Genomic DNA, 72,089 nt, shown 5'->3' with positions numbered 1-72,089 from the left:
GTTGACGATGAGTTATGTCTGTATCGTATAATACGCGTGAAAAACTGATTCGATTCGATTTTTTATTTTTGCTGTCTGTGAAAAAAAATTATCGAAATCTAAGCAATGTTACACTGAGAGAAATCTCTAGTTCCGGTTACCACTAGGTCCTTAACTATTTTCATTTTTTACCACAATCGAAAAATATAGTTCCAGGTAGAAAATGAAAATTAGTTTTTTAGCCGATAACGGAAAGTCTAGTATCCGTTACTATTCTTTCTCATTACGATCAGTGTTACTATATATTTTCTTGTAACTGTTGCGACAATTTAATGCTTGTTCAACAATAAATTGACGTTAAACCCTTATTTAACTGAAAAATTTAACAATAGCGCAAAATGGTTACGCGTACCTCGTTCTTCGTAATTCCAACAATATTCAAATAGTTTTTTCAACGACACCTGTGTTGCTGAATTTTTATATTTACTATAACAAATGAAATTTTTCTCAGTCAATAGCTTTGTTCGTTATATTTTATCAATCAGCAGTTTCTACACTTTCGTTTGTCGCATATGTATTGTATCGAAGTTGTTTTGAAAATTTGATTTTGACTATACGGTAGTTGGTGCACCTTGTGAAATGTTCATTGATTTTTTTTTCTTCCGTGATACGAATCATCGTAACAAAGAAAGAAAGAAAAAAAAATACAGCCTAAAGTATAAGTGGAAAGGAATGGAGAGTGAGAAATTTTAAGTAAAAAGTTTATATAAACACGTACATACTACTTATATTATTAGGTATGTAACTAAGTGCACGATGATAATAACGCATTAATTCGGTGTATGTTATATCAAACGAAAAGTTCTCCTTTTCGGTATATAATGTTACAGATATATTTTTAAAAGGAGGCCAGGGAATCGCCAAAATCTCGGATTACGAAAAAAGGCTGAAGTGGAGGTTGTGAATCGGGATTAAGAGCGGTAAGTTTTCATAATTTTGGGAAAAATGTATGTATATAACATAATAGTTTGAAAGGCTTCATATACTGAGAGAAAGAGAGAGAGATACAGAGAAAATGTAATACGCGAAGCACTGCGATGCTGTACACCGTTGTACATATACGTAATACGAAAAGAAGAAGAAAATGAAAAGGAAGAAAAAAAAAAAAAAAAAAGTACCCAGAGTGCTAATAACAAGGGAAGATTAATTATACCTGAGAGGTTGCCGAGTTGCGAAAATGCGCAACGAATGATTAATCATAATCAACAAGAGGGGCGCGAAGGGAAAGAAGAGGCTGCATGTTGTACATTCAAAATATACCCCTGTATTATCATAGTTTCTTGATGGGTGGAGGAAGTGAAAAACAAAAAGAAAAAACTTCTTTTCAAGAATATTCGAATAAGAGAGGTGAGGGGTACAGTTTGGACGGTCTGTAATCATACCGATTTATAGTTTTTTTTTTTTTTTTTTTTTTCCGAAGAAAAAGAAAACACTCAGAGCTATTTCAGTTCAAGGGCATTATTATTCATAGTTTCAAGAACATTATGGAATTTTTTCATCGAAATTAATAATGAAAGGGCGGCATGGCGGATATAAGTAGCGAACGATTCCAAAAAACGAGGGCTGTTTTGCGGTGGCGCATCTCCTGACATCACTGTCCAACTTTTAACGGATAGAAGGACTTTTTTTAAGTTACAAAACACCCTTCTCGGGTTCGATCTCGTAGCACAAATGTTAAATAAAAAAATATTCAAATACGTACGATTATGAACAACTAATCATATTTTCCAACCAAAAATTGTTTAAAAAAATTTTCATATATACATTATTATATTACAGTTTGATAATGTTCCATCTAATTTTATAAAATCATATGAAATTATGTCGAACTTGCATTTTATAAGAGGTTTGTATGATTCTATTAATATTTATGAAGTTGGATAAAATTATTGAGATTTATTTAAATTCGTATAAAATTATACAAAAATAAGATCAAATTCGAGATATAATTTCATAAAAATCTTATCTGATCGTATAGAAACATTTTTTCCCGGGAAATAATAATGATATTTTTTTTTTCTTTCGGTGATTTTTTTCGTCTTGGTTCAGACTCTACGCTAACGATAAATCGAATGCGAATGATCCGCTTTTATACGGTATAGAAATTTTTAGCTCAGTGAAAAGTTTGGCTCGGCGCGTAAGCCGTAAGCGTGTATGAAACATTGTGTTTTTCGCAAATTAAGAGATTGTAATAATGGCCCTAATGCTCCTCCACCCTCGAGGGCCAAAATTACTTTACCACTTATAACGCCGCTGCAGCCGCAACTCCTCTCCTTCTTCTTCACTTCTCCTTCTCCTTCTTCCTACCTCTTAATTTCCTCGTTATTTATTACTCCTTATTACCGCGTCGGCCCCCCGAGGCGAACTTTTTAAAAACCATACCAGCGCCATTCTTAACGAGATTTCACTCCCGCCTTCTCATTCTGCGGCCCCCCTTTTACTCGAAACCGTTCCCTTTTCCTTCTTGTTCTTTCTCCCAAGCTTTAATCGTTGTTACTTTGATACGTTGTAATTACTCTGTTTCAATCGCAATTACATACATACCTCGAATAATGATAAACGTGAACAAGGAAATTTCAATTATTCAAAAATACAATTCGTTACAACGACCGCGGAATAATAATCGTCATTAAAATTACAAGTCTTCTGCGATGTGTGAAAAAAAAATTCTCTCCGATTTTTCTCTAACTCGATATCATTTTGTACTGATTATATTGCGATTCGTATAATTCACTGGCTTATATACCTGATCGATTCATATCCAATAATTTTCTTCTTTTTTCTTTTTGCAATATAGAATCGAAAACCAAAAATAAGGAAAAAAATGATTTAAAAACTAGAGATTAAAAAGTGCGTATACACGTGTAACAAGTAATTTTCGCTAAGAATCTTGGCCAATTAACCCGCGGCTTCTAATTATTCGCCGTTTCTTCCCCTCGCGCTTTTTATTCAAGATCCAAGCCCTCGGCTGAGGGTTCAGGAAAAGGAGCCGCGCGATGTGTTGGAGCCAGGCTGCCGCTCTGGTAATCCTAAGACCTTATGAAAAGGCGAAATGAGAAATACTTTTCGAACCGCAGCCAATCTTCCGGCCCTCTGCTCTCCTCTCCTCTCCTCTCCTCTCCTCTCCTCTCCTCTCGACTCTTCTCCTTCAGACACTCGGCTTAAGAACTCGATATTATACATACACGTGTGCGCATAAGTAGCTCCATTTACGTACACATACACATACGTGTATACATACATTATGTGTTACATGCAGGCAAAGTTGCTTCAGGGATTATCATACTCTTATGTTCCTGCGAGTAGAGATATTTCAATTTTTTCACTTCTCCTTTCATCTCTCTCTCTCTCTCTCTCTCTCTTGTAATGATAAATTTTATCATCTTCCGGATCTCACAGTCGGATAATTTGTCATTTTTATTCAGATTGGAATCGAGCGACTTCGAGTCGATCAAAATTCATATTTCAAAATTTTCCACACTTCTACACGCGTAATTATATTCAATAATTATGTTAATTGAAATGAATTATTATACGTGAAGATCGAATCGAGAATGAGTAGGAAAAAAAATTTAAAGAAAGACTGTTAATAATAGTAAATATTCATTTAATTTTTTTACCACGATTGAAAATATCATCGTAGATATGAACAAAAACGTTTCAAATATTTCTATCCGATAGCGATAATTACAACGTGCAAAACGAAAAAATTGACTAATAATTTTGTAAAAAATTTCGAAACTTGGAATAAAAAAACTTGAAGAAATTTGCGGCTTTTTTATTGTTGCCTATGTACATGTGTAAGTTTCTATAATTTGTATAAATGGGAATTGCTTTGATTAAAGTCTTCCACAGATTTATCGCGGCACGCGTAACGGTCGATATTATACCTGTAAAAGCAGGATTTAAAACGAGGACCACTCAAATCTAGGTACGCCATTCCCCATTCCTCTTCTCCCTCCCCCCCTTCCGTTTTTTTTTTTTTTTTTTTGCTTATCCACTTCGATTTTTATTTTTATTTTATTTTGAGTCAGTTTCTTTCTCTCTTTCTTCCGCGCGGCACAGTTTTATTTTTCCGTTTATCTTTCGCTATCCGATCCTCCGACCGTTTCACTTCCTCGCGAGTGATTTGCTTGAGAGATTTTTTTCGCCACCCGTTCGACGTTTACTCCAATCCCCGCATCTGATACATAGGTATAATGTATAAAATGTACATATGTACTTGCATAGACGAGCATTATGTAACTCTGGTTCGTATAACGCGATAGAGAAAAAGTGATGGAAAGAAACACTGTACGCGAAATTCGTACCAAAATCCAAAAAAAAAAATATTAAAAACAGTGAATTTTTATCGAAATTACTAAGCAATAAATAAATATCCAATACTGGTTACATTTTGTATCGTGCAACTTTTTTTTCACGCCAAAGTCGTACAGTTCGTCCTATTTCAATTAATGATACAGCCGATCGTCTTGTTTGTTAATCGATTATACACAAATATAAATGATAGCATAGATATATTAAGAATCGCTAAATTAATTATGATTTATTGAAATTCGATATACGCTACAACTTGTGCATTAGCCAAAAACTTTCCCATAAACCAAACCCTCTGACGATCATTGCAAATTCTTCTCTTCGTTTATTTATTTATTTATTTATTTTTTTTTTTCCAATCCGCGTAATTTCGACCGAGTTTAATTTGAGCAACCCTAATCCGCACGCATTCGTTTTTCATTTCGAGTGAATCGTTTCACTTTCACATTGTTTTTTTCCGGGCTGCAGACTCGACACACCTCGAAACGAAGCAGAGAATGAAAAAAGGGGTTGAGTCTTGATTAAGAATTGGAAAGTAAAACCAATTGCGAGATTGAACGCCAAGAAGAAGGACGTCAGGTTCGGTCCGTCCTTTGCAGGCAAAGTATCCGTCATACCTACGGTATATACGTAGTATATTCGAATTAGGTATTCGTATGAATCTGAATTTCGATCGAACCGCCTGCGTTAATTAAAATAATCATTAGCTAGGCAGAAAACCGAGGGTAGGTACAAGAAAAAATCCGCCCCCATTTTCCCTTCGTTTCAGCCAGGGTTTCGTAGTGCCTCACTGGCTGTAGAAAATAAATTATTTATAACCCGTACCTACCCAGCAGGATGGAAGGTAGGAGAACGAGAGCCAGGCCTTGGCAAAAGCCGCTCTCCTCTCTCTCTCTCTCTGTGAGACGACAGAGAGGGGGAATATCCATATTTATTCTACTAACGGGCGTACATTGTTTTGCATAATGAATTTTTATCCGACAGAATAAAGGTGTATATCCACACTGGCTGTCTACGACTAGACGCAAGTATTAATGAAAACTACCCTGTGTGTTTGTAAAGAAAAAAAGATCAACGCAGGGATATCAGTGATTTATATTTTTTCATTTTCTCAATTTATCGCAATTATCAACGCTTACGAATAACGATAATTAAACTCAAGCTTGAAATTTTTTCTCCAATCACGTTCTCGGTGTACGATAAAAATGAAATTTCATCGCAGCCTGTTTGACCGATCGGAATCTGTTTTACTAAACATGAATCACTGTCACGTCGGTAATTCGTGTTTACCGATGGTTGTTTGTATGTTTTTGTTCTCCACCCCTCACCGCACCCCCCTCTCGAAGGGCCAACGTTTTTGCTTTCCTCGATTTGGAAATTATCTTTCTCGGCGCGACGATATTTTTATTTATTTTTTTTCGTAAATCTCATGTTTCGATTTTTATGCGATGCCTCCTTCCGTTCGGAAAAGAAAAAACCACCTTTTTCATTGACTGCAAGTATTTGATCGACGGTGTTCTTTGAAATAATCTTCAAAGTCGTAATGTCTGAGCTCCTTTCTTACCGACGATCGTATTTATATCTCTGATTTTCTTCAGTAGTCAAATCCGGCGATAGTCAGACTAAACTTTACTTCAATGCTCGAAACATGTTATAAACAAACGTTGAAATGGAGAACTCAACACACGAATAAAGTGTTTTGCAGTTGTACCTTGCTGATATTTAAAAAATTTCGAAATTCTCTCACTATAAAATCACGTTGGTTGAATAAATAAATACTCACTTATTTTGACGAGGAAAGACTGCTCTTTAAAATAACACAAGCGTCGCGTCAATATTTGAAAAGGTTTGTTAAGCAAAAATCGAAAAACTGTTGTAGTATCCAATATTATTTTTCACTTCTTCCACACTCATCCTATTTATTCACTGATAATACTAATTACTCGATTAGCTGAATCACTGTTAGCCATATTGAATCTCAATGAAATTCGCACTGTAAATTCTTTGTGAGAAAACAAAAATTTTAAGCTTAAAGCATCCCATTTTTCAAAATAACGACTTCTAATAAATTAGAACAAGGGACGAAGAAGATTAGCAAGCAGAAATCTTTCGTCGGAATTTCAACACGAACCGCGAAATCCCTTCAATGTAGATTTTTCTTCATCTGCTGACCTTTTACCCTACTAACTTTCGAATCGACTTCCTGTTTTCTTTTATTTACATTCCCAATTAATTTGCTTGTAAATCCATATTAAATGTACGGTCATTTTTCCTCAGCGAAAAAAATTTGTGTCAATTAACGTATTTGTTTTTTGTTTCTCCGTCTTGTTTTCGCCAAATTCGACTTGATTAACGTCATTTGTTGCATTCGTTCAATACTCGTATCGTAATTGTGTTGTATAGGTACATAATTGTTTTTCTCGAACTACGGTACATTTGATTATACACCCTCAAATGAAGTTGATGAAGGAAAGGGGGTCGAATCTTGATTGAGGATTCGTATCGTAATCGTATTAATTATATTCGAATCGAGTATAATCGTACGAATGGTGTGCGGCGGAAATTGGGATAATCGATAAGGGCATTGTTACAGGAATAGTAAAAGAAAAATCAAGCAAGGGCTTCGGGAACTTTGGGCCAATTGTGTGAAGGTGCGAAAGTTGCGGGAGGAATAAAAAAATAACCGTATAAATTCAACGTGAATTGCGATACACGAGATGTGACGAAGAAACTGGAAACACAATATTAAGGCGGCATTTACAGGAATTTTCTAATATTCCTAGGCATTCCAGTTCATTTTTTTTGTCATGCAGGAAAAGTTAAAAAAAAATTTAGAGGTTTCAGGTATGCATTTCTTACATCTTTCAGGATAAATTTGCACAGAGTGCAATTTTGATAAAGTGTAAAAAGGTGAAAATTCATTGCGCGCAAGGTTTCTCACTTAATATTTGTACCATAGCGAACGGATTTTTCTGGCATAATCTACCTGGAGATGCCCACAAATTGTCATAGGATTTTTTCAATAGCTTTATTTTGAAAGAAAATACATTATTTTTAGGAATCGTGACAAAAATTAGCCGTTTTAACATAAAATTTGACGTATCTCGCCCCCAAGCGAAAACTTGCGCAAAATTCCATGACAATTTGTAAAAAATACTTACAAAAACAACGTGTGAAAATTTCAGGCGAGTAAAGTATCAAAAATGAAAAGTAAAGAAAAAGGCATTCAAAGTTTAAATTCTCAAAGTGTTGCAGCACACAGACTCATACAAATTAAAGGCTTCATTTTTTCAATTATTAGAATTATACCCCTTTGAATGGTCATCGCATAAGCACATTGATCCAATTGTTTTATCGGAAGCTATTCGACCGTCTGAAAACTGCTTTCCGAACAACGATCACCCGTCAAGTCGGTATAATGTTTATTTACCGACGGTTGTTGAAATAATTTGTTTACTTGATAAGAACTCTCGGCCATCTTATCGTTCAACAGTAAGTATATCATGACCGTCCGTGTTAATGAAAATTTTTCCGAGCCGTAACCTGCGAGTCATCCTTGCTTACCGACTATCGTGAAAATACATCCCCGGCACTTTTCTTCAGTAGTATCAGCCGGTAGTGATCGGACCTAAGGATCCGCTAGTCGCGAATAAAACCAAGAAAATTTGCAACGATTCCTGACTTACAAACGATAATTTTATTATTATTCTTCACCTCCCGAACATGGATTTTTCATGTAACAATAAGCTCCTCTCCTTCGCGACAAAGAAGTTTACCGAAGAAAAAAAAAAACATTTCGATCATCTATCTGTTACAAAGATCGATGATATTCGTTAGCGCATACCGAAATTTTGAGCGATCCTGCTCTTTGAAAACTCAACGAAAAATTCTCTCCGTTTGGTTTCCAACTATCAATTATCTGAGTATATAGCTAATTTTGCGCCAAAACGCAGTTTGTACAATGCGCTCAGATGGAGCAAAACGAGGGCTTGGGTACAAAGTTAGCTCTCCACTTCACGGTGTGTATGATTTCGGGCTGTTTGGCAATTGTAACCCGAAAATTTACCTGCTCGGTTCACCTTCGACGCGATAATTCGGCAAGCGAATCTCCAACGGAGTTTACGTAGGACGCGGAAGTCGGTGTAATCTCTAATCCTTAACAATACCGTGCAGGCAGCTCAGGTTCCGGACCTCTGTCGTCGTCCGTTAGGCATTCACCCGCCTACGCGTGGTTTCGTATCAGATTGCTGCCCCCGGGCAATCGCAATCTCGACAAAAGCTGCAACAGCTACGCAAGATCAGTTGCAAACTCAATCAGCTCCTTGCGCTCATAACTGCGCGATACCAAAATCAGGATATCATCTTACGTATTCTTGTACGGCGTATCATTATCATTATTATCATTACTATTGTTGTAACAAGCGACGATTTTATCTCAATTCTTTTCCGTTAATTTCATTTCCGCATTTTTCGTTTTCCCGTTTTCCCGATCATATTGCAGTTTACGATTTCCAATAACATGATATCATAATTTTGTTGTATACGTAATTTGCGGAAAACATTCGTGTAGTTTGTAATATAACATCGACGTTTTCTCCTCTCAGTATATAATTATACACACATGTATTATGTTCGTAATAAATGCTCTGCATATTGCACGCCAATTGCAAACATCGTCAGAAACTATTATAGAACTAACTTTACTCCGCGAGTAGGTATATACCTCTAACGTGAAAGCGTTTCAAGGGATGGGAAACGGGGAGGAGGTTGACACGGCTCTGCAGTAGACGGTATATGTACGAGTGTATAATATGTATACAGATATTTCGACACCTCGGCGTGCTTGCCCAATTAAACTTAGGTTGATTAAACTATCGGTAGAAAAAATCGTTGAACGCCAGTCGCTCGTGCGTCAATTTTTGATTAATAAAGGAAGGTCACATTACGATAATAACTAGGGAATTCGGCAAGTGGATTAGCTAACAAGCTTGTAAGCACAGGTATACGTATAGTAAAAGGCATAAATGCCTTAACCTTCCGGCTGAATTGTTTCGGTCCGTAACAAAATGCAAGTACAATTCTACGCGAATTATTCGACGATGACCGGCGATGCAGCCGACGTGCAAAAATGGGATCGTAATCATGGAGGATGAACTGCGCTTTTCTTATATTGCATGTGGGGAGGTGTACTTGCATAAGCTATGTATTCACGATCCGCGAGTCACCGATTAGAGTGAGATATCCGGCTCCAGCTGTTGGTCTCTCTTTCTAATTACCACTTCAGCTCGGTGCACAGGCCACTTAAGGGGGGAACTCCACGTAAAAGCCTCAAATAAATTTGGTGGTAACGTAATGTTTTAGTATCGTTTTTCTACATCAACACAAGTCGTTGGGACTACGGAATTATTACTGGCTCGCTACTTTACAATACGCACTCCGGCCCGCTCCATTATATTAGCTATAACTTCGTCAATATTCGAGATTTTTTTTTCCTCTCGTTAGTACACGCTCAACATACTATATTTTCAGATTGACGAAAAAAAAAATCGAGTTTTTGAAAATTTTACATCGACTTCCCCCCTTAAGTCTATGATAAAGCCAAAAGTGAGAGAGAAGGAAACACACGCGGCCAATGTTTGTCTGTTTCTAAGCATTTTATTGGTCGTTAGTCCGTCGCTCGTTGTCAGTAATGTATCACCGTTGAGGGAACCTGTATTATCGTGGATTGTAATAATGTAGTAAGATGACTATTCAAGAATCAATGTAATATATTTCGCCAGAACTTGCAAGATTTATACGAGATTTTATAATAGCGAGGAGATGAAAAACTTCGAAGATCGTTTCGTAAGTAGATTGAGGTTGAAGTCTTGTATTCAAAAACGTTAAAATTTATAATTAATTGATGTAACGAACAAAGGAAATAAACTGCTCTTTAATAAGATAAATATAACAAGCAAAAATACTACTCCGACACTGATTTTTTTTTTTTTTTTTTTAATTAAACTTAACGACAGCACAAAAACGATAAACAGAAACGCGAGCGAAGATGGTAGAACGAAGGTAGAATTTACGAAAGAACGATAATAGAGAAAAAGTTTAGCGAAAGAAAAGGTAGCAAGAATTTAACGGATTTGCTCGAGCAACAAATGAGGAGATCTCACGAAATATACAATTTACGAAAAGAAGAATTATTTATTAATAGTTTCCTGCCTGACTTTTATCGGGTTCTTCGACAATTGATTAGCTTTGTGCAAACGGGCCGTTCCGAAATGCGACGTTGCGATACCTATTAGAGATATTACAATGTAGAGTCTGCTGTGTAGTCTGGGCGATTTAACGAGGGTATAATAAAAAGAGCGAAGAAATAAAAAATACGACACAAGGTTGTAGTACATGACACCTAACTATACCTACGTGTAAAGGTGTTACGTACAGTGTAATATATCAGATGAAGTTTAGAGTTTGCTGGGGGTGTAGAAGACTGTTATTATACACATAGCTTACTCACATATACCTGTGTAAACTCAAACTTTCGTCTCATGTATAATACTATGTACACCTATGTATAGTCAGATGTTATATACTGCACGTTGTGTCGTACGTTTCTTTTTTTTTCTTTTATTTCTTACTAGCTGTAAAACACTCGCTCGCTAAAGCTCGCTCAGGGTCGAATGCTTAGAATAGCTGGATTTTGTGCTCGTGCGCTCGCTTACTCGTTATCAGTGTTTTACCAGATGATACGAGATTAATGAGACACCTTACGCCCTCACTGCTCACTGCACTGAGCAGGAACTACGGAACGCTGTTCCTGGAGGTCGAAATTTACCAGGTAGAGGACCTGGAAGTCGCAATTCATCAGGTAAATCACCTGGAGCGCAGGAACTATGAGGAACTACGGAACGCTGGTCCTGAAGATCGAAAGTTACCGTGTGAAGCTAGAGCGCAGGAGCTACGGAGCGCTTGTCCTGGAAGTCGAATTGCACCAGGAACCGGACCTGGAGCGCAGGATCCAGGAGGTAGACAACCCGGTACTCGAAATCTGCGGAGCGCGATTCTCATACGTCTTCTCTGCTGCGCGGTTGTTTCCAGACTGAGGAATTCGGTTAGCTGATTTTCGTCGTCGACGATTACTATAGATCGATGACGTCAAGAGAAAAAAATTTTGGGTGACGTCACTTTCTGAACATTCAAACTTTGGTTTCGAACTTTAGTACTACGTATGTATGATGTATGATGATTGTACCCTCGTTAATTCGCCGAGACTGCACGGCAGACTCTCGCAAAACTCCTACTTTACACTTTATTATCAAATTTAGGGGGATATTCTCGTTGTTGTTATTCTGCATAACGGTGTACAGGTTCGCAATTTTCTTAAAGCAATTCTGAACATCTTTCTTTTTTATCCACATTGCACAAGGCGACGGTTCTAAGCTAAAAACCCTGCTGCGAAAAACGAATTTTACCAATTCCACCAAGTAAATCTTTTTTTTTTTAGAAATAATTTTGTGCGATTTTTCGTGCTCCGTTAAAGTAGGAGTTTTGACGAAAAATCGTCGAAAATCTTTTGTAACAGAATAGTGCCCTGATCGAATTGACTGAAATACTTACACTGCATGTCTTTTTCAACACCAAAGATTGTCTGTAAGTTTCGTAGTGGGCGGAAAAGTAGTTCAAAAGTTACAAGTAACAGTTTACATGGAACTGTGAAACTTCTCATCCATACGTATTGTGATAATGTCGCGGTATGAACGGTGAAAGTTATACAGTCGGTGTTGCGATACGCAATACACCATTGAATTCTTACCTTGGATGAATGTGCTTCGAAAATATTGTCCGGCAGTACGGAACTCACGTATTATGTCAGGAATCGTGATAAATGATGGACGGAAGTAAACTCCTCAAGAACAGTTGACAATCGAGATTGTAAACAAGACGCGTAACAATTGAAGATCGCGTTCGAGTGCGCAGCAGCGCCACGCGCAGGGTAAGCAAATTAATTGCCGCGCCGCGAAGTTCGAACCGAATTCTCGCCACTGTGTGAATATTTGTCGATGTATCTTCCGAACCAGTGTGAAGTTTTCAGATAACACTTCGCATCGAAGAAGGCACGCCGTGTATAAATTGTAGCCCGTTCGATCGGGGCACTTTTCAGTTACGAATAATTTGCGCGTATTTCGTATCAAAACTACACTGAAACGGGGTATGAAAAATCCGAAAAAAATACTCTCGAGAAATTCACAAGAGAACCTAAAATTTTTGCGAACGAACGTTATTCATCTGTCGTCCAGGTTAAGCTACATTGGCTCGAGAAATCAAAACATTGTTGAAATCAATTTATTAAATGAGTTGTTGCGAAGAAATCATGCGTCGAAAACATTTGAAAAAGTTCAATACATGCTTTGATTGCGTGAAAGGGCAATCAGATTAAAATGAGTCAGGGAGACCGACCGTTCGATTTAACGTGAAATACCTCATATATACGTTGTAGCAAAACACCCTGTCCGCAATCTAGTGACAAAAGCTGATTGTGAAAGTCGTTCAGGTGCACGATTCGGGCCTTATTTCACGTGTGTCGGCGTTCCACGACTCGTCGGTACGAAGCTCTCCAATTTACTTTCTTTGAGCAGCAGGTAAGGTAAGATTTTCGTAAACTAACTTCAAAACAAATTAGAATATACCGATTAACTCGGACTCTCGGCCCGAGAGTCGTTTATTCGCGGACTGCAACATGGCTACCGAATCCAGTTTCTTGCGATAGCTTTACAATTAAAGGAGGAGGCAGCAGGAGAGAACAATAAAATCTTGGCTAAGTAACGATGTCTAATTAACTAATGCTGTTCATTACCTTCTCTTCGATGGACGTAATCCAAATTATTCAAAGGCTTGATGCTGGCCTCGGGCGTTTAACACTCGCACTCACTGACAACAACACGCGTCGTTACGCATCCGATGTTATCATCTGACTGTCGAGTTTACAGGTCCGATGTGGCTCCAAGGCCGTCGATGTTTTGATCCTTCTGTTGCGAGGGTACGCGAACTCGAATATATAATACTACTAACTGATCCGGTGAACTTCGTATCACCTGCAACATTTTTTTTACAACTTTTGATTCGTGATTATCAACCTTTAAGCTCTAATTTATTTTTGTCGACAGTAAACACTGGTTGTATTGCGTACGGTTAACATGGTATTAAGTTATTAAATGAAACTTGTTGGTCATTTTAATATGTACGTTTCCCTATATGAGATGGTCGAAAAAAAAATGGCCGAGTTGACGGAGAATCTCTCATATATTGAACAATTTGAAAGCGAATCCGATACAAAATTAACAATTTTTGATTTTTTAATTTTCTTAGCTGAACTTTAGGTTTTCCAAAAAAAAATTTTTTCAGAACCATCCCTGAACCATAGAGAACAAAACAAAATCAATTTTTAAAATTGGTCCAGCCGTTTTTGAGTTTTAGCGAGACTAACGCACAGCAATTCATTTATATATATATAGATATAGATAAATTTGCTCTTTGCGTTACGAATTTACGATGTACCTACACGTAATTTACGTGATTTTTTTTTTTTATAATTTTCAAAAATATCGGAATCACTGTCGAAATATTATTGTTTACAAAGCTCTGGGGGCGCGGGGGAAGGAAAAATCTGAAAAAAATTCTAACGAAATTTAGAGTTGAAACAACATTATAAAAAATCGCGGACCAAATCCAAGAGGGTGAGGGTCTGACCCTAGTCGAATTGACGTGGAATGCTTCGTGCATATTTCAATATTTTCCATTGTTCTACGGAGCGTTTTTTTGAATTTTCTGTATATTACAGTTTCTCTCGATAAACGCAGCGGGAACAAAAGGGTTTTAATTAACAGCCGATTCTATCAGGTGGCGAATATTCGTCATGAAAATAAGTATGGGGATAAAAACATAGAAAAATCAGAAAATAGAAGGGTCAGAGTATCGAAATTTCAAAAACGTGATAAAACGATTTTTCCACAACTATATAAAATTCTAAAAGTTTGTAAAATCGAGGTATAGAAAGATCAGTCGAGGATTTCGATTACACTTTTATATATTTCAACACGCTACATACAACTTTACAAACTTTACGAAACCGATTTTTGCCTCATTAAAAATTCGACTTTCTTATCCTTCTATTTTCTGAACCTTCTTCATTTCGATCCCCGCCAAATAAAAAGGCGGATGCTCATTTATTTTCAATGACTACGTTTACTGCCCGACTCGAGTGGGAGAAGATAAATGTAACGAGGATTCGTAACAATAGCGCACCTTGCTTTTTATTCGTTTAAGAACAATGTATACCGAATCGATAACAGGAAATCAATAATCCAACGATATATAAAGGAGGACGGCAACAGTTTCCACTCGGCTTTCATCCCGCGCCGCGAGTCCATTAAACGTGACGTGAAATTTCTCCGATTACGTGTGTACGAATTTCTACCTACACACGCAAATACGCGCAGAGGCAGATTAAGGCACGGGCGCCATGTCAGGGAATTTGATTTTCAACTCCATTACCTCCGCATCATTGTCTCGTCGCCTCGGCCGCCTTCCCAACTCGACTCTTTTTCACCCTTATCCTTCATCCCCCGCTTTTCGCGACCATATTCTTTCATCTAGTACACACAACTCTGATCCCGGCAATCTTGTCCCCTCCTTTCGCGCCTTTTAACTCTCTCTCTCTCTCACTCTCTCAGTTATCTTTCCTTTCATCTTTATTCTTACGTAATACTCGCCGCGTTAATCGAGCCGTTCAATTTCACTCTTGTAACTGTGTATATTATAATAATATACAAACGCGTTTTTGCAAAATCGCGGTATCGTTTATGTTATTATTATACATCTGAATATGTTCCTTTTCCTGCTGCATTCGTTTTTACTTCGTTTCTTTCGATCCTTCATCCTTTCTCTCTCTCATTTTTCACTTGCAGAGTATATAAGGCATGATCCTCACTATGAGCGATTCTTTTATTTTCAAGTACGGAAAAGATTGTCTTACATCGAGTTTTGGGTTTTTCGGACCACGCGGCTGATTTTTTCTGCTCTCAAAAACACGAAGAGCCAATTTCTAAACCAACAGCCTCAATCGATTGCCTTCTAATTTTTTTCACGAAGTCTTTGTTAAAAAACGAAAATCTTGGAATCGATAACCTCAGTCGATTGGCTTTTGGTTTAGAAGCTACTGGCGGAACAAATAATTAAAAAATGGGAGAAAACGATATTTTTATCAATCAAAATTGTGTTCACCTTGATTTTTCTCACTTTTCAATTACATGTGTCGCCTGTAGCTTCTAAACTAAAAGCCAATAGATTGGGGTTATCGAAATTCAGAATCCACTTTGTTCAACTAAGCACCTATATTTCCCTTATTTTTTCAATAAATCATTACACATTCAAATATACGTCTTACTCATTGTCAGATCAATTCTTTCTCCATTCTGCATTCTATGAGTGGAGAGTAGCGACGAGATCGAACCCAAAAATACCCAAATTCATGTCTAGGGTCGTTATAGAGCCAATACTAACCGTCTAACTCGTGGCAAGGATTCGAAGAGTTTGTTAAATTTTTTTAGAGTTTTATAAAGTTTTTCAGAATTTAGAAAACGGATACTCGGGAAACAGCAAATTGAATTATAGCTCGTAAGGGGTAGTTGATCATTATTTATTTTCTTCAATCAGTGTCCATTCTTCGAACAGTACTTTGATATAAAAAATTCTGGGGCAAATTTAAATCACAATTTCCTACCTTGATCGACATCTGGTGGAATAGCCCATACATACATATTATTACATGATTTGCCAATTATTTAAAATTGACTCATTTGTCGTCATTGTAGCGGAGGATTTCTCTCTTTTATTCCCTTTTTATTTTCCCCTTTCGTTGCTGTCGCGATGTTTGGCAAGAAATATAAGTAGCAAATGAAAAGTAATCGTCAATGAACCGTAAACGACGGTCCACCCCATATTTTATACGTTCAAATTTTGTCCCGTGTTGCATATAATACGCCCACTACACATGCATCGGTTAAAGTATACATATAATAGAAACGTTGCAACGTCGGTATCAATTTACGTCCAGGGGAGTAATTCGCACGCGTCGGATCGACTTCATCCTGTCATTTTTATCGGTTATGGAATTGAAGGCATATATCGACGGTCAATTCCGTCGAAGCTCGGCGTTGTATGATATCGAGAGTGTTGTATGCAGGATTCGTAGAACAAAAAAAAATATTAAAAGAATCAAAAAAATACCCAGAATCGATGAATGTAGAAATCACAGTTTTAGTTTTACCGAAAAATTTCTATTCGCGTATATGTATACTGGAAAAAAAAAATTTACCAAATTAAAGAAATAACATTTCACTATTTTGCTACTGATAATTGCAACGAGGAATTGACATTTGGAAAAAAAAATATGATATATTTTGTGCGAAGAATTTTTCTGTAAATTACAAGTACATGACTTTTAGATCGACCGAAATTTTAAGGACAAAAAATATTTTTCCTCATTGAAAAAATTCACCGAAGAAATTCGAAATATGTATTATATTTATGCAATTACGTGTGCAATCGGTGATCTGTTTTTTTTTTTTTTTGGAATGGACTTTGACGTAAGCTGCGTCACTTCACGCGAAAAACGCAATTTCTCTCTTTATTATTCAATGCACGGTTTCTGTTTTTTCATTCAAACTTTTTTCTTTAGACGCATCAGCTGTTCTTTCATGATATTGCAAATTTTCCTCAGGTTCTTGTTTTACACGTACGTTTATTCAGGGCTTGAATTACGTGTAAATAGAGAGGGGATGAAAAAGATAACGATAATGACACATAAAAATAATAATGAGTTTTTTAAAGGCTGAACACGGATGGATGAATGTTTGGTTACCTCAAGTAAATACATTTTCAATCGAATGAGAATCATTACACGATTATGCGGTAGAAAAAAAAAAAAAACGAAAATAAAAACAGCCCTTTCGCCTTGTTTGCAGGTAAAATTATAAAAAATTCTTCAAATCGGGCGAAATTTCGTCGATTTTTTAGACGAACGATTCAATTTTGAGAGAAATAAAAAAAAAAACACGACTGTACCGATCGATTTTTCATTTCATTCGAATGCCAATTATTTATATTCCTGTGGATGAGAAAAAAAGAAAAACAGAAAAAAAAACCCGCCTCTTTCTTCGTGTTGCAGGAAAAGTTATAAAAAAATCCTTTAAACGTCAGAATGTACCGACGAAAAAAAAAAAAAAAACATGTCTCCTTCCATTAACCGTTCAGTTAAATAAAATGGCAATTGTTTGTATTCCTTCGAATGTGAGAGGAAAAAACAAAAACTCGTGACAAGTAAAAGAAAAAAAAAACAACGAATAAAAAAGAGGAAAAGATCGTCGCTCGGTCGGTAACGCAGATGCGTCGCGTTTGCTTAAGGCGGTTTTACACCTGTGCCCGCCTGTATTCTCTATTCGAATTCTAATCTCGGCAGTTTACGCCGCGCCGTCGGTGCTCGGCTTTCCTCGGCGTGGCGGGTTCTTCTTCAATCGCCGGCCGAGTAACCGAACCGAGAGGCTCGCCACTCTTCGACGTCGCGAAGCGTCAGTCAACGGAAGTTAGCCGCAGCATCGCGAACGGTCCGGTTGGCCGCTGCAGCTACGGGGAAAGAGCCGAAGGGACGATTAGAGAAAGAAAGGGGGGAAAAACGTGACTCGCTCTGCATCCTCAGGTTTTTTTTTTTATTTTTATTCTTTTTTTTTCTTTCTTTTTTTTTTTTTTTTTCTCCATTGTCACTGACATCCAAAGTTTTTTTTTTTTTTTTTTTATCTAACTCGTCAATTCTCTCCACCGTTTTTACGAGTTTTGTATTTACCTTTGGTTAAATATTTCTTTTCTATACACTTTATCTCGTCGTCTGATTTATCTCAATATTAGTTCGTCGCATTTTGTTATTTCTTCGTTTGCTACACGCACGAGTGAAATTATGCATTACTGCTGGGGGGGGGGGAGGGAAGGAAATATTTCAACCAATCAGTGCTTCGGTTTAGTATAACGATAACGAAAATATTCTATTTCGAATAAAAAATATAAATTAAAAAATTTGATATTCTAAATCTAAAAATTAAAAGTAGAACTTTAATTTTCACACACAAATATTGTACACGTATAAGACGGAATGAGGTAGACGTTGAGTACGCAAAAGTGAGAAAAAATAAAATAAAAAAATTCTCGGCTACGCCAACGTGTTTTATTTTATTGAAAGTTGAGCATTGACAGGGTATGAACATCGAATCGTTATTCGATTTATAATTCACGTATCTTCCACAATTATATTTATCGTCCGGCCTTTCGACCGTTCTGTAAAAAAAGCGAACCCTAAATATAAACATCCATTATCTTCTAACGCACTATTTTATCTATTTAAATATAGCATAAAAATATCACAAGAATTACAGGAAAAATATTCGGACTTACTTACGTAACGTGCTGTATTTTTATTTTTATTTATTTTTATTTTTCTTTTTTCAGTTTTTTCTTCCCTACACATGAATTATTACTTCGCATCGCGTCGTCTCGTATGTAGCAAAATATTCGTCTTCCTTATATCGTCTAAAAAATCTCGAACACGGTACAAAACGAAACAAAGTGAACATAGACGGATAGATCGTGGGAATTGATAGGCGGGATGATTAATCGGTGAGGAATTATAATTTGTCAGATAGCGGTCTCGCCACCCCAAGACGAGATACATTCGCGTCTCAAGTTGCCGAAGAAATTTCGCTCTTTTTCTTTGTCTGCTTCTTTTTCTTTCTCTTTAACATTTCAATTCAATTATCGATCGAAAGAAAAAGAATTAAACGTTGTAATTCTGTTCGATTTATTTTTTTTTTCTCTCTTTTTTTCTGACCCGTTACTGCTTTGTCCATTAATCTTCCAAATTATATATATATATTTACATACATTGATAAACTTTGTTATATTTTAAGCGAATTACGTAATCGGGTACATATAATACATTACGAAGTTATAAATAATCAACGCTATTGTATTGTGTGTATAAAGTATCGATAAAGCAGAGATTGTCATACCAAAAACTCGTGTGTATAAAACATGGGCAAATAAGAATAATAATAACGTCGTAAGGCCTGCTGCACATTTATTTCGGTTTACGATTAGAGCGTAGCGCATAATTTGGAGTAGATCGTTTCCATATGTATAAATAATATAAATAAAAATAATATAAATATAATCGAGAAGTGTCTAAAAATATACACATAGAATATATAACACATCATATAGTCATCGTCGCATCGCGTTTCCTATATAATGTATTAAATATAAATGCACGTGTAAAGTACGTGCGTCATATTGTAGATCATATAACGAATAATTTATAGGCGGGTTGTATAGATTGATGAACGAGGAAATAAATTTAGTGCAGGAGAGTAAGAGAAGGGAAAGAAAATTTCACTAATTTTTCCAGCATGGAAGAATATAAGAGCGACGAACAATAATAACAATGATAATAATAGTACGTGAAACCTTTCTTATATAATACAGCTGATACACGGAGTATAACAATCGATAATTGAGCACTTAGTTGCAAGACTGTGGGAAATGAAAGAAAAGAGAAACGAAAAAATAAAACAACGGATCAGAAGCTTCGGGTGGAAAAGCTTCCGACCTTTTCTGTTTGTGCAACACGTATCGCGTGTCAATTGCGCTTCTGAAGTATAATAAAAGATACGACGAAGATAAAGAAATTGAGGGAATCAGAGAGAGAGAGAGAGAGAGAGAGAGAGAGAGAGAGAGAGAGAGAGAGAGAGAGAGAGAGAGGGAATATCAATCGAGCTTTGCTCCAATTTCTGCACAACGCAATATGTTACCTATTATTTTATAGCTTTGAATATAAATATCGTCGCATCGCGGTGCGGTTCAGTTTTATAAATAATACCGCGTTAATTAACGACTAATTACTGATGATCCGATTGCTGGGATTACAGACAGCAGCTGAGCGGGCGGAAGAGAACCGGAAGTTAACGACGAATTCGTCATCACGCTTCCGTTGAGCCAGATTTGACTCTTGGTTTTATAATTGATTCGGTTTTGAATTGCATTACTTATTTTACCTTATGCCGGACGATTTTTAAACGATATGAAATTTTGCTCGATTACTTCTTTATTACTTATATCTTTCTGTGTGAAAGATTTATATGCGATAGCAGTAATATGTAATTAATTGTGTGTGTATAATAATCGAATTTTGTTAAAATAATAGAAAGAAGAAAAAAGTATTTTCGTCTATTTTCGACCGTGATCCCACAATTTTCTTGCGAAAATACGATCGGACGTTAACAAAACTCTAAATAAATATGATTTGACGAGAATACAAAAATTCTAATAAAAACAAACAAGCTGATAAAAAAATTAATAGAAAAAATCGGAAAAAAACTCTGTTTCGTTTGTTTTTCACTCTGTTATTCTTCTCTCATTCTACGTACTCTTTATTCGTAACAATAACGTCGTATAAACGAAAACAGTGAGGGATAACAAACAAATAAAACAAGAGGAAATAAATTACCCACAAACGTTACGTACGTACGAATGTTTGAAAAATCAGTGAAAATCCTGAAGTGAAAAAAAATGACGGAGGACTCGGTGATTGTCGATCGTGCCAATGTCGCGTCGATGTTCGTTAAAAATGGAACGTTCAACGATACGATCAACGAAACTGACTACGGTGATTACGACGTTGATTTTTCCTTCAACTATTTCGACTGGGTCGAACTGGCACCTGCCCTCGTCGTCTACAGCCTCACCTTCTTCCTCGGCTTGGCCGGTAAGTGAATCTATCCGTAGTCTGTAACGATGAATAATTACGCAATGCGCAAACGTAAGATTTCCCATTTCGTTTTCCTTCCATTCGTACATTTCCCTCATTTCATTTCTCTGTTTTTGCAAAACGACACAACGACATCGAATTATCAAGAAACGATGAAGAAGCGAATAGTAAATGAAAACAAAACAAACATACCAATAACAACAGAATAAACAAAATGAGAAAAAAATTGTTAGCCTCAACTATCGGGAGTAGTGTGGAAATTGTTGTCCGTGTAATATATTCACCAACAAATTGGACAAACGCGCGAGCAAAAAAAGTGAACGGAAGAAAAACTAACAGGAATGAATGAAGTGATTGGAGAGAAAAAAAAAAATAACTAAATAATAATAGAATAAACATGACGTAACGTCAAAATTTGAATAAGAATTCGACACCGAATAAATATGCAGCCCATCGCGTAGGTACGTACCTATTCATTATATAAATTTCATGTTTACCACGTTACAGTAAGTATACACTTGCGCGTGTAATTTCATTACCATATCACGGGTATAATGTAAATGTAACATACCTATCGTATAGATACATCGTCCGATAGTACGAAGTGATCCTTTTGCGATCCTTTTTTTTTCTACAAGTTTCGAACGCTAGATGTGTTTTTATTTGCGAGTTTTTTCGTCCCAACAGTTTCGAGCACCTGGGTTGCGTTTGCTGTATAAGACGATGATCACGCGTCTGCAGTTCGGATACCCAAATTCACTCGTGTATAGGTGTATTATACGCGAAGAGTAAGAGCGGCATTAATCACGGTGATAAGAGAGCAGAGATTGAGAGCCGCGAGGTAGCGGGATAATCGTCTTGGCTGATTGCAAGCTTAGGTATACATCAGATTCTAAACCTTCCCCTACATTGTACGTAGGTACATGCATACGTACATGGATACGTAATTATATACAGAAATACGTACTAGCGTGCTGTATTATTTTAGTTACACGTACCGTTCGACCCGTACTTTGCGTAATTAAGTTGTTTCCGGACAAAAGTATCGCGGCGAGTGGAAAAAAAAAAAGAAAATCTTTTTTAAGCTTCGTTTCAAATCTGACAAAATTAAGCCTCTCCCGTTACATGTTATAATTAAATACAGACGAATTGATTATCACTGTAATTAACATGTTATAGGTAATTATATTTGATTGAGATAATTCTTCGTCGTGTTGGCTTTTTTTCTTCTCTGTTTTTTTTTCTTTTTTTTTTTTATTCCAACCTTCAATTTTTAAATTTGACCCGCGCTGCGTATTAAGGACGAATGAGAACGTCGAAACCGAATGGATACAATTATTCCAATATGTGGCTACAATACGAGTACGTAACACGACAAGTGAAGAATCATCGTCGGAATCAGTTTCGATTTATTTATATATATATATATATATATATATATATATTTTTTTTTTTCTTTTCATTTATTTTTTATTCAAACAGCAGATGTGCCGAAAAAAGGGAGTGAAAGTAAAATATTTGCCAGTACCTTTGAATTTCAACATTTTCGTAGTATTTCCTGCCTTCTTTTTTTTTTTGGTTTCTTTGTTTTTGCACTCTCAAATTTATTCGTTTGCTATTTTATAATCTATATGATCACACGAATTACACGCAAATACGAGAATAAATGAACTATCGTGCGTACGTATGATATGAAATATATTTTTTCTTTGGGGGGGGGGGGGGGGTGAAAAGTGCCGTTTTACTGTACGAAATTAAAACCTACGAATTTCACGCAACTGTCGAGATAAACAAAACGCGTTAAACACTTCGCCGAGTGATCTCGCGAGTGATCCCGGTGATAAATCGAAATTCTCATCTCTGTTAGGATACCTGTATGTATATGTATAAGTTGACTAATTCGGGCGCAAGCTTCACGGATGGAGAAAATTAGCTCTCGGCACGAAAGCCGCCTCTGATCCTGATCCTGATGCTGCTTATACATTCGAGCACAGCAGAGTGTCGCGATAATACATCGCGAGTATCCGCATATAATTTTTTAAAAATATCTATTATATACAGCGCAATATTTTATACATATATATATACAATATATATCAAATTATTAGCATCCACGTATTTGTTCTTATATAGGTGTATAAATTATATATCATATACGAAGCATGCACGTCAATTAGGCTAGGACCTTATTCCTACTTTTTTGGATTTGGTACTGCGATTTTTTCTAAAAATTGATGATGATACTTCGACAGTTATTGGAATAATTTTTGAAAATTATGAAACAAATTACATAAATTTTCGTGGCCAAACCCAAAAATATTTCAACCAGAATTGAAGTAGGCAGATGAAACGGTCATTTTTTAAATTAATTTTTCCACCAACCAACCATTTTATTTTTTCAGCCATTTGATTTTCCGTTTTCAATTCTTAGGGTTCGATATATCTTTCCTCATACAACAACAATCTGGAAATTTTTATCAAAATTCAATAATCAAAGTAACTAAAAGAATATTTGAATTTTCGTAAACCTGATATTTATCACATTATGAGCAAAAAACTGATCGTCGAAATTAGGATTTACGATTATTTTACAAGAGATATCTTTTGTCGGGCGTCAAATTTCCTACAGAGTAGCCAAAGGGATTGTTTTTATAATATATACAGTGTTAAACTAATTAAAAGTTTTCCTTAAAAAAAATTCAAATTCGTGGCATGAATTTGTTCATATAAAATTCGACTGGCACCGAAATTTTTTTGGATTTAGCCTTGTGTTTTTCCATGCTACATGGTGACTTTCTGGGAGTTAACGCGAAGAAATTCTGACACGACGCAAATAAGAACCACCCTGTTACACAACTACATTATTATAATAATTTATTCAAACACTTATATTCCTCTCAAATACACCTAAACGTCAGTTTTTTTTTTTCTTCTCTTCTCTCGCTCTTCTTAATGATCGCAGATGATTGATTTCACGACAACATTTATTTCTCACTTTTTTTTTTCCGGCAAAACAGAGGCGTGCAATGAGCATTATGCAATAACTTATCGAATATACACGCATACGCTGATTATTTATTGCAAAGTTTTTACTCAATGTTTTCTTACTTTCCTCGTCGTGTTTTTCTCCTCTTTGTTACATTCCTCTTTTTACCATATTTTTTACTTCTTACCATTCTCATTGTCGGTTTTTCTTTCCTGAAAAAGTGCAAATATCCTTCTCCTCCTCTCTTCACACTTCCTTGCGCATCTCAACGATCATTCTCCGCGACTTTTGCCCCCGTTTTATAACAAGGTGAGAAATCCTCGCGTCCGCTTTTGTCTCACCGACAGATACACATGTAGATATCAAACAGGGCCGAATTTACCCGCTCCGCGAACCGCGCCATGTTTATAAGTTTTTTTTTTTTTTTATTTTATTGCAAATTTTCTTCACTGACAAAATTTGGTCAAATTACAAATCTTTCAAAGATATTCATCGACAACTCACTCAACGACTTCGATACGAAAATGTTGCAAAAAATGTTACCACGACGAAAAAACTACACAGGTTTTTTATACCATTTTTTTTTTTTTTTTCTATCTCAATTTTCGCTCATTGAAACCGGGAAAAATAATCGAAAAGTTTCATCACGTCAGGTTTTTTCTTGAACTCGTGCTTGCAGTTTTATTTAGAATGAAACTCCCGTTTAATTAGAAATCTGGTGTACTATTCTTCAATTTGAGAATCATACGCAAACGTGGTTGCTTAATTTCATTTAATATGTATTAAAGTGAGACTCGAGAGTAAATGCAGACGGTGAAACAGAAAATGGAAAATGGAAGCATATCCGGGGTTGTATCAAAAGAGAAGAAAAAAAGGTTTCATTGTAGGCGAAAAGAATAAACACGGAATGTTGAATACATTTCATAAAGAAATTGTTTGTTTAATTTTACAAGAAATGTTGTTTATTTCATTGTAATGTAATGGGGGTTTTTTCATTATTTTTATGCTTTTTTTTTTATGCAAACACTTTGTGTTTTGCAAGAAATGATTTTTGGATACAGCACACTGAAAAACGTGGTATTTACCAAAAATATCGAATGCATGTAGGTTTTTGTGATTGAAAATCGCTATCTTTACCGTCAATTCCTATGATGAAGATATAATTTCTTAATTCTCAATTAATAGAATTTCGGAAGCACGATAACTTGACAATCTGGAATATTTTGAATTCAAATCAACTTTTACGTAAGTTTTCGAGGTAGCTCTTGCCATTATCGTAAAAAAAAAAAAAAAATCAAAGAAATTACGCGCATCGAGTATCTAGATCGACGAAATTGGTTATTTAACCAAAATAAAACAAGACGATTTACAAATTTACGATAAGCGTCATTATTATTTATTTCAGAAAATTACCTGATATCTACGTTGTAAGAAAAACAATTATTATTCATGTTACAGATGAAATTATTCAATTTGAAATACTCGGATTAGTAGGTATTCATGTAAGGTAATTAATTCTCAATTGATTGGATTCTTGGGAATATTCGACATTAGAGTCACATAACTATAATTCTAAGCATTCCGAGTAATTGTACGATGCGTAAAAACAAATGTCTGATAACTTTTAGATTTCTCAAACGGGCGCCGCGATCGGTTTGGCGTTGAAGCGACTGACGTCGTAATGCGGCCCTGCATGACTGCAATAATACGACATATCGTATCTTCTACATACATTATAATGTCGATATTCTTTGAACCGGAACGGTGAAACGGGTGTTTCTTTTCTTCTTATCTTCGTCTTTCGTTCTTCGATGCGAATCGAGGAATAAGAATTTGTGAAAAAAAATGAATAAATAAATTTAAAACAAAGAAAAAAAAAAAACAAAGCGCAATCACCGAATAAATGAAATGTGTCATAATTAGACCGCAAAGTATTATATAAACTACCAACTTTGGATTGAAAAAAATTCAATTTGAACATGCATACATCCACATGTGTGTTATATGCGTATAACGTATAATATAACATAATAATACTTGAAAAATTCAATTTCAAGAAGAATTTCTTTCTCATATAATTATATAATTGAAATCCATTTCGAAGTGTACCACGTCATTGTTTTACTATTTTTTTACCGACGACATTTTTGTTTTCAGGCAACGTGCTGATCATCGCATCGACTCTTTGCCCTCGGCTGAGACCGTTGCCGGCAACACCGACAAACGTTTTCCTCGGCGGTTTAGCGACGGCTGATTTGCTCCTGATAATCTTCTGCATACCGGTGAAGGTGAGAATTGTTTTATTTTCATCTATTATTCGAACCAATCATCGATTATTTGTAGAGAGTAAATTAAAATCGAATTACTCATTATTACGTACTCGTAGAAAATTTATTACCTCGCTATTTATATCTTCACAATTTGGTCTTTTTATGTTGCATATGTTGACGTATATTTTCCTTCTGCCGCTGGTTCGATGATTGAATTATAAACGATTTTTAAACCTCTCGATTCTTAATCGAAAATAAATTCTATGCACGTGTGTACAGGCGTCCGTATATATTTTCATACGACGATTTAATAAAACGTAACTCTTGTTTGAATTATGCATTGGCTTGAATGAACTTTAAATGCTATATACGATATACGAGATGGGGTAATGAAAACCGTATTTGCATTACATTTTATACTCGTTCGAAAGCATTTTTATTCGATCTATATAATTTTATCTTTAACTAGCAAAAAAAAGTCGGATTTTGTACACCTAAATATCCGGTAAAAAAAAAACTATCATAAATCGCAGAGAACTGATTTGATTGCTGTTCGATTTTTACAATATACATAAGCTCGATAGAAAATCGGAGATGGGAATGTGAAAAATTAATTGTAATTGAAAAATCCATCTTAGGATAGTGAAAATTGGGTTGAATGTATTTTGTAATTGTATAAAATCTCGCATTGATCGTTGTTAGTCGGTAATTCAATCGATCGATTGCTCAAAAATGCAGGAAACAAAAAGTAATATTGTTTGAATATGATAACCCGTCAAGCTTAAACTGGAATCGACGTTTTGAATGTGTTTTGTTCGTTTGCATACACGGGATGAAAAAAATCAGCATCTAAATCGAGTCTGTAAAAGCTTATTTTGCAAGCCGAGAGAGTTATAAGCAATCCGTATAATATTTGCGTTCGGTACGATGAAGATTTCGCATCGGCGACCGAGTACGATTATAGAACTTGGCATTGCCGTGGAGGATATATTTTATTTTCATTAAAGAGTGGAGCTGCTCGAAAATAGAAGCACAGACTTACGCTAATAGAAGAGATATGAAAGGATGGAGAGAAATGGACAAATAACACGAATTTGTTACATATCGCGTAGGAACAAATGCATTCACGTGTTCAACTGCAGGTACGCGATTTTCCAACGCTGCCTTAAATCTCCGATGAAATCGAAGAACCGATTCAATTTCGCGTCTAGAATATATTCCTCTCCTCGTTCGCAGCTGCAGCTTGCAAGCTTAGATTATATTATAGACGCAAGTATTCCCTCAAGTTCAATCTATAGTGATCCTGATTAGACGAATGCATACAAATTTGTTCAAGGTATAATAAATTCGATTTATACAGGTTCGAATTGACGTCACAGCTGAATAAAAAAAGAAACAATTCTTTTTTTGTCGTGCTGATTTTTTTTATTGCTAAGCGTAGCGTAGCATTTTATTCATAAACGTTGGATACTAAAGAAAAATCGAATTTTTCATCTAAATATTACTTTTTTGAGACACGTTTGTGAAAATGTCGATAAAATTAATAACTGGAGCCAATTTTTAAAAACCACGCTTACTCCTAGGATCGTTGACGTAACAAATCTTACTAAGTCGACTCAAATATCAAGGGCAACAAAACCACTGTTGACCAGTTTATTTACTTCAATTTCATTCTTCTTTCTTTTTTCTGTGCATCGTAACCGACCTGACGACTATTACAATCGATTGATTATTGCGTGTGATAATAATTAATGTATCGAGTTGATGAACGGCGAGACGGAATGAAACTGTGATAAAAAAAGGATGAATTGAGGTGAAGAGAAATTGTCCTCTCGTTAAAAGGTGGCTCGCGTAGTTCGTATAAATTGCTTGTAAATTATCGTTGACAATAACAAACAGCGTCTCAACGAGATAAGAATCGTTCGTTCAGATCCGAACACTTGAGATGCATAGATTGGATGATTGGACAGGGTTGTATAACAATAAATTGCGTGTCATCGCACACCGCGTGTATGTTTGAAACGACTCCGACCATTTCGTCCGATTGAAAATTGTCATCGATGATTTCATTCGCGGCTTTTATTCCCCTTCAATACATACGGCACGTAACGAAATTGTCATCTTACTTAGAAAATTATAGTTCATAGAATTTTTCATACCATATTGTAACAAGCGTTAAATAAAAAATTGAACATTGTTTTTCTTTTCAAGGAAATTGAATATCTATTGTATATTTCGAAAATTAATTAAAAAACTAAATACTCTATAAACCGCTGACAAATCAAGCAAAAAAATTTTCTTCCGCTTCTTCTTCCATATTTTATTTTCTTTTGCGCTGAGGTCATTATTAATATTATTATTATTATCATTATTATTTTTATTATTACGCGGAGTATACTTTGTTTCAAATTTTTTCTTCTGTCCCTCTGTCCTTTTATTATTTTTATACATGTGTCGCAAGCTCAGCTTTCGAGCTTTCCGTCGCTGTGCAGATTTATATTTTTAGTCTCGCAAGTTCTCTCGACAAACTTTTCTTGTATACGTAGGTACGCCAAATAAGTTTTTGTACAGAGGTAGGTATATAATTCCGCTAACAAATTACTAGCTGGTTGTCTTCTATTTTCTTCGCGGCTATCTTGTACATAAATACACACACATATATATATATATATATACACATTCACACCTTTTAATCTTGATTCTAAGATTTTCTTGCTCTTATTTGCGCCCTCTCTCAGCTTTCACAGCCCTTTAGCCACAATCATATCTCTCACGCAACGAGTTTGTCCAACATTTTCTTAAGCCCGCTTATAAAAGTAGCAGCCTGGCATTATTAAACTGTAGAAGTGAGAGCTGAAGAAGCAAAAGATTAAAGTAAATGAATTGATCAATAAAAAAGGCGAAAGAACCAGAAATGAAAAACAAAAACAAAAGAAAAAAAAAAAAAAGAATAATGAAAAGAATAAAAGCAGGTGAAAATCAACAGAGTGAGGAGAAGTTTTCACGTATAAAAGATAAAGGGAAAGGTAAAGATATATCTGAGAAGAAAAAAGCGAAGACAGAATTATAAGTACATATGTACACCGTTATTTTGAGGCGAGAGTTTCACGAAACGTGGTTTGTATAAGAATTTCAGACACTCTGCGTACATGGAACAAAGTTAGTTACTTGTGTGAATACATATGTATATATATATATATGTGTACATATTTTTTTTTCTTCATTCTTATTCCCGTTTCTTTTTTCATTACCGTCATCCTCTTCACTCGTATTTTCACTGCTTCTGTAACTTTTCAATTTCTCTTCATTGTGTGTGTGTGTGTGTGTGTGGATTTTACTTTATTCTTTTTCCTTTCATTTCAAGTTTCCGCCGAATTGATTTATCAGTAAGTCGTATAAATACGGTATTGTGTATTGTATAGGTATGTATATAAAAAGTCGTTTGCCGTCCTCGTTTTTAACAGCAATTTAGCCTGTTGCGTTGAAACGTACGTTTCTCTCTCTTTTTTTTCCCTCCTCTTCTGCTGCTTCTTTTTTTTCTCCAAACTCTTCACGTTTATTTTTACAACGCGCGCGTTTATAGCTTTACACTTACATGCGTGCACACGTTTTTATCACACCAATTTTATGCCTGAGATCGAACCGCTAAAACGTTGAAGCGTTGAAACGTAGAACGTGACAATTTAACGATCCCTGTCATCGCGGCCAATCGAAACCGCCTCTAGGAAATGGAAAATAGAAGAAATAACAAATTAGCACCACGAACAGGTGGCAGATACAAATGCTCGTAAGTGTTGATAAAAGTTATTTATTTTCTACCATAACGTTTCGAAGTCGGGAGACTGCAGCTGCCGAAGAAGGTGTTTTTAAGATAAGGCACGAGCGAACGGTCGTAAGAGAATCAGAAAATACGAGGCGAAGAAACATTGTTGCATTGATTTTTTATCGCTAATTGTTTCTGTATTTTTATTTATTTTTATTATGTCGCGTAATATCGGCATTTTATACATGTACGAGTATACATATTATACATATGTGAGGCGTTCTTCGCCACTAATTGTCAGCCACCTTTTTCTTATCCCCTCGGATCTTAAAGATACTCTTTGTAATTTTTTTTCAAATTTTCAGATTTACCCGTTTCCGAAATGGTTTTGTTTTTTAACCCGTATATCATGGGAGATTGAAGTCGGACAAAAGACAAATTTCGAATATAACAAGGTTATGATTTTCCACGAACTATTTGATGCAGTATATGTTATATTTTGATAGCATGAAAAAGGTTATTTTCAGTGAGAAAAAAAAAAAAAAAAAATGGAAAATTTCCTTTTTCCTTTGATTTCGCTGTAAATTTTACAGGGTATTTGGCGGTGTATTTGGGAATGTATAAAAAAAATTGGTATCCTGGAACTCGACATTCTTGCCGGGTAGAAAAAATATTTTACCGATAAAAGTGAATTAAAGATACATCCGAGTTCCTCTTTTCCATGAACTATTTAACGCGACATACGATGCCATTAAAATATAGCATATAAATACTTCATGGAAAAACATGACGTTTTGTATGCTTACATTGTTTTTGTCCGATTTCAATTTTCCATTATATACGGTTATATAAAAAAAAAAAAAAAACCATTTCCGAATAGATTAAATCGATAAATCTGAAAAAATTTACACAGAGTACCTTTAAGTATAACCAATTTTGAAACAGATCCGAGAGGATAAAAAAACAAGTGGCTATATTGTAACAAAGTCGTGCTTACACCCCTTGTACACCCTGGCACGTCATTTGTCTAATGTGCGGTAATTCGAGCAACCAATATTTATCGTAATAACACTCAGCCTACAGACTTTAATGAGAGTACTTCGTATCCAAACATATCCGTTTTTTCGCTTATAATTATTCTTTGCTATTTCATATAATTTAGCGGCAGTTCGTGAATTTTCGCATCGCTTTCTTTCCTTGAATGGCATTGCAACGCATGCCGGGAACAAAGTCGCGTACAAAAGCTCAAAGTTTTTCCGACTTACGTCTGCTTATAACTCCAGAACCACCGAACCGATTTTGATTCTTCTTTTTTCTGTCAATAGCTGCAACGTCTGACCAGATTTTAGGCAATATTTCGTTACAGGCAGATTGATTGTTTCGGAGAAGAAACAATATTTTCAAGCCAAGCGAGAACGGGATTCCACACTTGTGCGAACGCTTACTTTAAACTCTTATAGACAGAGGTTACGTTAGGTCAGATATTATCAGTCTTCGTTCAAATATTCTTAACTGTGAGCAGGATTTTTTTTATTTTTTTTTTTTACAATCCGAATACAATTTTCATTTTATCAGATTAAATTTTGATGCTGTGAAGATTCTCCGGTATAACATACGAGACTCTGAAATCACAACTGATTGCGATACCTCGCAAAATGTAATAGCGAGGACATATTATTAAATGGCGTTACCTGGGGGTTAGGGGGGGATTCATTATGGTAAAACTGACAACTCCATCGATATTGTTTCTCTATGGCGTTGCACGAAATTCACTCGCTTAATATCGCGCCCCCTTAAACCACCCCTAATTACTTCACTTAAGATGCGCGCGTGTGTTTACTGTCTGCAGTCTGAAACCGCCCCCTCAATCATTCGCAAATACCGGCTATATTATCGACGACAGAATACATGACGCAACGTAATTTATACAACGCGTGTATACGATCGGTAGAAAATTTCTATTTGCTACACCGCGTGTGTCTGAGAAAAAATAAAATTTCATGTTCTGTAGACGGCGGAAAGTTTCGGCAAATTGAAGCATCTGTGCGGTTACGGTTTACATATTTTTTCATTTAAACAAAAAGGAGACTTGTGCTTTGTACTGGAAAATATTTGTTAGTCTGGTTCGTAATTGTCAATGACGTACATTTTATGGTTGTTACGGCAACGTTGATGAATAATTCTTTCCTTTATTATTCAATATCAAATCAAAGGAAAAAATCCTAAAAGCGATCGTAGACTAGATATTCCGATTACAAATACGAAATTCCGCGTCATTTTCATTATCAACGAAAACCATATATTTTTCGGTTATAATTTGAAATAAAAATATTTATAAACGTCCGTACGGTAATCACAATTAGACATTTTTTTCCCTATCTATCGAACGATGATAATATTGTAAAGATAAACATATAAGAAACAATATATACGATTTGCTGCATGATTTTACCGAACGATTTCGCAAATTAATTCACCGCACGGAAAATTATCGTTGAAAAAATTTTATCATATCAAAATAAAAGTCAATCAAGTTGTTCGAACGTTTGATCAAAATGTTTATTCAGTATAATGTATTCGTGGTATAAATAACGTACGAATCGACAGCCGCTAAGTGACTGAGAAATTTATTTTCACGATACTATAATAATAATAATAACATGTCTGATAATATTATACACAAATATCACTTTCCACGTTTAGTTAAAAAAAAAGAACCAAAAACTTATGTCCAATATAATATTCAATTTATCTGTCACTGGTAGGATATGAAACGATAAACAATCTAAAAACTTAATCTCAATCTAAGTCTACAATCTATTTTGATCAATCTTGTATTTTACATCACTTACCGATCAAACAACGCTAAACGCTGGATAATTTGGCGTGAATTTGTTAAAAGGGGAAAAAAAAAAGAAAAAATTCATTCCTATATCGCGATACTTGTGAAAAAATTTGAGTACACATGAATTCCCGGACTTTGATTGAGGGTAAAATAATGTGATGCGTGTGTATTAGGGCATGGACTGATGAAGGTTATATTGTAGAAGCAACGCGTCGGTTTTGATTAGCACGAAAATTAACCGCCATGAGATTACGCGAACCCAGCGGATTCCGTACAATGGGAGATTATCAATTTCTGGGATGTATACCCTGATAACCCTCTCTTGATATCACACCCCCTCCCCTGCCACGTCGGGTCTGATTACCAACGTTGTATTTTATAACGCGTGTTTGCTTTCCTTCTCCCCCTTTCTTCCTCTCCGATTTTCGTTCTTCGTTTCTGGTTCGCTTTATGAGTAGCGGGAAAATGAAAGTCCATCGGACACGGAATTGATCGGTCGTTTTATTTTATCGCGTTATTTGATTTTACATCAATCGTTTTTACAGCCTTTATATTCTTTTTGCAATCTTTTTTTTTCCATTTTATTCCGTGCTTGCAATTTTATCTCCCTGACAGATTGTCTACGGTTTTCAAGTTTAATCAAGATTGAAACCTGGAAAAATTTGTCGAAACAAAAAAGAGGTGAAATAAAGGTTTTAACAGTTGCACTGAGGCTGATAATCTGGTCGCATCCAATATTAAGGAAAAAAAGTTATTGTACTGCAGGAAAAAATTGTTGCATCAACAGCGTCGACGTAATAACATTGTTCTACCATTTTTTTTTTTCTACAGTAAAACTCATATTGCCATGCTTTTGGAATTTTGATAAACAACGGTTTATTTTCAACGCGCATGAAATATCCACAAATCGTCCAAGTTGGATTTTGCACAATATTTATAACGTCTTTACTTCTGAGTCATTATGTTATCTCATGTAGATAATAACCATCTTACTTGTCGGGCTTTTTTCTTAATCTACTGACGCTTGTAAAGAATTCATGGATGAATACAGTGAGCTATTTTTTTCGTTATAGTCGAAAAGAGTATATTAATTTATCGATGGAAAAATAGTCGAGTAATGGCGTATTTTCTGATGCTGTTAATATTCAATCAATCCGTATTTTCAAATTCTTTTTGCCATCAGAAGGATGTTTTTTCTTCACAGTTTAGATTCAACTTGAATATAACTTATCGATCACTCATTACTTGGTCACGTTTTTGTATCGAGACATTTTTTGCCTCAACGCGTACATTCCACACATCCCTTAATTTTTTCGCTCTTTCATGTTTCCAGTTTACGGGTAAAAACTGACCCTCGAAGTATTATTTTTCTTGCAATTTTCTCGAACAGCTTTGTTTTTTTTTTTTGTCACGAGCGTAATAAACTCTTTTTTCCGCTCTCGCCCTAACTTGGCGAGTTTTCACTGCCTGTTTTTTCCTTTCTATTTTTTTTTTTTCGAAAAAAAAATATTCCACGCGATAATTACGATCCGTTCCTCGGCGTTTCGTTTAATTTCTTTCGTCTTTTTCATTTCACTTCAAAGTCACGGCTTATTGACACATCTTTAACGTAATATTTATATCCTTGATTTTACCAACCATCCCGTGAAGATGGCAAGTCAGAGGATGGAAGGATCGAGAAGCAAAGAACAAAAAAAAAACAAAAAAAAAAAGTAAAAAATTACGTCGGGACAAAACACTTTCCGAGCTTAGTCGTACGGTCGGGATGACTCGGTATCAAGTCGCCTCCATTTTCGGGGATCGGGAATCGCCGGCGAAAACATCCCGCAGCCTCCGTCACTCCTCCCCCTTCTTCGGACAGAGAGAAAGAATAAAATTCCCAACGTACTGCCACCGAATCCTCGACCTTTACGGAATCCGATGAATAGCCGAGGTTTTATTGGGTCCCATTCGATTTCCAAACGTCGAGATCTCACGCGCGGCTTTTACACACACACACACACATATATATATATATATAGTTATGTGTTCCCAAACCTTACATACCCTTTCGAATCTCTGCCTAGTTTCATCCAGACACCGGGTGAAACGAAGAACAAAATTCGAAAAAAAAAGCTCAAAGGTCACGTTCCAGAAGAAGCACAAATAACTGATTTAAATGGCAAACATTAATTTTCTTGTTTGATCTTAAATGAGTTTTTTAATTTACAAATTTCACTACCGTTTCGTCACGTTCCTTCCTTCCTTCCTTCATTTCTTCCTCTTTCGCCGATATTACGTTTGGAAAGCGAGAAAAAGGGAGGCGAAAAAATTTTCGGAAGTAAAAGTGATGGAAAAAAAATTCTTCTTCCCACGGTCCGAGGGGGTGAATAAAAATGAGAAAATGAATTTGCGGAACCCCGGTTGTAATGAGACGATCATGGCTGATTGCCTGCTGCTAAATTCGCCTCGGATTGACGCTGACGATGAGACAGGGGAATCTTCGCTTCCGTTTTCTCTTTCCGAGAGTCGTACTGATTGGGGATGATTGGAATGACATGAGAGGTAGACTGGATACGTCGGATATTGTTCGGCTCCTTCACCTCGGTTGAGGGGCTTTGGGATTGGTCAGAGACGATACAGATCCAGCACCGATATACACGCACTTGCGTAGATTGTGGATGTGCATTACAGCCTGTTCAAGGGACGCGTGCAGGGATCAAGGAGCGAGAAAAATCAGATTAAACGCTTTTATTCCGGTGGAAATTTTGCGCAGAGGGGTTGAAATGATTCTCTTCATTTTATTAACTCATCACTTCATTGCATAATATACTTAATGTATACAGTGTGAATTGCTAATGGCAGAATGGTCCGTTATCTGCTGTGTTTTAATGCGCATCCGCTATGATTACAATCCGAGAGCAGTTGTTTGCCAGGGTGACCAACCGTCGTGAACGTAACCTCAAAATATTTTCACACCTGTCGCTGGCGATTGTGTTCAGCGCAGACAACTGTTGAAATTTTTCATGTTACACGCAACGTCTAAATTTGTTACGGTTGGTCGCCCTGGCATTGTGGCGCATGCGCATTAAATTATAGCAAACGACGGATCATTATGTCGGTAGTAATTCACACTGTACACGTACCATTGAACAAATTCTCAACGTGCAAGAATAATTTTATGTTTCGGGTTTGTTGAAAACATTTACGAACTATTTAACGCAATGTTTTTCAAAATCGGCCCGTATCATGAATCGGTGAATACGTAATTAAATATTATTCCCTAATGATGAAGTTAAATTTCGAATGGTAAAAAAAAAATATTCTTTTCGTTTATTTGTGTTAAAATTTATCTACAGAAATTGATTTTTAAGGATTTCGTGTTTCTGTTTTCGTTTTCCCATTCTCGTTCTTCTCCAAAAGCAAAGATAACGCGCAGCGGATCGATATTCTTTTTTATTTGTGACGGTTTGTTTGAATGTACGCTGAAATTTTTTTTTTTTTTTTCTTTCAGGTACTTTTTTCCACTTTTTTCTCGCTTTCTCTACTTCAGATGACGAAAAATTTTTACCGATAGCGCGATCACGACCAACGTGCTCTCGGGTCGTTTCAGAGGTTCGCGAAATCAATTGGCAGTCCCCGATTTTTTTCTTTTTCCTTTCTCACACGTCTTGTTCGTTCTCATTTCTCCGATTCTCGTTTTTACAATATTAGTTTTCCTTTTTTCAATTTTTTTTTTTTCTTCTCTATTTTCATCCCTCTTGTTTTGTCGAAACGGTGAAAAATCACCGTCTCGAGCGAAAAAATAGAAAAGAAAAAAAAAGAAGTCACGTTTCAAATAAATCGTCTCACTATTGCGCTTGGATAAATTGGCACATATACCTCCGAAAATTCATCTCTGGTGGAAGAATCTTTCCCCAAGTACATTAAACGTGGTCATTACCCACGAAAATACCTTATTTGATCGAAAATGTATGCATTCAATCATTTTATGCAAGATTCTCGTTTCACGAAAACACTATACATAAATAAATATCCTCAACCTTTATAAAAAAAAAAAGATTCAAATCGCGTACTATTGCTTACTACATGTCTGTTAATTTACAATGAAAGAATAGCTGAAACTTGACGTAACTTTCCAAACGCGATTATGAGAAACGCGTACTGTCTGTGCTTTTGACGCTCAACTATAAATGTCATACCGAACCTTGCATACAACTGCGTAATTGCAGACGAAGGATTGGCAAGTGCTACCCAATGGAATTGAAGATCCGTTGGATTGAAAAAAAAAATTAAACTAGCAAGTGGTACTTGGCGGACCTTTTTAGAAAAATACCTTGAGGAATATATCAATTTAAGATAGAATTTGAAATGCTGTTCGAATTCTATCCTGAACAGAGTCGTTCAAATTTTTGTCACCATGCAGGCGCGACCATAGAGTTCATACGTTCACATAAGTTTCGTACGAGTCGAGCGACTTTCTATGTCGTATTATATTATAGTCATACAATTCGCTTATACCACGAGTCAATTGTAGAGATATGGACAACGGCATTTATAACTGATTCTACATCTATATACCCTCAAAAGCGTATTTCATATGTTTTGTCGTAAAGTGGTTGAGAATTCTTGATCGAAACTGACGATTTCGACGATGTTGGAAATATTACAATCGGTATATTTCAGCCATCCGTGCATCGATCGTATCGACATAAGCCTTGAATGAAAGCTTTTGTAATCTAGAAACGTACAGAAATTGTCAAATGTTGAATTTCATCGCGAGTGGGAAGAAATATGTGATAATATTTTCGTCGGGTAGGATATTGGCAACTTTTCGCGGTAAAAAATAATTCCTTGGATCGTTCCGCGTTTATTTATTTATTTATTTTTTTTCAATCAACTTGGCGCGATCATCGACCACCGATCTTGACGCGTATGTACATTTCGACCCTTTCTTCATCCTCTTTTACGATTTCGTCAATCATGTAGCGCGCATTTCTCTTCGATTTGAAAAGATTCTTTTTTTTTCGCGATTCAAATAAACAGAGTTTGTTCCACATGTACCAACATATATGTATAATGTTCCTTTTTTTTAACCTTGTCGAAGCTGCGATGAGTTTCTCTGTAAATGGAGTTTATTGTTTCGTATACTATTACATTACATTACTTTTTTTTACACTACGTACTGATATTCTACGTTGAATAAAAATAATATTACCTGTAAATGGAGAAACGACATTTACAGCTTATTTTCCTCTCGTTCTGCCGTTTCTACGTGTGATTACGCTGATAATAGCTTATGTACTCATCTGTCATATGCCCTCGGCATTCTATCGTCTGTATTCGCTCATATTTACACGCATGTACTATTGACCGTAAAGCTGCCAAGGGCGCTCACTGTTGTGCAGTGAAATTTCGAATTTGGGAGTGAGGAAGAAATATGATGAGGTGAATATAGGCCTCGTCATATTTTTTACATATATATATAATGTATATGTAGAAGCCACGTACAATGCAATGAAATGATGAGGGAAAAACTGATGAAAATAGAAGAGAACAAAAGTAGAAAAAAAAAAAATTTCAAACAGAAAGAGGATAGAGAAAGAACGTATGAAATTAAAGCAGCACGTCGTGTGCAAGGGGCACGAAAAAAGTTCAATATAGTCGAACAGCGGACGAGTATTTATGTATGCATGGGAGTTATACAGAAACGATGAGGTTTTGTGCAGAAATTCTTTTTATTTTGCATTTCTCCATTTTCATTTCTTGTTCGTTCAATTTTTATCTCGTCTATTTCTTTTTCTCGATTCGGCGCATCGAAACAGCGTGATTGACGAGGCCGCAACGTTTTTCCCATAACTGCCATACGTAAGCACGTATGCAAGTATGTATAAAACGTGTGTGTGTGTGTAACGTGTATATCTATATATATATATATATATATGTCGAATTTTTTTCACCATTAGATATAATATTATTGCATTTATTTAACAGTCAGTAATATTATAAAACGCGTTATTATGCGTATATTCCTTTTTTGCAATTGGTCTTTCTACTATTAAATCCTGAAGAAAATAATGAAGTATAAATATTGTTGAAAATTATTCGAGTAAAGCTAATTATTTGTGGTTCATTGAATGCTCCGTTTCTGCAACGCATTTATACACATTGATAATATTCAGCGCGCAAAATCCTTGCATAAACACACAGCGAAAAATCTGTGAAACCTGATGCGGGAGATGTTTTTTTTTCTCTCGTCTTTTCCCTTTACACTCTAAATTCGCGTGAACTCGGTTTTCTCGCCTAACCTGCTACCGGCAAAATGATGAAAACGCCGGCAAGAATTCATTCCGTACGCGATGTGAAAGGAGAAAAGCGTCGAATTACCCTACGCAGCGAGGGCGGCTGTGCTTTTTAATTCCTTTCATTCCCAGCCTCCTCCTCAAACTCCTCGTCCTCTGGTTATTTCAGTTTTACAATTTTAAGTTTAAATTATTTTCGTGTTTTCCCTGCAGTGATCGATAATTCGAATAACTTGTAATTCCTGCTCATCGTGCTTATATCGTACCACGTTTTGATTTTTTCCTAAAAACTCGACGCAGCGCGTTACATCTTGACATGCAACTAAAACTTTTAATTTTTTGCTCCAACTTTTCGTTCCTGCCTCAAATTATTCTCTCTTATTTTCTCGTACAACGGCGATGCGTCAAATTCAGATAGGGAATTACAAGCGTGGGTGGAGAACGATTGAAATTCAGGAATTCCTGATCAAATTTCGCCGCTCTTGTCACTGTGATTGTGTTCCATCTATGATGTATATTGACGTGTATGTATCTATGCGTACATACCTAGGCTAACTGGTAAACGCGTAATAAAGAGATCCAATTAACTCACGGTACTGAAGTGAAAGGAGCCGCCATGTTAGTATATGTACGTGCACGAGTATTGCTTCACCCTCACCCTCGTGTTAGACTGTACCTCGCGAATTCGTGAACTCCACCTCTCAATCAATAAAATGTATTTTAACGCATTTGGAAATGAGAGGGAAGAAAGGTAGGCGGTGAGTGCTTGAATCAATTATTAATCAAATTTAGACTTGAAAGTACAGCCGGTCTGTACGAAATTCAGCTCCTTTGAGAGTATTTTTTTTTTGTTTCACTTCCTTTTCCTCACCAACCATCGGATTCTCACCGTTGAAGAGGAAAAGAGAAACCCGTTCAGAAAACAGATGTTTAATCTTTTGTTCGGAAATGTATCCCCAATTACTTCCATTTGATTTCAGAATAACTCGCAATATTTCCTTCCTTCCTGTTTATGGACAGAATGTAAGTTGGAAATATAATTGGTTCACAGTTATTCTTTTTAATTGAAAACAGGGCCGTGGTTTGGTAAATATTCGGTTAATCAGATACACAGATCTTGGAGATTAATTTTCAATAATGAAACAGTTTAAAAGGGGTATTCTGTTTGAAAGAAAAAAAGATGCAGAAAAAGGTGAAAGGATATCTATCGAGGAGTGTTTTCTGATCCCCGAGCTCCAGGTGAAGGGTTCGCGACCAGCGTCTGTATCGCGGTTTTCTCTATTTGTCATTCGGGTTTAAAAACACATTTTTCGGGTCACTCGGTTCCCCCGCGCCTCGCTCTAGGTCGTCTAGCTGTCGTCTCTGAACGAGGAGGCGCGAGGAGAGAGAAATAGAGAGAGGGAGAGAGAGAGAGAGAGAGAGAGAGAGTTTCCCTGGGGAGGAGAGGTGAAATTCACGTTCGCCCAAAATTGCAGGCAGTTTTGTTTGCAGGGGTTGAGATCGAGTTGTGGCTGTAGCCTTACATCGTCCCGGCACATAAGCATAACCCCCTCACGTATTTATCAAGCCAACCCCGTCGAAACTCGAGAAGATAATACTGTCTTCTACCTGGCGTTAGTTCGTACGCGTATTAGGGTGTCTAGTTTTGTGCGTAGAATTTATTCCTCTTTTTCTGTTTCTCTTGATCTCTTGAAACCTAATTTTTCTCGTTCAGATAACATCAGGAAGAGGTATTTTTTTTTCATCAATTGTTACCGCTCATCTTTGCGTAACGATACGGACTTTATCTTGGAAGAAATTTTTTTAAAATTAAATTCTCGATAAATTATTTACCTGCAGTCAATACTTTAGCCACTGAACATGGAAGCTCAATATTTGTACGTATTAAATTGACTCTTGAGACGGAGTTTATGATTTCTGAATCGTTAATTCAACTACGGATTTCTCTCAACGCGCATTGTTGTAGAAAATTTGATTCTCCTCAAAATGCTTTCAAGAGCAATTCCGTGTCATTAAATGCCGCTGTGTGGTAACGTTTTGAAAACAATGACATATTTCCCACATCATTGAAGCGTGGAATGACGTCAAACTCCGAAAAGAATCGTTGTTAATTGGGTTTGGGAAATGTCCCTCTGCGAGGTATTTATTTTTCTATGTAGAACAAGTTTTTCGTATAAAAAGCACAGAGACAAATGGTGCTTCCAAATGAAACACCCTTTAATATGTATATATATGTATACAAGAAATTTCAACGCTGAAATTTTGTGAGACGTGTAATTCCTATCTCTAGACGAACTCGAGGCATGGCTATGGAATTACAGCTGGAATGAATTAACGAATAAATTTTTCCCCCGCAGAATACGCCGCAAAATTTCATCCCCCATTCGTCAGCGAGAGATTCTGCACACGAACAAGTCCCTGGCGATCGTTCCTGACGGTTTCCATCGTTTCTCTCCCCCTTTTCCCTTCTCTAGTCACGACTTGTAATTACTTGACACTTTTCCGCTACCTCCAACCTTCGTCATGCTCGGGGATACAGAATGCGGCGCTGTATTATGAGGAGGGAATTACTGCTACCCGTTTTGTTCACGGAAGAACGATCACCGCTCATCTGCCGGCAGCGAGTGAAGAAGAGAAATTGAAAGTGCGAAAGCGACGTCTGGTAGTCTTCGACATGGAAAGGCAATCTTCCTACGGAAGTTGAACATTCGCCCGATCATCGCCTTCTATAAACCAGATAGTCAAGAATCTGGATTCGTAATGTTTTTTGAATCTAAACGGGGATCCAAATATATGAAATTTTAAACGGTGCGGGGAACAAATTCGTTGTAGAATTATAAACTTGACAATCCTTGATAATTTCTCATTTTCTATATTTATCACTTTGAGTCAATCGTTCGATTCTCGTACGTTTGATACGTGATAGTCATTACAGCATTTTTACAACTATTTTAATTTTTTATCAAAAATGAGAGTGCTTTTTGTCATTCATTTTTCTCCCCTCTACTACCCTTTTCACTCAAACGATGCATGAATAATTCTCGCGAGATGAATATCCGTCTGCTTTCTTTCCGTATGCGAATTCCGGGTCGGAAATCCCGAGTTCCAATTCTCCGTATCTATCGACGAAGAGAGTAGAATGCTCGTGGGAAGAATTTCTGATACCTTCTTTCCTGTTGTTTCGAAAAAAGAATGTCTCTTATACCTTTACCCGAGCAGTGAGACATTCGCGATGCTAAAATTCTCTCTTTGAATTTTTGGCAACTTTTTTTTAGGTGTTTCGATGAAATTTTAAGTTTCGATGCCGTCCACCCTACGTGTATTGTCTGTGAATGTTTGCGTCGATATTATGTTTCTCTGAGGTTTTATGCCAATATTTATTTTACGACCATTGCTTATCGAATGGCTGGCCTCGAGACGCTTCCAAGGAGCCGCCGTGGCACGATTTTGAACGATTGGATCTTGAGATATCGCGTTTTGAAGTGCGGCGCTCGCGCGTCTGCACGGCGACGCGAATCAGCGAGCGCTGCGCGCTCGCGCTAATGGCGTACTTGAGACGGCGATATCTCAGGACCCACTGATCGGAAATCGGTCTGCAACGGCTCGATGAAATCGTTGTAAAATGCTGCGGCATCTGGTAGCGTGGAGGTAAGAAAAAAACAGTGGAGAAATGGTCCAGACCCGCTGCGCCGGAAGCTTTTCATCACATCAAAACGTCGCCGGCGGTGGCGCAGCTTGGAAAAAATCTTTTTTTGGAACGAGGACAAGAACCGACTTGAGTCCGAGCCGCTCAGATTCTGGCACTGATAGCGTATCGCCGATGTGAAAACGGTAATGGATGGCCGTGGCCGGAATCACTGGCATCGGTCTGGCCTGGCGCGATACTGCGGCTCCATGTGTTAACCCTTAACGTTATATATCATCAAACGTTTTTGCATCCAGCATCATGTATTATAACCACGACGCCAGTCACGCACAAGGTGTATTATAATATTAAGAATCTATGGGACGTACAGTCCGGTCAAAAAGTAAAGCGAACCGAAACAAAAACGAGAAAGTAGAGAGGTTCGATAACTCTCGCAGAAGCTATACGTACATCTACCTAGTCACGTGCGAGTTAACCAAGAATCACTGACGTTGAAGAGATGTTTTTAAGACACCGAATTTCATCATTCGAAATCAATGTCGGAAATGTTATCTTTTGGTTTTTTTGCTCTTGTATAAGAACATTTCGTTGAAAACGTGAGTGATTGCATTTAAAGAAAAAATGAAGATCACACGTCTCTGGATCCAAGTTCGAATCTTTGACACTATGACAAGCGTTTTCAACATAATCACTCGTTCGATATGTTTCAGATGAGATTCTTTCGTAGATGAATCCCCCCGGGCGTCAATTCAATGGTAATTTTGAAGCCTGGGTTTCGGCCAGGCTTTTGTTTGGAGATATTCTGACCCTGACTGTACGTCCCATACATCGCCTTGATGTAATATTCGGCGTCTCGAATATGCGGGGAACCCGTCGTCGTTTAGCCGCATAACTCGGGGTTATGACGATGTTGGCTTGTGCGTCGCGACCCCTTGCCCTTCGGGTCTTTCGACTCTCCCGCCGCAAGATCGACATCCAACAAGTAATTACTCACTTACCAGGGATTTCTGTCACTGCTCCGATTAACCTGAAACGCTTCCAAACTAGAGGCGGAGGTGAGGGTGAAGGTGGAGGTAGGCACGGTTATTCCGCGAGGATTGCAGAGTCGGTGCGCGCGTTTGTTCCCCGGTCACATTTCCCCAACAGCCCCGCACCGAGTGAGACAAATGTCCTTTCTTGATACCCAAATCCGTTGTACAAACGGCGACCTTCGCCAAGTCTCGAACAGAATGTGTCCCTCTAGTCGAAACGGTGAGTCGAATCTTCGACGCTTCAGACTCGTAAAGAAACTATCAAGACGACGACGACGACGACGACGATGATGTTGATGATGATGATGATGATGATGATGATGATGGCGGCCATGAAGGCTCAAATTACTGCTTCGTCGGTGTTCGATTTTCCACTGATCAGTGTCCACGGTTATTCATTTCAACTCTGTCCCCCTTCCAACCCTCCTTTGAGTCTTCTCTAAAAAGTGCCAATACGAATGATCGAACGAACGAACCAACGAACCAATTTTTTCGTCATCGTACGCTGATCGTTTTTGCTCTTTGAATGTCATCGCCAATCTGACAAGCTCCGCGTATTCTTTCTTCGTTGATTTTCCATGGCCCAACGGCCATCTCAACGATGAAAAAGTCACCAGAGGAATGTTCGGACATAAAAGAGCTTACTGAACAATGTGCCTCGGATATGATTCAGCGTTATTAATTTTTCTTTCGGGTCATCAGTCAGTCACTATTCGAATTTAACTACGAAACTATGCAGCGCTGCAGATAATCGGAACTAAAACTGCGGCTGAAGCACGTTCGCTGCAACTGAAACTGTCGCATCTGCAGCGAACGTTGAACCGTTGAACAGTTCCAATTTCATCGGGCTGGGATTTCGGGCTTCGTTTAGCGACTGGGTTAGACAGTGCCTGCAGTTTATTTTTGTATCAACGTCAAAAACACGAATTAGACAGACGGCTGATCGTTGAGCCAGCCAATTATACTGGACGTGGGTCACGAACCCATGTTTTCCATTTCGCACGTAGACAAGAAGCAACAGGCTAAAATTCCCTTGCGATCATGCAGAGCTCGAGTGCGGTTATAATATCGTTACTCCCATATTTTACACGCGAAACGTAACTCGGACACCGCGGTGTTTATTTGTCGAGGATGAGGAATTAAAAGTTACACCAAGGAACATCATTTCCGATTGGCGTCAAACTCCAGCTTGTAAGCGAAAGTTGCGGGGGCGACGGAAATTTGAATACGTGCCTTCCGAACTTCGGTCCTTCGCCGAAGAAATTTGGCTTCTTTTCACATCCCTCGGGACGTCGATGTGTGCTGTTAGGGGAAACTCGAACGCGTTACGCGGGAGAGCAAACTGCCCGTGTGCTCGGTGTTGTGAAAAATTTACCAATACTCTTGTGGGTAAGGACGTCGGTATCGCTCCCGGTCCATCTTTCCACCAGTGAAAAAACACGCGGCGACTAATTTCGCACCGATATTTACTTGTAATTTTTCTCGGTCGTCGTTAGAACGACGTCAAAAATTGGAATTGAGGAATCGTCGATCGAATCGATCCAGTTTCACTTCGGGCTTAATTGACAAGTTCAACACGATTTTGCTGAACTTTTGCCGGGGCAAAACTAATTCCCCAAACCCTTTCCTAACCAAGCAAAAAGTTTTTCGGAAAGGTGAGAAAAGGTTCGCGCGACGAAAATTCACTCTCCGCACGCAATCCGAAACTGAAAGTGCTGAGGTATGACAAGCACAGACCAGCTTACGATCACTATCGGCAAAGCTCGATCATATTTCACCAAGTCGAAGTACCGCGGCAACTTTGCAAATTCAGTGTCGTTCAGGGATGAACGGTGATATGAGTCAGCTTAATTTCGAACCAGATTCGCGGACTTTGCTCCCCCTGTACTCTTCCAGATTCTTTTACGCTTCTTCCTGTTATTCTCTTCATCTCCCATTAGCCGTTCATCGCCGAAGTAGTATGCGTTGTTGTACTCGAACGATTATTTTTGCCCTAGATTTTGGCCATCGTCCAACTATTCCCGCAACACAACACAGTCGCAAAGTGACAGTGGCCGCAGTTTTGGCTACACGACAAAACGTCCGCGTGTCGAGGTTTCAGCTTTTTGAAAAGCGGTTCAATTTTGGCCCCACTCTCTCTCTCTCTCTCTTCTTCCCTCTACTAAGCGCGAATTACAGCCTTATTCACTTCTCGTTCACGCTTCCATGCCGGGATTTCACCTCGTTAGTCGCAGACGAGGCCTTGATTATCATAATATTACCCAGCGCTGGCAGTGTTGAGCAGTCCGTTTGACATTTGGGGAAGGCACGCTTCGTGAGATTCTCTATGTTACGCGTTACCATCCTAAGCCTTATAACGATGTGGTTGTAATGGTTCTACTACACCGTGTAGTCTGATAATGAACCCACGCCATGTGGCGAAATCGTGAATCATAACCCCGTATTCGATTAACCCGAGTTATCATCACTCAAGCTGTGTCTTCTTCTATTCTTTTTATTTTTCTTACAGATTGCCAAGCTCTTCTCCTACACCTGGAGCATGGGAATGTTTCTCTGCAAATCCGTTCACTACATGCAGAGCGTTTCGGCCATTTGCTCCGTCTTAACGTTGACCGCGATGTCGATAGAGAGGTAAGAGATCACGTTCTTTTCTTCTTTTACAATAAAAAAGATGCCCTCTATTTCTTTCACAAAAATTTCTTTATCCTTCCTCGAACCGCCCTTTCATACCTCGAATACCTTTTATATTCACTAATATTCTTTGCACGATTATCGTCATACATGTATATTCACAACAATTTCGTTTCTTACACGGATCAAGGCCAACGCGATAATTCTAGTTCGACTTGTCGAAATTTTCGACTCAATCTTATACTCGCTGTTTTTATTTTGTTTTATATTTACTTGTCAGTGTTGTACAGTCTCATTTCTTATCTCCTTTTCCATTATCTTTTGTTTCCTCCTTTTTGTCTATGACGAAGGAATGAGAAAAAAATGTAAAATAAGCAGAATACATTAAAAAAAAAAATAGAATTATCTGATAAAACCACGAATCTTTTCATCAAACCCGAATAATCAAACAACCAGTCGGCAAAAATTGATCAATGGCGATGCTGTTTCATTCGGACATTAAATCGCTAATTTGAGATTTGTGTCCGTTATACGCGGTCTCTTCGCAAATCTTTCACCGCATGTTTTTATCAACTAATTTCAGATACTACGCGATCGTTCATCCGATGAGGGCTCAGTACACGTGCACGATAAGTCAGGCCCGAAGAATCGTAATCATGACTTGGATAACGTCGTTTTTACTGGCGATACCGATACTCTTTACGCAGGTGAGCAAAGAAATTCAACCTCTGTCCCATTCTTGTTGTTAAAATATCACAAGTATACGCGTACGCTGTTTTATCGCAAAAATAAAAAATTCGTTAGCTCGGACGACGAGCAGTGTTGTTAAAAATATAAACTAATGGCTGTATCGCGTCTTTCGCGCCTTTCTCACTTCTCTGTTCTCGCAGCGGCACGAATCCGTCGGTCCCGGATACCTCGGGGCGTTTTGGTGCGTACGTGACAGGAGATCGGTAACGCTTTGGCAAATTCACGAAGTGTACATGCTACTGCTGGTCCTCGTTGTCCCCCTCATTGTCATGGCCTTCTGCTACACGGCTATATGCTGGGAGATATGGAGGGTAATGAAGCGGCGTTACCACATGACGTCCAGGCACGCGTGAGTAATTGATTGATTATATTATACATGCATGTGTGGGCGATATGCTTGCGGCATATTTCAAAAACTGAAATGAAGAAAAAAATAAAATAAACAATGACAATGCACAATTTTCACATTGTTTCCCATCCCGTCAATTAAAAGTTATTTTGTTTTCTCTATCTCTCCCACTCTCTCTCTTTCTGTCTCTCTCTCTCTCTCTCTCTCTATCCGACTCTCCTTCTTTTCTACTCGAACTGCAGACCTTGTCCCAACGAATGAGAAATTATAGAATCTACGCAGTATGTGCGCCTTTTCTTGTTGGTTAAATTTATTCAATAACAATAATGAACGAAGCGAATTTTTTTATATTCAATAAATGTGCCTCGTTTCAATTTCACGATGAGATATACCTTAGTTCCGAAGAATAACTTTACGCGAGGAATATATTTATATAACACATGCGAGATAACAGAAGGATATGAATTTCATACATTCGTAATTCTCATTATTGTAAGAACTTTAGTATTATTGTTATTATAACGATCCGAAAAATCCTTCAAAGTTTAAACGTTTTGTCTTGCGTGTATTTTCATTACGCTGGAGACTCGTATCGATCTTCTCTCGTGTAATCAATCTTCCTTGGAGCCTAGAAAGCGATTTGAACAGGAGCTTGAGTAACGTATGCATGTCGTGCCGTTGGTTAATTATGTGTGTAGGTAATAAAGATTCGAAGAAAGTAAAAACGTGGAAGGGTAAAAAAAATTGTAATCAGCCTTGTAGGTCGCAAGTTTATTTCGTAGACAAAAAAAAAGAGCATTAAAGAAAGAAAAGGAAAAGAGAGACTGAAAAAAAATGATTAACAATAACGAATCATCGGTTAGAGAATAATGGACATCGAAGCCGAATCTCAATCCAATTCCGAAATTAAAAATGACAACCAAACAGGGTAACCGAATCGATCGAAAAGAAAAAAGAAAACTAATAACGAAACTCCGCGCGTTGTAAAAATATCAAAAAAAAAAAAGGCGAACTGTAAAGGGGTTCGAAAATTCGAAGCTCAATTTCAGGCGAGTACGACGCGGGACGAATTGGTTTTCTGAATCAATTGACGAAATAACCTGCCACAGAGCTGAATGGTTAAATGCCATGAACAGAAACGTGAAAACGAATGAAGAAAAGTTTTATCCTCATCAGTGATAGGCAACCCAACATACAACGGTGTTTACACAGAAACACCCAGTATAATAACCAAAAAACGACGCAGACGTCGCGTCGTTCGAAGAAAAGCGAAGCAATATCGCGACTTGATAAATCGGCATTAATTGACGTTGTATATTAATTAGACCCGCAGGTGGAAAGAAAAAAAAAGAGGGAGCAGAGTATAAAGGAGCGAAACGTTGTAAATGAGGGCGAAGGGTTGCCGGCAGATGAATAAAACCGAACGGAAAGGGAATTGGTGAGGTGATATTATCGCTGTTGGCAGAGGACGAGGACCTAATAGGATTAAATCAAGCCCATCCGTTGCCAGCGCAGCTGAGCTTCGCCGCTTGCAAGCCCCGCCAGCTTCCTCAAAGCTCTTGTGCATATACGTATATTAGGGTGGTCCTTGTTTAGGGTGTTGACGAATTTTTACCGCCCCATCACTGAAATCAATTTTAAATCATTTAAAAAGAGTCGCCAAATTTTTTTCAGATTCTTACAGCAAGTCTGAGATAGCTCGCATTGTGATCGAAGTTTCTTATCGAAGCGACATGAGAAAAACTTTTTTTCGCACTATATATTTTATCGTGAAAGTAATAATGTTCCAGAAAATCTGTAACCGCGAGGTTTTAGTCGGCGTTAGTGATACTATGTGAAAAAAAAAAAAAAAATAATACACATCATCGTACCGGGTAATCTAGACGAATTTCGCTTCCTCTAAATAAAAAACAAAGTCAGGTTTCGAGGTTGTGCAATTCGTCTAGATTGCCCGGTACGATGATGTGTATTTTTTCCCAGATAGTATCGCTAATTCTCGCCAAAACCTCGCGGTTACAGATTATTTGAAACATTATTACTCTCGCAATAAAATATATACCGAGAAAAAAAGTTTTACCCGTGTTAATTTCCATAAGAAACTTCGATCACAATGCGGACTATCTTAGGGTCGATGTAAAAATCTGAAAAAATTAGGCGATTGTTTTCGAATTATTCGAAGTTGGTTTGGGGGATCGTCTGGCAAAAATTCTTCAACACCCTGAATAAAGACCACCCTAATGTGTATGTATGTATACCACACACGCATACGCAGCTAGACACAAAATTAAGAGGTATCCAAACATTTCAGCGAACAGCTCGTTCAATTTCCCTAAAAATTTCCCGCCCCCTTCACGTATATTATCGCTTATTCCTGTACCTAATCCGGGACATATTCAGCTGCGACACAAGTGGTTAAAGTATCGGTCGTAGCTGTACGTAGGTTATGTATGTGATATAATGATAAAATTGAACCGAGGATTAGGGGAGCGATCTGCAAATAAAAAAAAATGGTCAAAAACGTTTCGGGTATTTCCTTCTTTTTTTTTCTCTCGGATCTGTAATCTTCGTCGAAAGGATTGTTCGGCGAAATTAAACAATTAATTATTCCGTATGGCGAAATATCAGGGGATATTTAAATCATTACCGAGGGGTTAATCACTCTTCAGTTTGCGCGTAGATGTTGTACCTGATTACAAAATTTATTTACGGCTATTCAAGGTTTCACGTTATTCAGATTATTTCAGAGAATTGTTTCGTACCGGATTTTATGAGATTTTGAAGGATCTTAAAGGGTTTCATGCGACTTTGGGAATTTCATGTGCTTTCGTAAGATTTCAGAATACTTCGAGGTATTTCAAAAGATTTCAGTAAATTTCTGGAATTTCATGCGATTTCGAATGGTTCCAAAAAATTTCACGACTGGTGTACACGAAATTTTGAGAGTGCAAGTACGACCCCTTGGAAATAATCAGTGAAGGAAATATTTTCACAGAGAGGGAATGGATATAAATTGGGAACAAGGCGGGATTTTTCAAGAATATTTGAAGTGCACGGCGCGTAAGTACCAATTGTATGTTACGTAGGGGTGAATCCGAGAAGAAGGATCGAGGACGTCCCTCGAGAAGGTTTCGTTTTTCTTCCTATTTTACCCATGATGCTGGTTCTCCTTCTTCTTATTCTTCTCCTCATTCTCTCTTTCCTCTTTTATACCTCCTTTCACATTGTACCCGGCTCTGCTACAATACAAATCTTTCCCAAGGGAAGTTCACCAGTGTGAATATTCTTCTACTAGTTTTCCCGGACTTATTTCGTCACAATGTATACAATCCTCAATTACCACGATTCTTATCCATCGTCCGTAATTTTCATTTCACATTTTAATAAGGACATTTGGTACAGTGAATGGAAATAATTATGTTATATTTTTTCTTCTTCGTCAAAAGTATATTACAATCGTGAATGTTAAAAGCAATCGAACTTCAGTATTTTTGCTAGGTGTATAAGATACAGGGTGTCCCATTGAAAAAAGTATGCTCAAACGTATCGAAAACCAAGCATTAAATCGAAAAATGTTGGAGGACATCCGATGAGCATATCATTTTTTGGGTCCGGGTCCTCTGCTGGGCCCGTTGAGGCCCAAATTTTATTATTTAAATGAAATTTCCTATTTTTTATTGCATTTGCTTATTTTTCATTGAAAAGAAAATAAGTTTTACTCTCGGTAAATTTTTGGTTCTCGTCTTCGAAAAGAGTGGCGATACGTCAATCTTTGCGAAGAACAGAAAATTGAGAATGATTTGTTTAACATTACAAGGTGTTCAGGCGTTTTTTTTGCATTGTCTTTTAAGCATTGCAAAGCGTTCAAAAACCACTGACAATAGCCTTATCCGACCGAGCAACCACCCACCGTGTACATCGGGTAAAATAGGGATTTGTTGGTTTACTTATCTTTTTAAGTTAATCTTGCCTTCGATTCTACGTTGTGGTTCGGTTTCGTGGTTTACGACCTGTAGGGGTATTTCTTTTCTCGATGTTTAATTGTATGAATAAATGAATAACCCATGTTTTTTTTTTTTTTTTTAACATACGTTAAACTCTTTTTATACATTGTGCTTTATTTGTCTATTTTCTATTTACTTTGAAGAATTTTCTTTCAAAGTAAAAATGAAAAATGTGAGCTACTTTTATTTTTCATCAATTACGTAACCACGCAATTATATACACCTAGATTACAATCGTCGCATTCCGTTTTCAATCTCTTTGACATCCCGCGAGGTTTTACGACGCTAAGAGTTTCATCGGATGTGAAAGAGAAAAAGAACGCGCACATTCCTAATTGGAAATCAAGTTGAACGGACCTTGAAGCGTATGTTTTGAAATTTATCGAAATCCGTAAATCACGCAGTTTGATAAAATATTTAGCATCCTTGAATCCGACCGTCCAATGTTTATTAAATACCGAATTCATTTATAGAATCACACAAGTGGATTTAAACAACACTCTTCATCTTCTCTGATTTTTCGTATCACAAACCGCGTGGTTTAAAAATTAATAAACCGAAATCAATCAGTCAACATTTATTACACCGCAGCTAATAAAACACATTCTTTTCTTACATCCGTTTCTTTTCTAGCCTCGCTACCCTTCTTACCTTTTTCGATACTTTCGAAAGCTCACCGCGAGTCAATTGCAGGGATACGCGATGACGTTTTGTCAAGTGCGGGGCGGAAGCGGGAAATTTTAAAAGGAATTGAAGCTTGCATATATATGTATATATACATATGTGCGCGTGTGTACTCATACGTACTAGGCATGGAAATTGGAGACGCTCTTTGCGATCGTGAAGCGAACAGGATTATATGAGATTGGAAAATTCTTCACATATCGCACGTGCCATTTTCTTTTTTCTTTCCGTTACCTTTTTTCGATTTTATAGTTTTGATTTCCTCTCAGGTACATCTTGATCGACGCGTCGTGTGGAGAAAAACAGTTCCCCTTTAAAATAAAAAATTTTCTTTCACTCGCCGAACTCATCTTCTTTCAGAATTTTACAAGCATTAGATGTGCGTGTGTGTGTTCCTCTTTCCAGACTCAGTCCCAGCCGTAATTCGGCCACTGAATGCATTGCCTTGAATGATCGGCACCCCGGAAGTGGTAAAAACGGAAGACGGGGACGCCGGGAAGACGTCAGAACGGAGGAAGAATCGCGGACCATGAAACAGGTCGGTTTTCATTTCCGTTCTCGTTTCTTCATGCCCCCTTCTCAAAAAAAAGATCTACTCCCATTTCCTCGGGAGTAGGGATAAAAATTTCCGTCGCCAAATACATTATACATATTATACGTATAATTAAGACATTAATTCGTGCAAAGGGTAATTAAAAATTTTGTCTAATTACGCTGGTAATTTCGTTTCCCAAATTTTATTACCACAAATTCGGAACGGCGAGGCGGAAATTTTAGGAAAGAGTCAAAAATCTACCATTTATAATATTTCGGTACATGATCGTTATTGCTTATTTATTTATTTCGTTAAACGTGATTTGAGAGAGAGAGAGAGAGAAAGAAAAAAAATTTTATTCCAAATTCGGGCAGAGTTCTTTCACGAAAATTTTGTGCTCCTTTTTCCTTCACCGTTGATACGTTTATTTTTCGGTTTTTATCCATTATCATTCTTTCTCCCTCTCATTGTCCAGTTAGTGTTTTCACTGCTTCAAATAAGGTGCCTAAAATGTCACTTATCCTTCAATTAACATGTATATTTCGCTAACGCTAACAAGTAACATAATATCTTCTGTCTTATGGTTGAAACTTGAGTCGAGTCGGATTATTATTACACGGGTTATGTACAATAACCACGGTGGCCTTAACGATCCAGCCGCGATTAATTTATACACTCACGATGCAGCCACTGGTCGTTCAAGACATCTGCCTTCATTCAACACTTCGAGACTAGTCAGTCTTTGTGATTTAAAAGCTGCATAACTCGATATGATTTCAAATGTACAAGCTGGTTTTTTTTCTGTCGGAACAAGAGATACAAAAAATCAAAAAAAAAAAAAAAACAGGCTTCTAAGAATCATGAGTCACTAAAAAATTTCCGCCAAATAAAACTAATTCGTTAAAAAAAAAAATTCGAGCAACGATCATTGACCGTCGGTTTATCTGTATACATCTATAATAATATTCCACGAAATTTCACAAGTTTCCGTCATTCTTAGATTTTTATTATTATTCAAATGTAAACGATAATTTTCTGCCTACAGTTTTTCGTCCACATACATGTGTGTATTTTTTTTTTTTTTTTTTTCTACCTCGAACACTCAATCTCGTTTACATACGTAATATAATCAATGTTATACGAAGAATAATACACTATAATACCTGCAATGAGCAATAATATTCATTTATTCTACGATAATATATTTCGCAAACGTAACGGTCATGTACATTACATTAGGTATATATTACGTCATTGTTTTTCGACGTATCGTATGATGAATATTTCGGGCTAAAAGTTGTCAAGAGTCAAGTGACTATATTACGGTTTTATTTATTTTTTTCTATCGTTTTTGTCATTCAACGAGATTCGACGCTTTTCCAATGGCAATTACTTTACCGTTAGGAGTATACATTACAGGTATAATGAATATGCAACCTCTCGGTGAAGTTTAAATTTAAATATACGAAAGCGACGGATGTGTTTCGATTGAAACAAAAGACTTGTTACGCATAGTTCGACATTTTGAAGCGAATATTTACGAGTTTCTTCAGCGATTAAACATTCAAAGAAATCGAACGAAAGTACCAGATAGGTTTTACGCGTTGATGAAAAGTGAATAAATCTATGAGAATTTGTAAAAAATGAACGTTAAAATATCTAAAAGTTAGCTAAAAAGAGTGAATATTCGTTTTATCGCCACTGTTTCGAAATACTTGGCAACGATTTGCAGCCGATTTCACACAGTACATTCTCCATCCTCGTCGTTTGTTGTACCGCGTGTAGTGGCTGAATTTAAAGAGCGTAACGAAAAACAGTCAATTTATTATTCCACACCAGGAATAACAAAAACGAATAAATAAACGAACGTGCGATCGATAGAATTGGTAAATGAAGGGGTGAATAAAGGCTCGGTTAATTCCGAACTGATAGATTTGTTGTATATACAATACACTGTTTAAAGAAAATCGACAATTTTTTTATTCCAAAATTCAAGTTGAAAATATTGTTCCAAATGACGAAAAGAGGATGCTGTCCAAGTTTAAACTCTTATTCTTAATATTTAGAGGTGTCTCATCGCGATTTTCTATTTTACGGTTTGAACAACACGCGAATTTTTATTTCTAACTTTGGAATTTTATAACTCACCAACGCATTAGTGCAGTAATAAAACGAAAACGCATTTATGCAGGGAATTGAACGCTGTAGAAAAAAGGTCTCTTATTATTTTACGATAAATCTACTCTTTCAAAAGTTACCTAAGGTCAAAGGTCAACAAAGGATTATTTTGTTTTTTTTTTTTATTTCCAATGTTAATGATACACCTCTAAATAATAATATTAAGAGCTCAAACTTGGACAGCATCGTTTTTTCATAATTCGGAGCAATATTTTCGATTTGAATTTTGCAATAAAAACAATACTCTATTTTTTTTATACAGTCTAATGTGTAATGTGTGCGAACTGAAAAAAAAAAAAAAAAAATGAGAAGATTAATAGATATAGGAGCAATAAGAATTTTGTCTTCAAGATGTGTCTCTTTCCTCTTTATTCTTGGTTGTTCGTTTTTTCCTCGTTTTTTTTTTTCTTTTTGCGCTTTTTGTTTCACGAAGATGGGACGATTGTTATTCTTTCGATTTCAGGTTGTCAAGATGCTTGTGGCCGTAGTTGTTCTATTTGGAATTTGCTGGGGTCCGATGTTGGTCGACAATGTTTTGACAGCCTACGGGATTTTGCCCTGGGCTAAAATCGGCCCCTACAGACACAGCAACGTCACCTTTCAGCTTATGGCTTACTTCAACAGGTGACGTGAACAAATGTTCCCTCGTAACAATGCGATATTCGAAACAACTCCTGGCTCATTCACGTCGACAATTGACGAACAAAGTTCAATCCATCGGATTGGCAGTCAAGATTGCGTAACAAAATAAATACGGATAAATACGGCGAAGAATCGTCCGAGTCGAAAGTTGGAAAAAATTAATTAAAGAAAAAAAAACCAAAAAACGGTTGTCAAATATTTGATCAGCGTTCAAAAAATAAACCACCGCAGTTTAATCAGCTTCAGCAGTCTGATAATGAAAATTTTTCTCGAATCGTTGACAGCCTATAGCTAATTGTGTTGGATATTAAAATTTGCTAAGATTCGTTTCAGTTGAAAAAAAAAAAATTAATAACGCTGAAGGATATTTTTTTTTTTTTTTTGAGCGTGTTTGTTTTTCAATTACATCTTTATTCCGGGCTTAAGATTATATTTATCAAGGTTAAGGGACTGCACAATAACTTCTTTGTTCGCCGGAAACAGAGAAACGACAAGTTAAAAAATAATGTCTGTCTTGTTGGATTTCGTCTATTGGATTTTGATTTACATTCCTTTTCGTCCCGAAGATTTTTGTAACGTTTAAATCCCTTTTTCATTTCACGAACCGATATTTCTTTTCGCCCAACATTCCATTTATCCTTAATACGATTTTAACTTTGTTGCTTATCAAGACGTGAGTAAAAAACGTGCGTCCATCTTGTTGAATTTGGTCAATTGAGCCCTGATTTTGAATGTTTTTCGTCCCAACGATTTTTGAAACGAAATTTTGAATCCCTTTCTCCGTCTCGCTGTGCAGCTGCATAAATCCCATCATCTACGGATTTATGTCAAAGCACTTCAGGCAGAGTTTCCTCTCGGCGGCCTGCGGAAGCTGCTGCTGTTGTCCGCGGCGGAATTACCGTTCGTCAGGTCGAGTCAAGAGGCATCCGAGCCTGAGCCAGACAAGGACGACGAGCGTTCGGTCAGTATAAATCCACTTCCGCAAGGAAGTGCCTCGCTGTTTGTTCGCGGGTCGATTTCCACCCTTCTCCCGATTCCCCTCCAGCCCCCGAGCGTCTGACAAAAAGAGAATAAAAAAAAGTAATGCCCGTTTTCTCGATTCGTTTCATTTGTATAACGCCCGGATAATTTCTTTGGGTCAATTTTCGGATCCCGGACTGCGCATGACGCCAATTTTTCAATCTACAGTCTCTACGTGGCGAAAATTTATTCCGCGAGTTTTAATTAACACGGTGGACTCGTTAACTTCGAGTAACACCAATTCTCGTTGCTTGGCTTAATCGATCATAAAATATATATAAGTATATTAATTTTATTTTGACATACTTTTTTTCTTTTTCTTCTACAATTTTCGAATTTCTGCAGCGTAAATGTATATTCTGTAAAGATGAAAAATCTATTTATAGATAAATTTTCGCCACGGAAGGATAATTTTTACTGCTCATTTCATTACTTCGGTTCATGACAGTTTCTTTTCTTGTCTGTTTTGTATTTTTTCATCTACGCTCCATTACTCTCTAATTTCTTCTAAAGGTTCATAAAATCGTTAATTTGTCACAGATTGTAGATAATGCGCTTACTTGCACTTTTGCGTCACGTTGTATACGAAATTGTATATCCTTACCCAGCGAGTGTTTGATAATTATTATTACTACGATTGTTATTATTATTATCTTCACACCGAAAATTCAAGCATTATCGTGGTATCAAAACTTTTTCACCCGCCCCGCGAGGTGTGAAAATTAAATTAATGATCAAAATTCAGAACTGTATTCAATGAGAAAAAAAATCTTTTTACCCACAATTTAACCACTCATATCCAATCACTAACGTGAAACGATTTATGAAATGAAAGCAAACAAAAAGAAAAAAAAAAACGCACGTAATAAGCGCGCATGATTTGATATTATACGAAACTAATTATAACATTAATTGTAGTGTAAAATTCGACATTGGTTTTGCGTTTTGCATGCGTATTATGTAAAAAACATATCATCACACTATATTTATATAGAGAATAATGCAGTAAGGCTGTTCGTATTCCTCACACTTTGCAAATTTTTTCTTTCTTTTCTCGTATTCATCAATTTGCACTCAAGTATTTTCCAATTCGTAATTATTGAGTTCATTTGTTCATTAATAATTTTTTATATACTCTCTCCGGTTCACGAGTACAATTATACTTACAGAAAAATAATAATAACAGCAAACAAGAACATCATATTTTCTCTACCACATAATTTTCGTTCTCTCCACTCTCGGCATTTTTCAACATCACGAATTATCTTACGAATTGTTTTTTTTTTTTTTTCTCTCTCTCTCATATCTTTCTTATTTTTTTTCTCGTGTATGTATATGTCATGTATGTGTGTATATATATACGCAGGTGGCGTCAGCTCTCAATCAGCATGATGAAGTTTCCTTTGACGAACGCCTCCAAAACCCGTACGGTTGTCGTGTAGAGCACAAATGTATAATGTTACATTATCCTATACCGAACAATGCGAGAGAGATATTTATTATAATAGGTAACAAAAACTTTGCACAAGTATATATTACATATTGTATAATTTAATTCACGTATCCAACTTTTTTATTTCCCTCTACTTTTTTTTTTCTTTATTACCTATTATTACGTACATCGCTTGTTGTTTAACCCTTTATCTTCTTCTTCTTCTTTTAAAATGTATTATTTGTATTAACGAATATAACATTATTTCACTTTCGTGTCTCATAATATTAGTAATAATTGTTATCATCTTATTAGCACGATAAATCCATTGCAATTAATACAGGAGCTTTCTAAGATCGTCCTGCGCTTACTTACAGAATTTAAAAAATTCACTTATTGCATGACGTTTAATTATATTAGTATTAACCAAACTAATAACAATATTAATGGTAGTCGTATTTATGGATTAACTACGTAATATTTATATCGTATTGCAACTTCTTCGACGATTCGATAGGTTCGATCAATCACGATTTATCGATAAACAGGAGGAGAGAAAGTATACTAAAAAACAATCGTACTAAAAGTCGATGCAAATTATTCTCAACAATTTTATTTCATTACACTATGTACATTAACAGAATTTTCGTATTTCAATTCATGGTAAATTATTCTCAGTTATTTGCTCAGCTTTGAATATGTATATACAATTATGCATAGATATATATATAATATTATATGAACCGGGGATTCGTTCGGGGGAAATTAATTACAGAACTTGACGACTTCGTGACGTCCGTGTTATTATATTATTCATGCGTCACTCCGCATGTTTTACAAGAAATCCACGATATCATACGTCAGAGGGATTATTATTATTATTCGTACATCTGGGAATGCGAAATCAGCCCTGATAAACCTGGCGTCAATCTTTCAGTCATTTCCTTTTCTTTCTTTTACTTTTTCTCTTCATCTTCTCCGTCTTTATCTTCTTTCTTTCGGCTTGTGTCTGCAGATCGGAAACAGCGAGAGAAGCGAATATCCGCAAAAAAAGATCAGAGTCTTCCGGCAAAAACGATATTCCGCGGACTGATTGCGCTTATGTTGAAATCGAAAAAACTGCAAATCTGGAAGAAACTTTGCTGATTGATTAACGACTGCAATCAATACGTCCGGCCTCTTAATTCTATCGGGATTCGTCTCTGGAGGACTTTACGATTGTTTTTCTTTTCCTTTTTTTTTCTTTCTAAATTTCAACGATCCATTTCCAAATTCTGGTGCAGACGTCGTTTTTTTTTATAGAATTTTTAAAGTCTGCTTTCTTTTTTTTTCACTTTTTCATGTACACATATATCGGGGAGTTCCATATGATTCACCATGCATCACGTCTTGATGAAAAATGATCACGTTATAGAAAAATTCAACGCAATCGACGTGACTTTCACTTCTGACATTCCGTTTGTTTATTCAAAACAGTTTTTTTCATTTATTGTATCTCGTTGCCTTGAGCACGAAGCTTTTGAAACTCCATCGGAGTGATTTTTTTTTATCCAAACTCGAACTAAAAGGGAAGAAATTGAAAAGTTTAAAAGAAAACCACGATTGGTATAAAAAAAAATCTTCCGCAATTTCTTTTTCTTGTTATTTTCGCATCCTCAGCTTCTTCGTGATTTTTTTCCCTCTCTTTGTTGCTTTCATTCTGAGGTTCTTTGAATGTTTTTCTTCGATGTACATCCATGCGTAAATGTAATACACCTATATGTATAATACATATAATTTAACCGACTGCATAGCATCTAATAATCCGAAACGATTTATCTTCGGTGACTTCACCTCTTCTCCTCTTGTTATTGATGTTCTTGATGTTGTTGTTATTGTTGTTATTATTATTATTATTATTATTATCTTTTTCGTTCAAGAGTTAATTAATTTTCTCATCGCCTGAGTAACCGCAAATAATATATATACGTAATATGAGCTATATTTATTGTATGCATAATTTCGTTGAACTTGAATGAATTGTACCACCTGTAATAATAATCATAATATTAATCCCGAGATACGATTTGGGGAAAGCAGCGCTTTTCTCGGTGTTGGAACTAATTGACTGATTAATTAGGGGAAAGGAATAAGAGGATTGATTAATTAATTTGTATAACAACAGATATCATTGTTGCTTTTACAATATACCTACATATATAATGTACAACATGGTGTATAATTGTAAAAAATCGCAAACTTCCTTAATATATATATTATATACTTTTTCCCGATTAACCCGTTGTGTGTTTTTGTGTTTTTCAATGTTTACGTGTTCATTGTTGGCATTGTAATTTTATTATTATTATTATTATTATTATTATTATTATTATTATTATTATTATTATTATTATTATTATTATTATTATTATTATTATTATTATTATTATTATTATTATTATTATTATTATTATTATTCCTTTTTGTATATCCTTCTCACACGGTTCCAATTTTCAGGTGGACCTGATTTTACCTGATCCCTTGGAACTCGTCGAGGGATATAATAATAAGTTAAGATGAAAAGTACTGCTGCATCGTAATATATTATATGTATTCACTGAAATTAAGATTTAATGTTGCACGCGGGTATTTGTTCGTAATTATTTAATTACTCGTTTCATCATTTTTTCCATCTCTTTCACTCCAACTCTCTCAATTTCTCTCTCTCTCTCTCTCTCTCTCTCTCTCTCTCTCTCTCTCTCTCTCTCTCTCTCTCTCTCTCTCTCTCTCTCTCTCTCTCTCTCTCTCTCTCTCTCTCTCTCTCTCTCTCTCTCTCTCTCTCTCTCTCTCTCTCTCGCTGTTTCTGTTTTCCACTCTATTTCGCACTGCATTCATTGCAGGGGTTGAATTGAAACTTCCGATTCACCGCTTCGTCGGACAATTCGCTTCTGTTCGAGATAAAAATTAAACGAGGAAAACAACGAAACGCGAAGTAAAAAAAATCGTCGTTCGCCCATCGCGTTTTTCAATTTGACCGCCTAACTCAATCACCGCACGAGTGTCCTAGATTTTCGTGAAAAAAAAATAAACAAAATCGAAGCGGAAAAAGAGTGAAAGAAAACCAGAGAAACAAAGACTGGAAGGAAAATAACCGAATTAACAAAAAAAAAAAAAAAACAATGATCATCACATTCTGTTTTCTTTCTTCCCAAATTTTCACACGCATAATTTTCCCCTTTTCATATAATCCACATACATACACGTAAATTTATAACGCAACTTTTACTGTCTTACCGCATACATATATGTATATTATTATAGATCGTATATCATAATCTTAAGTATCGTATTGAAATACGTAATTAGTACTAATTAGTTTTAAATTATATTGTATTTATTGCATGTATATACACACACACACACGAAAGATCTTTTATTATTAATTAATTATAAAAATCCGTTCCAAAGAACGGCTCGATCTCTACTAATTCGTAATGTATCGATACATCCAGCTCCGCTCGTCTCTATATGAGTATGATGCATACGCATACGTAAATTTATATACGTAAATATATATTTAAAGTAAAATTAATTCTACGCTCCGTAATTAATCGCACATAATGATATGTAATAATCGTTCTACGTATTGTGTGTTATTTAAAAATATCCGTATTATACGTATTATGTAAATTTATACACCAACACTCCGTAAATATTATTAATAGATATACATATATATATGTATATATACATATATATATACATATTAGATTGGACATAATAATAGTCTGGATAAAACGAGATTTTAAATTAATTTTCAATGTATATAAAACACACCACCCCTCCACACACACACACACACACACGCGCGCGCGTACAGGCTATCATATTACACACGCAGAAAGAGATGCGTGATGAAAAATGGGCACTCGTCTCTTATATTCTGAAATGAATTATTATATAATAAATACCAATCTAACTTCTATGTGTACATAATGAAATTATGCCGCACAACTGAATGCAAAGCTGCAATTGGGGCGCAGCTTGCATTGCATATAATATACTATGTTAATAAGAATAATATTCTAGACGAGTACCCGTTGAATTTATAATTCATTATCAAATCGCATCGTAGGCATACCAAAATTACACGCATTTATAAACGAAAGAAAAATATCATCAAAGAGAAATTAAAACTGCTATTATGTGCAAATAAAAAATAAGAAAAACCTTTTAATTACATTGATTAGGGTGTATATTAATTATAATATATCATATGCCGTGTGGCGTTTCTATGTACAATCAAATGTTCGTTTTATTGTCAGTGCGTGTATACAGATAATAATAATAATATTCATATCATATATTGATAAAAAATTTATTATATTATCAAGTTCTATGTTCCATGATATACATATTATGTGACGTGTGAGTGATTGATACGGTATATAAAATTATAGACTTGTATAGATATGTAATAAAATTGTATGATGTACACTGCCGGTATGAAGGATGATATACGACATGGAATTCTAAAAAAATAAAAAAAAAAAAACGAAATTCGCGAGAAGATAAACGAAAGAAAAAAAGAACAAACCGTCGAGAAAATTCGCTAAACACGTTTCAACATCGCGAGTTTTTATATTGGACGAGGGTTACATGGTATTATTTAAAAAAAAAAATTTCTCCCTCTTTTTCCTCTATGCACCATCACTCTTTCGTCGACTTCTTTTCCACCTTTATTACATAATACGAACACACGATATTGTGACATAGTTAAAGAGGTTCCAGACATTTGCGATTCGGGGAACGTGCGTCTTATATATAATACAGAATAAAAGACTATAAAGAAGATGGAAAATGGGATAAAAAAAAAAAAAAAAAATGAACAAACGGACCGTCGTGGGTGTCGCGATTATATTATACCTTCAGCTATATCCTTATACCTACAACATAAGAAGTGCAGAAACCAACTCTGAGTTATGATCGTATTATGGGTAGGTAAATTTTCCACCTCTGGCTGAGAGCGGTTTCTTGCCCCTTTTTTCCATTTCTCTTATCGTTCTTCCCCTATTTCTTTTATACCGAAGCAATTCTTCGACTCGACGATTCAAGTTTAAGATTGTCCTGCGGCTTAAAAAAACTAACCCGCGTCTCAAAATATCCAAGAGGATACAGTCGCATACGGGTCATTTTTTTTTACTTCTTTCTTTTTTCTTTTCTACAAAAAATCCGAGCAAGGGATGCGAAAATTATGAACGAAATTAAACAGAACAACGAATTATTCGCTAGGAGAGAAAATTTTAGCGACGTCAAAGAGACGGAAAAACTTTTCAATGCGTGGTGAGGAAGATGATTCTTTTTCTTTGAAACTAAAAATTGTTGCTCCGTAGAATGTTTTTTTTTTTTTTTATCTTCTCAATTCGTGTACACCGGCGATGAAATAACGCGTGGGACAAAATGTCAATGAAACTATGTAATGATAATGCTTTATTGAAACACTCTCCGTCGATGATCAAAGACAAATGTTCCGCGGTTGCTCGCGAAGCTTTGTGAAAAAAAAAGGAAGAAAAGTGAGAGTATAAAGTAACGAGAGGGCTCTAGATTCGTTTTTCAAGCTCTCTCTTTCTCTATAAGATTTTGGCGTGGCTACGAATTTAATGCGACGGAGGATGAAGAAAGGGCGAGAGAGTAAAAGGAAAAATTATACGTCAAAGGATTTTCAGTTCTCTTATATTCTTTTCTTGGAATTCTGTTTCTTCTTTTTCGATGCCCCTATAAAGTGACTTTATTTCGTAAGCGAAGCTTTTTCTTCACGCTATAATGGTGAGGAAATTATAAACGAGAACCTTTCGATGTATTATAAATACATGGGCAATATTTTATCAGGAAAAAACTCGTATCTGTGAATTTTTGAACATTTCATTCTCGTTTGCAAAGTTTTTTCATTCTTATGTGAGGTATTTTAAAAGCATCGAAAAACGACAGAATATTTGAACGCGCAAGCTTTGCAAAAGAATGGGGAATAAAGTAAAGATAATTATACGTACAGTAAGCGCTTTTGCAAATTCTCAGCAATTTAATTTCAAACTTTCTGAACGCGCTAAATTATTTTCCAAGCCGAGTGAGTGCGAATTTGATTAAAAACTTTACTGCTAACCAACTTCGCGAGTTCTCTTCTCGCTGCAAATATTACAGACAAACAGAAAAATGTTTGTACGTACAGTTTTCTTAAAAAAAAAACTTCAGATGCGTACATTTTTCCATTTAAAAATTCGATTGCATGTCGGGGCGTGTTAGAATTATTGGAAAAATTCGGGGACTTGGCCAGATTTTTTTCTATGTATGTTGATTACTTTTTTGGCGAGTGAGCGCGAAGAAATTCCGACACGACCAAAATAAGAACCACCGTAATACGTATATAAATCTTTTTTTATTTTTTTTAACCGGAAATAAATATTTGCACAAAATTGATTTAAGTTTCCGTTTTAAAAATTTTTGCGCAATGTCGAACACGCGACTACTTTTCATATTATCATTACTACGCCCTCTGTCAAAATCTTGAATAAATTATTGCCTTGAGATTAAGTATCGTCAAGTGAACAGATCCTGCTCTTTGCTGCGACTCATGGATGATAAGAGCTAAAAACAAGGCTGCAACCGGAGTCCAACGGTCGATAAAATAGTCGGTTCTGTGATTTATCGGGTAAGACTAAAATCCAGCGTGCGGTAAAGCAAGAACGGTTTGAAATTTCCAAACCAATACGAAATGATTTATGTTTTTTTTTTTCAAATTTAGTTAAAAGAATTTCGTTATTCTCGGCAATTTGCCGTAATGAATTACTTACAGCGCTGAATATTATTCTAAGGTAATTTACTTCGCGGGCAACGACGAGGCACGAACATCGGGAACAAAACCAAGAAGTATATAAAAGATAATACTGAATAAAAGAAATTCGCGTAACAAAATAAGAGCGTGGAAAGTAATCGGAATCGAGACAGCTGGGTCTATTCTTATCCCATTCCATCCAACCGCAAATCCGTCGATTTGAATTTAAATTTAGTGACGGGATGGAAAACTCGCGGAAAATCGCGAGTTGGGCAAATGAAACCAAAATTCCAACCTAATCTTCGGGCCACAATTCTCGATTCGTTCAAATCCCCCAACGCAATCAACGAACTTGACCTGTTCCGGCACAGAAAGAATTCAGATTCGGCGGCCTGAAAATGCCCTGCAATCGGGGTGAAACTTCGTCCTTCAAATTATGCCGCTGCTCTTGTCGATGGCGATGCAAATGCCTCATTCTCCGGAAACCAAAACCCCCGCCGCCTTTCGGAAGCTCGGTGCCAATCGGGGCGAAAATTGGAATGCACCCGCGTCTCGGGGTGAAATTGAACGACGGCCCGCCCCCAGGGACCTACGATCCTCCGCCCCTGGTATCAAAATGCCCCGTAACAAGGTAAAAGTATTTTTTTTTTTCGGTCAATTTCCACCCACGTGATATAAAAATTGACGTAAATTAATGCTAACTGAACGTGTTGTGCAAAATTTTGCTCCGGCTTTCCATCCATTAAAACAAATTTTCCATTTCGTGCACCATGACATTAGTGTTTGCAAGTTTTTGTTATTTCTCTCGAATATTCTGATTTGTGTTTGTGGAGTTTGCTCTTTTCTTCTTTAAGAGCGATACGTATGGAGAGTTTTTAAAATTTTTAACTACGACAAACAGATCATGTTGTTAACCTGCTATACAGATGATCAGATCGAACTGTCAATTTTAAAATGTCTACATAACTATTGATTAAAATTTTCCGGACTATGGACAATATTTTTGTATTCAAAGTATTGAAAATTACAAAGTTTCGACCCAGTCTTTATGTGACCTGCGATTCACGGGCGTAATGCGGGTTGACTAAAGTTAGGCGCTGAATAAAAATTCTAATGAATTCTAGTTTCCATTTCGACTCCAAATTTCCAAAATTGTAATTGATCCTGACGATAAGAAAAGCAGAGAATTATAACGAACGAAATTTCGTGCGACCAGGCTGAAGACCTAATCCGAGCGATTGTTTCATGGAAAAAATGAGTAATGATTTCAGCTGGAAGCGGGAAGAGGAGATGAAGGAGTTCGCTGAAACGATGGGCGGTAAGCTCCCGGAGAAATACGCTCTCCAGAGGGACCTGATGAAGCGTGGCCGCGGGCCGGGTGTACACGATATTCGACAATGGCCAGAAGTCGTTTTGGAAGGAAGCTGCAACATCCGGCGTGAAAATACCGGCTTTGGTAGAATTCCCAGATTCAAAAACTCCCGCGCCAAGGAAACACCTGGTCCAGGTAATCAGAAAGAGGATTAAATATTGATAATAATGTCGGGAGCCAGACGATAAAACTAGTTGTTACTGATCCGAATGTTTATTATTGCGTCATAATGATATAAGAGACACAAAATTTTGACACTTTTCAGGATACACTGGAAAAGAACACAACCCGTATTACCACGTTGAGAAGAATCGGTTCAAGTCCTTCTCCTGCCTTTCGAGTTTCGAGTACGACGGTTGTTTACCCAGATTCAAGAAATCCGTTCGCAGCTGGTCGATTCCCTGCAACCGGTGAGATGAAAAAATTCTTCCTACTTATCAGTGTGATATTTTGCCATATTTATGAAACACAAGGAAGAAAGGATAGTGAAACTTGGGTTGGACAAATTTGGAAGGGGTTATATTCGAATCTCGTTAATGTCAACATTTCTGCATAATTCGTTTTGGTTTATGCATTTTCCTCTTTCTCTCATCGATGACTTTCCGATTCTGTTCACCAGGTACAACGTGCGACATCCGGACTCTATAGACAGCAAATTGAAGAAGGTAACGAGCAAGCGAGGACCGTACGACTTGTTCACAGGTGAGTTCAAGGATCGGCGCTGTGGAAAATCTGCCGCAAAAGGCACTATAAGCCAAACAATACCCGCGTCATCTTTCCTGGCTCAGCGTCTTTCGTTCTACTTCCAACGAAACCCCTCACTTTGTACTGTCTCAGGACCGAGAGACGCGAGCACAATCTTCGGTTACCTAGCCCGACCGAAGCCAACGGACACCAAAAACTGGCCGACGAAGTTTCCGAGCGATTTCGAGAAGGCCGTTGAAGGATCGAACCGGTTCAAAGGAGCCTGGACGAGCTGTCCAAGGTGAGGCGAAGCCTCCGCTTCATCTTTTAAAACGCTTCATAATCTTTCTCTTTTTCAGGTTCACCAAGAAACCGACGGTGCGAAGCATGCTCGAGGACATCAGCCTCTGCTACAAGGAACCGGAAGCTCCGGGACCAGGCTGGTACACTCCTGTCCATCCCGCGGAGCTGCGACCCGAAAGGAAAGGAGTGGTCCACCCTTTCAACGACAGTGTGAAGATCGCGAGGCCGCTTCGACCCTTCGAGATAAGCCCCGGGCCGGGTAGTTACGAGGTGATTTCCGGGCGGAAACGGATCCCCGGTAACGGCTGGACGTTTGTCTTTAGTTCGAAGCTGCAGAGAAGCATCGCGCCGAAACAGGACCAGTACAACTCCTTCTGACCACCATTAGCGATCTTCTTCTTATATTACTCGCGGTGTTGGCCGATTTAAAATATACACGGATCATGGACGGAGAGTTTTCTCCGTGGAACGGTTTTGAGAGGTGCGGGAATATCGGGGTAATGATGAGCAGTTAATAACAGCGCAGGTGGAGATGGACCGCCTGCTGGAGTGCACCGAATGCGTAATTCCCGTGCATGCAGGAGTAAACTTTGAACCGGGTACTGGGACCGGCTATTATACCCTCGGTCTTTTTGGTCCTCTCTTTGCGATTTGTGCACACAGGTGAATCCGTTCACCTGTTTCAACGGTTACGCCGATTTCGCTACCGCGAAACAAAAATACCCCGGGGCGAAAACGATAAACGCGGTGAGAGAGGATCGATCCGCCATGGCGCAAACGCGAATCCTACCGCAGATGCATTTTCACTGCGGCGGTACGTGCGGAGAAACTCTTCCTGCACAGCCGATCCTCCGAGCGTTTCGAATCTCTCGCCTACTATATCGCGATTTTCGTGTTTCAAGGGTCATCCTCGCCGCCCGCCTCCGTTATGCCGCAATCCCGGATCATTCCCGAACGGGTTTAATTGCCCAATTACTTGTTGTCCGAGATCAGGATCTCCCGCATAAGCCTCGATCTTTTCCCCGCTGCGCCTTGTTCCGCTCGGATTATACCTCCTCCGGGGTGTCGATGAGGGAAGACATTTCCGAGTCGGTAGAAATCGATGAAATACCTACTTCGCGTTGATAGAAAATAACGAACAGCAGCGACGAGCCGACTATGGGTAATCATAAATTTCCGCGTGATTAATAACAACGCATCGAGAGCACAATAGCGCAGCATTATCCAAGCTGGTCGGAGGACAAGAGACTCCCGGAAGCGTACCGCCTTATTGCTTCAAAATGTAATATCGCGGCTGGAAGTATTTTCGAGGTATACCCAAAAGCCAGGGGATATGATCGAGCCATATGCTCGAGTTGAGGAGGGCTGGTAAATTTATTAGATTGATGAGAAATTTCACAGTGCAACTGACACCCGTATCCTTTGAGCGTAGGCCGTGTTATGGTGTTTGTTGGTTTCGTACGATCATGTGCGATCAACGCGACGTGTCGGATGCAGTCGAAGGGCGCCCCGAACAAGCCACCACGCATTTGTTACACGAGGGTTAAATTAATCGCCTCCTATTTAGCCGATAATAACTTTTTAATTTATCACCACTCTCCTCCTCCCCTTCCTCCATCACGCTCCAGGTAAGAGCTGCGTCCTAAGAACACAACTCGTAACAGAACTCTTGAAAAACGAAGAAGAGCTCCAACGGACAGCTTCTCCAGGGGTTTTATTCACTTCGAGGTCGCGTGCCAGCCTGACAAAGGACGAGCTTCTTCGGGTTCCGTTTTCCACCTCTTTCACTCGCCACGCTTCCTTCGGTCGTAAATTTGGCGGTGCTACCGGTGTCGCGAAGAACGACGAGTGGTTCATCACCTTGTTCAAAAGATTTCTACTTTCCTTCTTAAATTCTTTCCCCATCATCAGGATCAGGAGCGGCTGTAAATCTGTTCAATAGCTGGAGTCTACACCGATTCCGCTTTTCTCTTTTGCAGGAGCTGCTTGGAGTCAGAGACGGAGTCGACGAGCATCACGGACTGAAATTGCAAGCTGCACTTTCAGCTTCGTCGCTTCTGCACGTTGTGTAGACCCTAAATTTAAACAGTAGCAAAAACTGTGTCACCGCACAGCGGGGGATGCGGCACTGCCGAAACCCGCCTCTTTCTACTTGCCAATTTTCACTTTCCATTTCACAACTGTGTCACGAGGTCGAAGAAATGCTGTGCAGGGTCGGAATCAACCGACGTCGAAGTAAGTACAAATTGAAAAATCTTCGAAGCTTTTTTTGTAGCGAACTTTCTGCAAGCTGTGTTGCAGATTCGCTGAAAAAAATCTCGATCCAACGCTGCAGGAATAAAATTCCTCTCTGTAAAAAGTGCCAGGTGACAAAAAGTGATACCAATAAACGGTTCCCATTCGAACGATCACTTTCCCTGGAATCCGTGCAGTTTGGCCGGATCAGCGGAAAGAGTTTACCCAGACAGATCAAAACTTAAGGCCGCCAAAAAGACGTTCGGAAGATATCTTACTAGCCGTTTTTTAACGTCCAAGAATCACGAAAAATTTCTTTTGGACATAAGGGTACTTTTTCGATGTCAAAAAACGGCTGCTCAAGACATGTTTCGAACGTCTCTTTGGTGGTTCGCTACCGGAGTCGCAAGATTTGTGGTCACAAATTTTCAGCCGAAACTGGAGCATCGGAGTAAAACTTACTGTACTTGGTCTTCTACCGTTTACAAAGTGCCTGAATTGAGCGATCGCCCGGAAAGAGTGCGGATCGCATCTTAATAACCATGGAGTCGAGGAGCCGGGTTGCGTGTTCGGATATAACGACTACTTTGTGGGCAAAGTGCAGGCTTGATTTGCGCCACCTGTACCACGATCATTCTTCTGCCCCCGGTGGTTCGGAGAAGCTACGAAAAGTTTGCCTGCAGAAGTAAGATGAACGGGAGAAACGATTAGAGAAGCGTCAAATCGGCGACATTGGCGACTCGGGGTTCGCCGGGGGAACCGCAGCTGTTTAACCAGCTGTGACGTATCACACCTCGACGCCGCCGCCGGGGGGCGGGAAAATTTTTTACCCTCTCTAGGTGCTTAATTACTGTCTGGCGTGACCGCGGCTTCCGGTTTCCAAAGGCGCCGCGCCGCGCCGAAGCGGGGCTGAAAACACGCCCGGAAGAACTTTTTACTTTTCGATCCTTTTCGATCCGAGACGGCGGTGAAAATCTTCGCGATTTTACCAGAGCAGGTATCCGCCTGTCTGATTTATTGGGGGGCGGGTAATCGCCGAACGGTAGCTCGCCACGGCGGCCGCTGGGGGTCGTATAAATTTTTGAGGACACCGTTTTATACGCACCGCTGACCAGCCTTCGGCTAATTTCCTACCCTGGTCCCGTGACCTACTCCTGCAACTAGAAAAATTCAGTAAAACAGGTATCGTTAAAAAAAACCTGTTTGAATATTGTTGGAGTTATGAAAATCGAGGTACGCGTAAACATTTTGCGCTATCGTCGATCCTTTTTTGGTTATTGCAACGCAAAATCAGTTTGTGAGGTTTACTCTACTTTTTTAGTTAAACAAGGGTTTAACGTCAATTTATCGTTGCGCAAGCATTAAATTTTCGCAACAGTTGCAAGAAAATATAGTAACAGTGATCGTGATGAGAAAGATTAGTAACGGATACTAGACTTTCCGGTAACAGCTAGAAAACTTATTTTCATTTTCTACCCAGAACTATATTTTTCGATTGTGGTAAAAAATGAAAATAGTTAAGGACTGAGCGGTAACCGGAACCAAAAATTTCTCTCACTGTATATCTAGACGATCGTTTGCAAACACTTTTAACATGACGCACCGTGCGCAAAACCCTTGCAGGTGGGATGAATCAATTGACTGTATATTATAGTGAGACGAGCTTCCCTTTATCATTTAATGAACTGCAGTCCTGGGGCAGTAAAATTTATTGAAAAAGGAGGCTCGTGGTTTCGAGTCGCATCGTTGTCGGGCATTTACGATAAGCCTCGTGTGCCGGAGGGTTGTAAAATGTCTGCGTCCTTTGGAAAAACTCGAGTCCTTGAGAAAGCTGCGCACGCCTTCGCCAATACTGCAGGTATTATAAATCCAAAATGGAAAGCGAACCAGAGGCTCGAACAAGAGAAATTTCATGGCAGTTAGGCTATAAAGTATGTCGTAAAATTCTTGCTCTAGGTGCGAATCGCCATGGTTTTCGAAAAACACTTCTCTACACCACCGAGAGAAATTTCTAGTTGTGATCACCAGCCTGTCTTCATAGATTTTCACTTTATACCATGATCGAAAAAAACTGTACTGGATACAAAATGATAAGGAGTTATTTATTTTTGACTAAAAATAATATAGTACTGCGTTCTGTTTTATTCTTTCTGATTATGGTCACTGACTGTACTTTCTTGTAACTGCTGCAATAATTTTATATCAGGATACGATGATAAATTGGTGTTACGGCCTTATTTTACAAAAAGAAATGTCAGAAACCAAACAAATAGACGTTACGTTGCCGTAACCGAAAAATGAGGCACTGACAACTAGAAACGTCACACTTAATGGTCACTTAACCTATAACTTTTTTATTATTAGAACAATATTCAAATCGTAGTTATTCTAACGATACCCGTTAAATTAGAATTTTCTGGTAAGTGTAA

The 72,089-nt window shown here is 37.3% G+C and overlaps 2 protein-coding genes across 6 annotated transcripts; both read left to right on the top strand.

Moving 5' to 3' along the window:
* The first annotated feature begins 17,915 nt into the window (after nt 1-17,915).
* LOC124216641 (galanin receptor type 1) lies at nt 17,916-61,485 on the top strand. Of its 5 annotated transcripts, none has more exons than XR_006882653.2 (11): nt 17,916-18,100; nt 20,913-21,211; nt 26,358-26,488; nt 46,546-46,667; nt 47,251-47,374; nt 47,558-47,766; nt 52,812-52,989; nt 55,628-55,788; nt 56,603-56,767; nt 58,193-58,334; nt 60,755-61,485. XR_006882653.2 is itself a non-coding variant. In XM_046621404.2 (10 exons), the coding sequence occupies exons 2-10, from the start codon at nt 21,016-21,018 to the stop codon at nt 60,762-60,764; spliced, it is 1,296 nt and encodes a 431-aa protein (XP_046477360.1). In that variant the 5' UTR covers nt 18,420-18,649; nt 20,651-21,015; the 3' UTR covers nt 60,765-61,485. The 5 variants fall into 5 exon arrangements, 1 of the variants encoding a protein (XP_046477360.1); XR_006882652.2 differs by having other exon boundaries at nt 17,917-18,100; nt 20,651-21,211; XR_006882654.2 differs by lacking the exon at nt 17,916-18,100 and adding an exon at nt 18,420-18,649 and having other exon boundaries at nt 20,651-21,211; nt 52,857-52,989.
* A 3,979-nt stretch (nt 61,486-65,464) lies between these two features.
* On the top strand, nt 65,465-67,803 carry LOC124217298 (ciliary microtubule-associated protein 2). Its single transcript, XM_046622707.1, has 6 exons — nt 65,465-65,697; nt 66,338-66,573; nt 66,704-66,848; nt 67,058-67,140; nt 67,276-67,423; nt 67,482-67,803. Exons 1-6 carry the CDS (start codon nt 65,465-65,467, stop codon nt 67,801-67,803), a joined length of 1,167 nt encoding a protein of 388 aa, XP_046478663.1.
* Nucleotides 67,804-72,089: the final 4,286 nt, after the last annotated feature.

The sequence above is a fragment of the Neodiprion pinetum genome, chromosome 4 (genome assembly GCF_021155775.2).
Source record: "Neodiprion pinetum isolate iyNeoPine1 chromosome 4, iyNeoPine1.2, whole genome shotgun sequence".
Lineage (NCBI taxonomy): Eukaryota > Metazoa > Arthropoda > Insecta > Hymenoptera > Diprionidae > Neodiprion > Neodiprion pinetum.
This window is presented reverse-complemented; position numbering and strand designations above follow the sequence as displayed.

What these genes read in the sequence shown, in the direction of transcription:
- LOC124216641 (XM_046621404.2), top strand. Translation starts at nt 21,016, where the DNA reads ATGACGGAGGACTCGGTGATTGTCGATCGTGCCAATGTCGCGTCGATG. An exon ending in ACCGCGATGTCGATAGAGAG is followed by an intron (nt 46,668 to 47,250) that starts GTAAGAGATCAC and finishes AACTAATTTCAG; the next exon opens with ATACTACGCGATCGTTCATC. An exon ending in CTTATGGCTTACTTCAACAG is followed by an intron (nt 55,789 to 56,602) that starts GTGACGTGAACA and finishes CTCGCTGTGCAG; the next exon opens with CTGCATAAATCCCATCATCT.
- LOC124217298 (XM_046622707.1), top strand. Translation starts at nt 65,465, where the DNA reads ATGCCCTGCAATCGGGGTGAAACTTCGTCCTTCAAATTATGCCGCTGC. An exon ending in TCAAAATGCCCCGTAACAAG is followed by an intron (nt 65,698 to 66,337) that starts GTAAAAGTATTT and finishes TAATGATTTCAG; the next exon opens with CTGGAAGCGGGAAGAGGAGA. An exon ending in TGGTCGATTCCCTGCAACCG is followed by an intron (nt 66,849 to 67,057) that starts GTGAGATGAAAA and finishes TCTGTTCACCAG; the next exon opens with GTACAACGTGCGACATCCGG.